The sequence below is a fragment of the Amaranthus tricolor genome, chromosome 8 (assembly GCF_026212465.1).
Source record: "Amaranthus tricolor cultivar Red isolate AtriRed21 chromosome 8, ASM2621246v1, whole genome shotgun sequence".
NCBI lineage: Eukaryota > Viridiplantae > Streptophyta > Magnoliopsida > Caryophyllales > Amaranthaceae > Amaranthus > Amaranthus tricolor.
Genome location: NC_080054.1, coordinates 13,577,909 through 13,649,997, shown reverse-complemented (window position 1 = coordinate 13,649,997; position 72,089 = coordinate 13,577,909). Strand labels below are relative to the sequence as shown.

At 32.6% G+C, this 72,089-nt stretch overlaps 1 protein-coding gene across 1 annotated transcript; it reads left to right on the top strand.

The window, feature by feature from the left end:
• Nucleotides 1-47,996: 47,996 nt before the first annotated feature.
• On the top strand, nucleotides 47,997-54,772 carry LOC130821559 (uncharacterized). Its single transcript, XM_057687351.1, has 4 exons — nucleotides 47,997-48,070; nucleotides 48,807-48,948; nucleotides 49,554-49,639; nucleotides 49,726-54,772. The coding sequence occupies exons 1-4, from the start codon at nucleotides 47,997-47,999 to the stop codon at nucleotides 54,770-54,772; spliced, it is 5,349 nt and encodes a 1,782-aa protein (XP_057543334.1).
• Nucleotides 54,773-72,089: the final 17,317 nt, after the last annotated feature.

The window sequence follows — 72,089 nt, the reverse complement described above, 5'->3', positions numbered from 1 at the left end:
CATTGAACAATGAACGATGAAGAATGAACAAGAATCAATGAACAATGAACGATGAAGAATGAACAAGGATCAAAGAGCATTGTAGAATGAACGATGAAAAATGAACAAGGATCAATGATCAATAATGAATAAACAATGAAGAATGAAGAAGGATCAATGATCATTGAAAAATGAAAAATGAAGAATGAACACGGATCAATGATCAATGAAGAATGAACGATGAAGAATGAACAAGGATTAATGATCAATGAAGAATGAACGATTAATAATGAACAAGGATCAATGATAAATGAAGAATGAACGATGAAGTATGAACAAGGTTCAATGATCATTGAAGAATGAACAATGAAGAATGAACAAGGATTAATGATCATTGAACAATGAACGATGAAGAATGAACAAGAATCAATGATCAATGAACAATGAACGATGAAGAATGAACAAGGATCAAAGAGCATTGTAGAATGAAGGATGAAAAATGAACAAGGATCAATGATCAATAATGAATGAACAATGAAGAATTAAGAAGGATCAATTATCATTGAAGAATGAAAAATGAAGAATGAACACGGATCAATGATCAATGAAGAATGAACGATGAAGAATGAACAAGGATCAATGATCAATGAAGAATGAACGATTAATAATGAACTAGGATCAATGATAAATGAAGAATGAACGATGAAGTATGAACAAGGTTCAATGATCATTGAAGAATGAACGATGAAGAATGAACAAGGATTAATGATCATTGAACAATGAACGATGAAGAATGAACAAGAATCAATGATCAATGAACAATGAACGATGAAGAATAAACAAGGATCAATGAGCATTGTAGAATGAACGATGTAAAATGAACAAGGATCAATGATCAATAATGAATGAACGATGTAGAATGAACAAGGATCAATGATCATTGAAGAATGAATAATGAAGAATGAACACGGATCAATGATCAATGAAGAATGAACGATGAAGAATGAACAAGGATCAATGATCAATGAAGAATGAACGATTAATAATGAAAAAGGATCAAGGATAAATGAAGAATGAACGATGAAGTATGAACAAGGTACAATGATCATTGAAGAATGAACGATAAAAAATGAACAAGGATTAATGATCATTGAACAATGAACGATGAAGAATGAACAAGAATCAATGATCAATGAACAATGAACGATGAAGAATGAACAAGGATCAAAGAGCACTGTAGAATGAACGATGAAAAATGAACAAGGATCAATGATCAATAATGAATGAACAATGAAGAATGAAGAAGGATCAATGATCATTGAAGAATGAAAAATGAAGAATGAACACGGATCAATGATCAATGAAGAATGAACGATGAAGAATGAACAAGGATCAATGATCAATGAAGAATGAACGATTAATAATGAACAAGGATCAATGATAAATGAAGAATGGACGATGAATAATGAACAAGGATCAATGATGATTGAAGAATGAATACTGAAGAATGAACACGGATCAAAGAGCATTGTAGAATGAACGATGAAAAATGAACAAGGATCAATGATCAATAATGAATGAACAATGAAGAATGAAGAAGGATCAATGATCATTGAAGAATGAAAAATGAAGAATGAACACGGATCAATGATCAATGAAGAATGAACGATGAAGAATGAACAAGGATCAATGATCAATGAAGAATGAACGATTAATAATGAACAAGGATCAATGATAAATGAAGAATGAACGATGAAGTATGAACAAGGTTCAATGATCATTGAAGAATGAACGATGAAGAATGAACAAGGATTAATGATCATTGAACAATGAACGATGAAGAATGAACAAGAATCAATGATCAATGAACAATGAACGATGAAGAATGAACAAGGATCAAAGAGCATTGTAGAATGAATGATGAAAAATGAACAAGGATCAATGATCAATAATGAATGAACAATGAAGAATGAAGAAGGATCAATGATCATTGAAAAATGAAAAATGAAGAATGAACACGGATCAATGATCAATGAAGAATGAACGATGAAGAATGAACAAGGATCAATGATCAATGAAGAATGAACGACTAATAATGAACAAGGATCAATGATAAATGAAGAATGAACGATGAAGTATGAACAAGGTTCAATGATCATTGAAGAATGAACGATGAAGAATGAACAAGGATTAATGATCATTGAACAATGAACGATGAAGAATGAACAAGAATCAATGAACAATGAACGATGAAGAATGAACAAGGATCAAAGAGCATTGTAGAATGAACGATGAAAAATGAACAAGGATCAATGATCAATAATGAATAAACAATGAAGAATGAAGAAGGATCAATGATCATTGAAAAATGAAAAATGAAGAATGAACACGGATCAATGATCAATGAAGAATGAACGATGAAGAATGAACAAGGATTAATGATCAATGAAGAATGAACGATTAATAATGAACAAGGATCAATGATAAATGAAGAATGAACGATGAAGTATGAACAAGGTTCAATGATCATTGAAGAATGAACGATGAAGAATGAACAAGGATTAATGATCATTGAACAATGAACGATGAAGAATGAACAAGAATCAATGATCAATGAACAATGAACAATGAAGAATGAACAAGGATCAAAGAGCACTGTAGAATGAACGATGAAAAATGAACAAGGATCAATGATCAATAATGAATGAACAATGAAGAATGAAGAAGGATCAATGATCATTGAAAAATGAAAAATGAAGAATGAACACGGATCAATGATCAATGAAGAATGAACGATGAAGAATGAACAAGGATCAATGATCAATGAAGAATGAACGACTAATAATGAACAAGGATCAATGATAAATGAAGAATGAACGATGAAGTATGAACAAGGTTCAATGATCATTGAAGAATGAACGATGAAGAATGAACAAGGATTAATGATCATTGAACAATGAACGATGAAGAATGAACAAGAATCAATGAACAATGAACGATGAAGAATGAACAAGGATCAAAGAGCATTGTAGAATGAACAATGAAAAATGAACAAGGATCAATGATCAATAATGAATAAACAATGAAGAATGAAGAAGGATCAATGATCATTGAAAAATGAAAAATGAAGAATGAACACGGATCAATGATCAATGAAGAATGAACGATGAAGAATGAACAAGGATTAATGATCAATGAAGAATGAACGATTAATAATGAACAAGGATCAATGATAAATGAAGAATGAACGATGAAGTATGAACAAGGTTCAATGATCATTGAAGAATGAACAATGAAGAATGAACAAGGATTAATGATCATTGAACAATGAACGATGAAGAATGAACAAGAATCAATGATCAATGAACAATGAACGATGAAGAATGAACAAGGATCAAAGAGCATTGTAGAATGAAGGATGAAAAATGAACAAGGATCAATGATCAATAATGAATGAACAATGAAGAATTAAGAAGGATCAATTATCATTGAAGAATGAAAAATGAAGAATGAACACGGATCAATGATCAATGAAGAATGAACGATGAAGAATGAACAAGGATCAATGATCAATGAAGAATGAACGATTAATAATGAACAAGGATCAATGATAAATGAAGAATGAACGATGAAGTATGAACAAGGTTCAATGATCATTGAAGAATGAACGATGAAGAATGAACAAGGATTAATGATCATTGAACAATGAACGATGAAGAATGAACAAGAATCAATGATCAATGAACAATGAACGATGAAGAATAAACAAGGATCAATGAGCATTGTAGAATGAACGATGTAAAATGAACAAGGATCAATGATCAATAATGAATGAACGATGTAGAATGAACAAGGATCAATGATCATTGAAGAATGAATAATGAAGAATGAACACGGATCAATGATCAATGAAGAATGAACGATGAAGAATGAACAAGGATCAATGATCAATGAAGAATGAACGATTAATAATGAAAAAGGATCAAGGATAAATGAAGAATGAACGATGAAGTATGAACAAGGTACAATGATCATTGAAGAATGAACGATAAAAAATGAACAAGGATTAATGATCATTGAACAATGAAAGATGAAGAATGAACAAGAATCAATGATCAATGAACAATGAACGATGAAGAATGAACAAGGATCAAAGAGCACTGTAGAATGAACGATGAAAAATGAACAAGGATCAATGATCAATAATGAATGAACAATGAAGAATGAAGAAGGATCAATGATCATTGAAGAATGAAAAATGAAGAATGAACACGGATCAATAATCAATGAAGAATGAACGATGAAGAATGAACAAGGATCAATGATCAATGAAGAATGAACAATTAATAATGAACAAGGATCAATGATAAATGAAGAATGAACGATGAAGTATGTACAAGGTTCAATGATCATTGAAGAATGAACGATGAAGAATGAACAAGGATTAATGATCATTGAACAATGAACGATGAAGAATGAACAAGAATCAATGATCAATGAACAATGAACGATGAAGAATGAACAAGGATTAATGATCATTGAACAATGAACGATGAAGAATGAACAAGAATCAATGATCAATGAACAATGAACGATGAAGAATAAACAAGGATCAATGAGCATTGTAGAATGAACGATGTAAAATGAACAAGGATCAATGATCAATAATGAATGAACGATGTAGAATGAACAAGGATCAATGATCATTGAAGAATGAATAATGAAGAATGAACACGGATCAATGATCAATGAAGAATGAACGATGAAGAATGAACAAGGATCAATGATCAATGAAGAATGAACGATTAATAATGAAAAAGGATCAAGGATAAATGAAGAATGAACGATGAAGTATGAACAAGGTACAATGATCATTGAAGAATGAACGATAAAAAATGAACAAGGATTAATGATCATTGAACAATGAACGATGAAGAATGAACAAGAATCAATGATCAATGAACAATGAACGATGAAGAATGAACAAGGATCAAAGAGCACTGTAGAATGAACGATGAAAAATGAACAAGGATCAATGATCAATAATGAATGAACAATGAAGAATGAAGAAGGATCAATGATCATTGAAGAATGAAAAATGAAGAATGAACACGGATCAATAATCAATGAAGAATGAACGATGAAGAATGAACAAGGATCAATGATCAATGAAGAATGAACGATTAATAATGAACAAGGATCAATGATAAATGAAGAATGAACGATGAAGAATGAACAAGGATTAATGATCATTGAACAATGAACGATGAAGAATGAACAAGAATCAATGAACAATGAACGATGAAGAATGAACAAGGATCAAAGAGCATTGTAGAATGAACGATGAAAAATGAACAAGGATCAATGATCAATAATGAATAAACAATGAAGAATGAAGAAGGATCAATGATCATTGAAAAATGAAAAATGAAGAATGAACACGGATCAATGATCAATGAAGAATGAACGATGAAGAATGAACAAGGATTAATGATCAATGAAGAATGAACGATTAATAATGAACAAGGATCAATGATAAATGAAGAATGAACGATGAAGTATGAACAAGGTTCAATGATCATTGAAGAATGAACAATGAAGAATGAACAAGGATTAATGATCATTGAACAATGAACGATGAAGAATGAACAAGAATCAATGATCAATGAACAATGAACGATGAAGAATGAACAAGGATCAAAGAGCATTGTAGAATGAAGGATGAAAAATGAACAAGGATCAATGATCAATAATGAATGAACAATGAAGAATTAAGAAGGATCAATTATCATTGAAGAATGAAAAATGAAGAATGAACACGGATCAATGATCAATGAAGAATGAACGATGAAGAATGAACAAGGATCAATGATCAATGAAGAATGAACGATTAATAATGAACAAGGATCAATGATAAATGAAGAATGAACGATGAAGTATGAACAAGGTTCAATGATCATTGAAGAATGAACGATGAAGAATGAACAAGGATTAATGATCATTGAACAATGAACGATGAAGAATGAACAAGAATCAATGATCAATGAACAATGAACGATGAAGAATAAACAAGGATCAATGAGCATTGTAGAATGAACGATGTAAAATGAACAAGGATCAATGATCAATAATGAATGAACGATGTAGAATGAACAAGGATCAATGATCATTGAAGAATGAATAATGAAGAATGAACACGGATCAATGATCAATGAAGAATGAACGATGAAGAATGAACAAGGATCAATGATCAATGAAGAATGAACGATTAATAATGAAAAAGGATCAAGGATAAATGAAGAATGAACGATGAAGTATGAACAAGGTACAATGATCATTGAAGAATGAACGATAAAAAATGAACAAGGATTAATGATCATTGAACAATGAAAGATGAAGAATGAACAAGAATCAATGATCAATGAACAATGAACGATGAAGAATGAACAAGGATCAAAGAGCACTGTAGAATGAACGATGAAAAATGAACAAGGATCAATGATCAATAATGAATGAACAATGAAGAATGAAGAAGGATCAATGATCATTGAAGAATGAAAAATGAAGAATGAACACGGATCAATAATCAATGAAGAATGAACGATGAAGAATGAACAAGGATCAATGATCAATGAAGAATGAACAATTAATAATGAACAAGGATCAATGATAAATGAAGAATGAACGATGAAGTATGTACAAGGTTCAATGATCATTGAAGAATGAACGATGAAGAATGAACAAGGATTAATGATCATTGAACAATGAACGATGAAGAATGAACAAGAATCAATGATCAATGAACAATGAACGATGAAGAATGAACAAGGATTAATGATCATTGAACAATGAACGATGAAGAATGAACAAGAATCAATGATCAATGAACAATGAACGATGAAGAATAAACAAGGATCAATGAGCATTGTAGAATGAACGATGTAAAATGAACAAGGATCAATGATCAATAATGAATGAACGATGTAGAATGAACAAGGATCAATGATCATTGAAGAATGAATAATGAAGAATGAACACGGATCAATGATCAATGAAGAATGAACGATGAAGAATGAACAAGGATCAATGATCAATGAAGAATGAACGATTAATAATGAAAAAGGATCAAGGATAAATGAAGAATGAACGATGAAGTATGAACAAGGTACAATGATCATTGAAGAATGAACGATAAAAAATGAACAAGGATTAATGATCATTGAACAATGAACGATGAAGAATGAACAAGAATCAATGATCAATGAACAATGAACGATGAAGAATGAACAAGGATCAAAGAGCACTGTAGAATGAACGATGAAAAATGAACAAGGATCAATGATCAATAATGAATGAACAATGAAGAATGAAGAAGGATCAATGATCATTGAAGAATGAAAAATGAAGAATGAACACGGATCAATAATCAATGAAGAATGAACGATGAAGAATGAACAAGGATCAATGATCAATGAAGAATGAACGATTAATAATGAACAAGGATCAATGATAAATGAAGAATGAACGATGAAGAATGAACAAGGATCAATGATCATTGAAGAATGAATAATGAAGAATGAACACGGATCAATAATCAATAAAGAATGAACAAGAATCAATGATCAATAAAGAATAAAGAATGAACGATTAATAATGAACAAGGATCAATGATCATTGAAGAATGAACGATGAAGTATGAACAAGGATCAATGATCATTGAAGAATGAACGATGAAGAATGAACAAGGATCAATGATCATTCAACAATGAACGATGAAGAATGAACAAGAATCAATGATCAATGAACAATGAACGATGAAGAATGAACAAGGATCAAAGTGCACTGTAGAATGAACGATGAAAAATGAACAAGGATCAATGATCAATAATGAATCAACAATGAAGAATAATGAAGGATCAATGATCATTGAAAAATGAAAAATGAAGAATGAACAAGGATCAATGATCAATAATGAATGAACGATGAAGAATGAACAAGGATCAATGATCAATGAAGAATGAACGATTAATAATGAACAAGGATCAATGATAAATGAAGAATGAACGATGAAGTATGAACAAGGTTCAATGATCATTGAAGAATGAACGATGAAGAATGAACAAGGATTAATGATCATTGAACAATGAACGATGAAGAATGAACAAGAATCAATGATCAATGAACAATGAACGATGAAGAATGAACAAGGATTAATGATCATTGAACAATGAACGATGAAGAATGAACAAGAATCAATGATCAATGAACAATGAACGATGAAGAATAAACAAGGATCAATGAGCATTGTAGAATGAACGATGTAAAATGAACAAGGATCAATGATCAATAATGAATGAACGATGTAGAATGAACAAGGATCAATGATCATTGAAGAATGAATAATGAAGAATGAACATGGATCAATGATCAATGAAGAATGAACGATGAAGAATGAACAAGGATCAATGATCAATGAAGAATGAACGATTAATAATGAAAAAGGATCAAGGATAAATGAAGAATGAACGATGAAGTATGAACAAGGTACAATGATCATTGAAGAATGAACGATAAAAAATGAACAAGGATTAATGATCATTGAACAATGAACGATGAAGAATGAACAAGAATCAATGATCAATGAACAATGAACGATGAAGAATGAACAAGGATCAAAGAGCACTGTAGAATGAACGATGAAAAATGAACAAGGATCAATGATCAATAATGAATGAACAATGAAGAATGAAGAAGGATCAATGATCATTGAAGAATGAAAAATGAAGAATGAACACGGATCAATGATCAATGAAGAATGAACGATGAAGAATGAACAAGGATCAATGATCAATGAAGAATGAACGATTAATAATGAACAAGGATCAATGATAAATGAAGAATGAACGATGAAGAATGAACAAGGATCAATGATCAATGAAGAATGAACGATTAATAATGAAAAAGGATCAAGGATAAATGAAGAATGAACGATGAAGTATGAACAAGGTACAATGATCATTGAAGAATGAACGATAAAAAATGAACAAGGATTAATGATCATTGAACAATGAACGATGAAGAATGAACAAGAATCAATGATCAATGAACAATGAACGATGAAGAATGAACAAGGATCAAAGAGCATTGTAGAATGAAGGATGAAAAATGAACAAGGATCAATGATCAATAATGAATGAACAATGAAGAATTAAGAAGGATCAATTATCATTGAAGAATGAAAAATGAAGAATGAACACGGATCAATGATCAATGAAGAATGAACGATGAAGAATGAACAAGGATCAATGATCAATGAAGAATGAACGATTAATAATGAACAAGGATCAATGATAAATGAAGAATGAACGATGAAGTATGAACAAGGTTCAATGATCATTGAAGAATGAACGATGAAGAATGAACAAGGATTAATGATCATTGAACAATGAACGATGAAGAATGAACAAGAATCAATGATCAATGAACAATGAACGATGAAGAATGAACAAGGATTAATGATCATTGAACAATGAACGATGAAGAATGAACAAGAATCAATGATCAATGAACAATGAACGATGAAGAATAAACAAGGATCAATGAGCATTGTAGAATGAACGATGTAAAATGAACAAGGATCAATGATCAATAATGAATGAACGATGTAGAATGAACAAGGATCAATGATCATTGAAGAATGAATAATGAAGAATGAACACGGATCAATGATCAATGAAGAATGAACGATGAAGAATGAACAAGGATCAATGATCAATGAAGAATGAACGATTAATAATGAAAAAGGATCAAGGATAAATGAAGAATGAACGATGAAGTATGAACAAGGTACAATGATCATTGAAGAATGAACGATAAAAAATGAACAAGGATTAATGATCATTGAACAATGAACGATGAAGAATGAACAAGAATCAATGATCAATGAACAATGAACGATGAAGAATGAACAAGGATCAAAGAGCACTGTAGAATGAACGATGAAAAATGAACAAGGATCAATGATCAATAATGAATGAACAATGAAGAATGAAGAAGGATCAATGATCATTGAAGAATGAAAAATGAAGAATGAACACGGATCAATAATCAATGAAGAATGAACGATGAAGAATGAACAAGGATCAATGATCAATGAAGAATGAACGATTAATAATGAACAAGGATCAATGATAAATGAAGAATGAACGATGAAGAATGAACAAGGATCAATGATCATTGAAGAATGAATAATGAAGAATGAACACGGATCAATAATCAATAAAGAATGAACAAGAATCAATGATCAAGAAAGAATAAAGAATGAACGATTAATAATGAACAAGGATCAATGATCATTGAAGAATGAACGATGAAGTATGAACAAGGATCAATGATCATTGAAGAATGAACGATGAAGAATGAACAAGGATCAATGATCATTCAACAATGAACGATGAAGAATGAACAAGAATCAATGATCAATGAACAATGAACGATGAAGAATGAACAAGGATCAAAGAGCACTGTAGAATGAACGATGAAAAATGAACAAGGATCAATGATCAATAATGAATCAACAATGAAGAATAATGAAGGATCAATGATCATTGAAAAATGAAAAATGAAGAATGAACAAGGATCAATGATCAATAATGAATGAACGATGAAGAATGAACAAGGATCAATGATCAATGAAGAATGAACGATTAATAATGAACAAGGATCAATGATAAATGAAGAATGAACGATGAAGTATGAACAAGGTTCAATGATCATTGAAGAATGAACGATGAAGAATGAACAAGGATTAATGATCATTGAACAATGAACGATGAAGAATGAACAAGAATCAATGATCAATGAACAATGAACGATGAAGAATGAACAAGGATTAATGATCATTGAACAATGAACGATGAAGAATGAACAAGAATCAATGATCAATGAACAATGAACGATGAAGAATAAACAAGGATCAATGAGCATTGTAGAATGAACGATGTAAAATGAACAAGGATCAATGATCAATAATGAATGAACGATGTAGTATGAACAAGGATCAATGATCATTGAAGAATGAATAATGAAGAATGAACATGGATCAATGATCAATGAAGAATGAACGATGAAGAATGAACAAGGATCAATGATCAATGAAGAATGAACGATTAATAATGAAAAAGGATAAAGGATAAATGAAGAATGAACGATGAAGTATGAACAAGGTACAATGATCATTGAACAATGAACGATAAAAAATGAACAAGGATTAATGATCATTGAACAATGAACGATGAAGAATGAACAAGAATCAATGATCAATGAACAATGAACGATGAAGAATGAACAAGGATCAAAGAGCACTGTAGAATGAACGATGAAAAATGAACAAGGATCAATGATCAATAATGAATGAACAATGAAGAATGAAGAAGGATCAATGATCATTGAAGAATGAAAAATGAAGAATGAACACGGATCAATGATCAATGAAGAATGAACGATGAAGAATGAACAAGGATCAATGATCAATGAAGAATGAACGATTAATAATGAACAAGGATCAATGATAAATGAAGAATGAACGATGAAGAATGAACAAGGATCAATGATCATTGAAGAATGAATAATGAAGAATGAACACGGATCAATGATCAATAAAGAATGAACAAGAATCAATGATCAATAAAGAATAAAGAATGAACGATTAATAATGAACAAGGATCAATGATCATTGAAGAATGAACGATGAAGTATGAACAAGGATCAATGATCATTGAAGAATGAAAGATGAAGAATGAACAAGGATCAATGATCATTCAACAATGAACGATGAAGAATGAACAAGAATCAATGATCAATGAACAATGAACGATGAAGAATGAACAAGGATCAAAGAGCACTGTAGAATGAACGATGAAAAATGAACAAGGATCAATGATCAATAATGAATCAACAATGAAGAATAATGAAGGATCAATGATAATTGAAAAATGAAAAATGAAGAATGAACAAGGATCAATGATCAATAATGAATGAACGATGAAGAATGAACAAGGATCAATGATCAATGATCAATGAAGAATGAACGATTAATAATGAACAAGGATCAATGATAAATGAAGAATGAACGATGAAGTATGAACAAGGTTCAATGATCATTGAAGAATGAACGATGAAGAATGAACAAGGATTAATGATCATTGAACAATGAACGATGAAGAATGAACAAGAATCAATGATCAATGAACAATGAACGATGAAGAATGAACAAGGATCAAAGAGCACTGTAGAATGAACGATGAAAAATGAACAAGGATCAATGATCAATAATGAATGAACAATGAAGAATGAAGAAGGATCAATGATCATTGAAGAATGAAAAATGAAGAATGAACACGGATCAATGATCAATGAAGAATGAACGATGAAGAATGAACAAGGATCAATGATCAATGAAGAATGAACGATTAATAATGAACAAGGATCAATGATAAATGAAGAATGAACGATGAAGAATGAACAAGGATCAATGATCATTGAAGAATGAATAATGAAGAATGAACACGGATCAATGATCAATAAAGAATGAACAAGAATCAATGATCAATAAAGAATAAAGAATGAACGATTAATAATGAACAAGGATCAATGATCATTGAAGAATGAACGATGAAGTATGAACAAGGATCAATGATCATTGAAGAATGAAAGATGAAGAATGAACAAGGATCAATGATCATTCAACAATGAACGATGAAGAATGAACAAGAATCAATGATCAATGAACAATGAACGATGAAGAATGAACAAGGATCAAAGAGCACTGTAGAATGAACGATGAAAAATGAACAAGGATCAATGATCAATAATGAATCAACAATGAAGAATAATGAAGGATCAATGATAATTGAAAAATGAAAAATGAAGAATGAACAAGGATCAATGATCAATAATGAATGAACGATGAAGAATGAACAAGGATCAATGATCAATGATCAATGAAGAATGAACGATTAATAATGAACAAGGATCAATGATAAATGAAGAATGAACGATGAAGTATGAACAAGGTTCAATGATCATTGAAGAATGAACGATGAAGAATGAACAAGGATTAATGATCATTGAACAATGAACGATGAAGAATGAACAAGAATCAATGATCAATGAACAACGAACGATGAAGAATGAACAAGGATCAAAGAGCATTGTAGAATGAAGGATGAAAAATGAACAAGGATCAATGATCAATAATGAATGAACAATGAAGAATGAAGAAGGATCAATTATCATTGAAGAATGAAAAATGAAGAATGAACACGGATCAATGATCAATGAAGAATGAACGATGAAGAATGAACAAGGATCAATGATCAATGAAGAATGAACGATTAATAATGAACAAGGATCAATGATAAATGAAGAATGAACGATGAAGTATGAACAAGGTTCAATGATCATTGAAGAATGAACGATGAAGAATGAACAAGGATTAATGATCATTGAACAATGAACGATGAAGAATGAACAAGAATCAATGATCAATGAACAATGAACGATGAAGAATGAACAAGGATCAAAGAGCATTGTAGAATGAATGATGAAAAATGAACAAGGATCAATGATCAATAATGAATGAACAATGAAGAATGAAGAAGGATCAATTATCATTGAAGAATGAAAAATGAAGAATGAACACGGATCAATGATCAATGAAGAATGAACGATGAATAATGAACAAGGATCAATGATCAATGAAGAATGAACGATTAATAATGAACAAGGATCAATGATAAATGAAGAATGAACGATGAAGTATGAACAAGGTTCAATGATCATTGAAGAATGAACGATGAAGAATGAACAAAGATTAATGATCATTGAACAATGAACGATGAAGAATGAACAAGAATCAATGATCAATGAACAATGAACGATGAAGAATAAACAAGGATCAATGAGCATTGTAGAATGAACGATGTAAAATGAACAAGGATCAATGATCAATAATGAATGAACGATGTAGAACGAACAAGGATCAATGATCATTGAAGAATGAATAATGAAGAATGAACACGGATCAATGATCAATGAAGAATGAACGATGAAGAATGAACAAGGATCAATGATCAATGAAGAATGAACGATTAATAATGAACAAGGATCAAGGATAAATGAAGAATGAACGATGAAGTATGAACAAGGTACAATGATCATTGAAGAATGAACGATAAAGAATGAACAAGGATTAATGATCATTGAACAATGAACGATGAAGAATGAACAAGAATCAATGATCAATGAACAATGAACGATGAAGAATGAACAAGGATCAAAGAGCATTGTAGAATGAATGATGAAAAATGAACAAGGATCAATGATCAATAATGAATGAACAATGAAGAATGAAGAAGGATCAATTATCATTGAAGAATGAAAAATGAAGAATGAACACGGATCAATGATCAATGAAGAATGAACGATGAAGAATGAACAAGGATCAATGATCAATGAAGAATGAACGATTAATAATGAACAAGGATCAATGATAAATGAAGAATGAACGATGAAGTATGAACAAGGTTCAATGATCATTGAAGAATGAACGATGAAGAATGAACAAGGATTAATGATCATTGAACAATGAACGATGAAGAATGAACAAGAATCAATGATCAATGAACAATGAACGATGAAGAATGAACAAGGATCAAAGAGCATTGTAGAATGAATGATGAAAAATGAACAAGGATCAATGATCAATAATGAATGAACAATGAAGAATGAAGAAGGATCAATTATCATTGAAGAATGAAAAATGAAGAATGAACACGGATCAATGATCAATGAAGAATGAACGATGAATAATGAACAAGGATCAATGATCAATGAAGAATGAACGATTAATAATGAACAAGGATCAATGATAAATGAAGAATGAACGATGAAGTATGAACAAGGTTCAATGATCATTGAAGAATGAACGATGAAGAATGAACAAAGATTAATGATCATTGAACAATGAACGATGAAGAATGAACAAGAATCAATGATCAATGAACAATGAACGATGAAGAATAAACAAGGATCAATGAGCATTGTAGAATGAACGATGTAAAATGAACAAGGATCAATGATCAATAATGAATGAACGATGTAGAACGAACAAGGATCAATGATCATTGAAGAATGAATAATGAAGAATGAACACGGATCAATGATCAATGAAGAATGAACGATGAAGAATGAACAAGGATCAATGATCAATGAAGAATGAACGATTAATAATGAACAAGGATCAAGGATAAATGAAGAATGAACGATGAAGTATGAACAAGGTACAATGATCATTGAAGAATGAACGATAAAGAATGAACAAGGATTAATGATCATTGAACAATGAACGATGAAGAATGAACAAGAATCAATGATCAATGAACAATGAACGATGAAGAATGAACAAGGATCAAAGAGCATTGTAGAATGAATGATGAAAAATGAACAAGGATCAATGATCAATAATGAATGAACAATGAAGAATGAAGAAGGATCAATTATCATTGAAGAATGAAAAATGAAGAATGAACACGGATCAATGATCAATGAAGAATGAACGATGAAGAATGAACAAGGATCAATGATCAATGAAGAATGAACGATTAATAATGAACAAGGATCAATGATAAATGAAGAATGAACGATGAAGTATGAACAAGGATCAATGATCATTGAAGAATGAAAGATGAAGAATGAACAAGGATCAATGATCATTCAACAATGAACGATGAAGAATGAACAAGAATCAATGATCAATGAACAATGAACGATGAAGAATGAACAAGGATCAAAGAGCACTGTAGAATGAACGATGAAAAATGAACAAGGATCAATGATCAATAATGAATCAACAATGAAGAATAATGAAGGATCAATGATAATTGAAAAATGAAAAATGAAGAATGAACAAGGATCAATGATCAATAATGAATGAACGATGAAGAATGAACAAGGATCAATGATCAATGATCAATGAAGAATGAACGATTAATAATGAACAAGGATCAATGATAAATGAAGAATGAACGATGAAGTATGAACAAGGTTCAATGATCATTGAAGAATGAACGATGAAGAATGAACAAGGATTAATGATCATTGAACAATGAACGATGAAGAATGAACAAGAATCAATGATCAATGAACAACGAACGATGAAGAATGAACAAGGATCAAAGAGCATTGTAGAATGAAGGATGAAAAATGAACAAGGATCAATGATCAATAATGAATGAACAATGAAGAATGAAGAAGGATCAATTATCATTGAAGAATGAAAAATGAAGAATGAACACGGATCAATGATCAATGAAGAATGAACGATGAAGAATGAACAAGGATCAATGATGAATGAAGAATGAACGATTAATAATGAACAAGGATCAATGATAAATGAAGAATGAACGATGAAGTATGAACAAGGTTCAATGATCATTGAAGAATGAACGATGAAGAATGAACAAGGATTAATGATCATTGAACAATGAACGATGAAGAATGAACAAGAATCAATGATCAATGAACAATGAACGATGAAGAATGAACAAGGATCAAAGAGCATTGTAGAATGAATGATGAAAAATGAACAAGGATCAATGATCAATAATGAATGAACAATGAAGAATGAAGAAGGATCAATTATCATTGAAGAATGAAAAATGAAGAATGAACACGGATCAATGATCAATGAAGAATGAACGATGAATAATGAACAAGGATCAATGATCAATGAAGAATGAACGATTAATAATGAACAAGGATCAATGATAAATGAAGAATGAACGATGAAGTATGAACAAGGTTCAATGATCATTGAAGAATGAACGATGAAGAATGAACAAAGATTAATGATCATTGAACAATGAACGATGAAGAATGAACAAGAATCAATGATCAATGAACAATGAACGATGAAGAATAAACAAGGATCAATGAGCATTGTAGAATGAACGATGTAAAATGAACAAGGATCAATGATCAATAATGAATGAACGATGTAGAACGAACAAGGATCAATGATCATTGAAGAATGAATAATGAAGAATGAACACGGATCAATGATCAATGAAGAATGAACGATGAAGAATGAACAAGGATCAATGATCAATGAAGAATGAACGATTAATAATGAACAAGGATCAAGGATAAATGAAGAATGAACGATGAAGTATGAACAAGGTACAATGATCATTGAAGAATGAACGATAAAGAATGAACAAGGATTAATGATCATTGAACAATGAACGATGAAGAATGAACAAGAATCAATGATCAATGAACAATGAACGATGAAGAATGAACAACGATCAAAGAGCATTGTAGAATGAATGATGAAAAATGAACAAGGATCAATGATCAATAATGAATGAACAATGAAGAATGAAGAAGGATCAATTATCATTGAAGAATGAAAAATGAAGAATGAACACGGATCAATGATCAATGAAGAATGAACGATGAAGAATGAACAAGGATCAATGATCAATGAAGAATGAACGATTAATAATGAACAAGGATCAATGATAAATGAAGAATGAACGATGAAGTATGAACAAGGTTCAATGATCATTGAAGAATGAACGATGAAGAATGAACAAGGATTAATGATCATTGAACAATGAACGATGAAGAATGAACAAGAATCAATGATCAATGAACAATGAACGATGAAGAATGAATAATGAAGAATGAACAAGGATCAATAATCATTGAAGAATGAATAATGAAGATTGAACACGGATCAATGATCAATGAAGAATGAACGATGAAGAATGAACAAGGATCAATGATCAATGAAGAATGAACGATTAATAATGAACAAGGATCAATGATAAATGAAGAATGAACGATGAAGAATGAACAAGGATCAATGATCATTGAAGAATGAATAATGAAGAATGAACACGGATCAATGATCAATAAAGAATGAACAAGAATCAATGATCAATAAAGAATAAAGAATGAACGATTAATAATGAACAAGGATCAATGATCATTGAAGAATGAACGATGAAGTATGAACAAGGATCAATGATCATTGAAGAATGAAAGATGAAGAATGAACAAGGATCAATGATCATTCAACAATGAACGATGAAGAATGAACAAGAATCAATGATCAATGAACAATGAACGATGAAGAATGAACAAGGATCAAAGAGCACTGTAGAATGAACGATGAAAAATGAACAAGGATCAATGATCAATAATGAATCAACAATGAAGAATAATGAAGGATCAATGATAATTGAAAAATGAAAAATGAAGAATGAACAAGGATCAATGATCAATAATGAATGAACGATGAAGAATGAACAAGGATCAATGATCAATGATCAATGAAGAATGAACGATTAATAATGAACAAGGATCAATGATAAATGAAGAATGAACGATGAAGTATGAACAAGGTTCAATGATCATTGAAGAATGAACGATGAAGAATGAACAAGGATTAATGATCATTGAACAATGAACGATGAAGAATGAACAAGAATCAATGATCAATGAACAACGAACGATGAAGAATGAACAAGGATCAAAGAGCATTGTAGAATGAAGGATGAAAAATGAACAAGGATCAATGATCAATAATGAATGAACAATGAAGAATGAAGAAGGATCAATTATCATTGAAGAATGAAAAATGAAGAATGAACACGGATCAATGATCAATGAAGAATGAACGATGAAGAATGAACAAGGATCAATGATGAATGAAGAATGAACGATTAATAATGAACAAGGATCAATGATAAATGAAGAATGAACGATGAAGTATGAACAAGGTTCAATGATCATTGAAGAATGAACGATGAAGAATGAACAAGGATTAATGATCATTGAACAATGAACGATGAAGAATGAACAAGAATCAATGATCAATGAACAATGAACGATGAAGAATGAACAAGGATCAAAGAGCATTGTAGAATGAATGATGAAAAATGAACAAGGATCAATGATCAATAATGAATGAACAATGAAGAATGAAGAAGGATCAATTATCATTGAAGAATGAAAAATGAAGAATGAACACGGATCAATGATCAATGAAGAATGAACGATGAATAATGAACAAGGATCAATGATCAATGAAGAATGAACGATTAATAATGAACAAGGATCAATGATAAATGAAGAATGAACGATGAAGTATGAACAAGGTTCAATGATCATTGAAGAATGAACGATGAAGAATGAACAAAGATTAATGATCATTGAACAATGAACGATGAAGAATGAACAAGAATCAATGATCAATGAACAATGAACGATGAAGAATAAACAAGGATCAATGAGCATTGTAGAATGAACGATGTAAAATGAACAAGGATCAATGATCAATAATGAATGAACGATGTAGAACGAACAAGGATCAATGATCATTGAAGAATGAATAATGAAGAATGAACACGGATCAATGATCAATGAAGAATGAACGATGAAGAATGAACAAGGATCAATGATCAATGAAGAATGAACGATTAATAATGAACAAGGATCAAGGATAAATGAAGAATGAACGATGAAGTATGAACAAGGTACAATGATCATTGAAGAATGAACGATAAAGAATGAACAAGGATTAATGATCATTGAACAATGAACGATGAAGAATGAACAAGAATCAATGATCAATGAACAATGAACGATGAAGAATGAACAACGATCAAAGAGCATTGTAGAATGAATGATGAAAAATGAACAAGGATCAATGATCAATAATGAATGAACAATGAAGAATGAAGAAGGATCAATTATCATTGAAGAATGAAAAATGAAGAATGAACACGGATCAATGATCAATGAAGAATGAACGATGAAGAATGAACAAGGATCAATGATCAATGAAGAATGAACGATTAATAATGAACAAGGATCAATGATAAATGAAGAATGAACGATGAAGTATGAACAAGGTTCAATGATCATTGAAGAATGAACGATGAAGAATGAACAAGGATTAATGATCATTGAACAATGAACGATGAAGAATGAACAAGAATCAATGATCAATGAACAATGAACGATGAAGAATGAACAAGGATCAAAGAGCATTGTAGAATGAAGGATGAAAAATGAACAAGGATCAATGATCAATAATGAATGAACAATGAAGAATGAAGAAGGATCAATTATCATTGAAGAATGAAAAATGAAGAATGAACACGGATCAATGATCAATGAAGAATGAACGATGAAGAATGAACAAGGATCAATGATCAATGAAGAATGAACGATTAATAATGAACAAGGATCAATGATAAATGAAGAATGAACGATGAAGTATGAACAAGGTTCAATGATCATTGAAGAATGAACGATGAAGAATGAACAAGGATTAATGATCATTGAACAATGAACGATGAAGAATGAACAAGAATCAATGATCAATGAACAACGAACGATGAAGAATGAACAAGGATCAAAGAGCATTGTAGAATGAAGGATGAAAAATGAACAAGGATCAATGATCAATAATGAATGAACAATGAAGAATGAAGAAAGATCAATGATCATTGAAGAATGAAAAATGAAGAATGAACATGGATCAATGATCAATGAACAATGAACGATGAAGAATGAACAAGGATCAATGATCAATGAAGAATAAATGATTAATAATGAACAAGGATCAATGATAAATGAAGAATGAACGATGAAGTATGAACAAGGTTCAATGATCATTGAAGAATGAACGATGAAGAATGAACAAGGATTAATGATCATTGAACAATGAACGATGAAGAATGAACAAGAATCAATGATCAATGAACAATGAACGATGAAGAATGAACAAGGATCAAAGAGCATTGTAGAATGAATGATGAAAAATGAACAAGGATCAATGATCAATAATGAATGAACAATGAAGAATGAAGAAGGATCAATTATCATTGAAGAATGAAAAATGAAGAATGAACACGGATCAATGATCAATGAAGAATGAACGATGAAGAATGAACAAGGATCAATGATCAATGAAGAATGAACGATTAATAATGAACAAGGATCAATGATAAATGAAGAATGAACGATGAAGTATGAACAAGGTTCAATGATCATTGAAGAATGAACGATGAAGAATGAACAAGGATTAATGATCATTGAACAATGAACGATGAAGAATGAACAAGAATCAATGATCAATGAACAACGAACGATGAAGAATGAACAAGGATCAAAGAGCATTGTAGAATGAAGGATGAAAAATGAACAAGGATCAATGATCAATAATGAATGAACAATGAAGAATGAAGAAAGATCAATGATCATTGAAGAATGAAAAATGAAGAATGAACATGGATCAATGATCAATGAACAATGAACGATGAAGAATGAACAAGGATCAATGATCAATGAAGAATAAATGATTAATAATGAACAAGGATCAATGATAAATGAAGAATGAACGATGAAGTATGAACAAGGTTCAATGATCATTGAAGAATGAACGATGAAGAATGAACAAGGATTAATGATCATTGAACAATGAACGATGAAGAATGAACAAGAATCAATGATCAATGAACAATGAACGATGAAGAATGAACAAGGATCAAAGAGCATTGTAGAATGAATGATGAAAAATGAACAAGGATCAATGATCAATAATGAATGAACAATGAAGAATGAAGAAGGATCAATTATCATTGAAGAATGAAAAATGAAGAATGAACACGGATCAATGATCAATGAAGAATGAACGATGAATAATGAACAAGGATCAATGATCAATGAAGAATGAACGATTAATAATGAACAAGGATCAATGATAAATGAAGAATGAACGATGAAGTATGAACAAGGTTCAATGATCATTGAAGAATGAACGATGAAGAATGAACAAGGATTAATGATCATTGAACAATGAACGATGAAGAATGAACAAGAATCAATGATCAATGAACAATGAACGATGAAGAATAAACAAGGATCAATGAGCATTGTAGAATAAACGATGTAAAATGAACAAGGATCAATGATCAATAATGAATGAACGATGTAGAATGAACAAGGATCAATGATCATTGAAGAATGAATAATGAAGAATGAACACGGATCAATGATCAATGAAGAATGAACGATGAAGAATGAACAAGGATCAATGATCAATGAAGAATGAACGATTAATAATGAACAAGGATCAAGGATAAATGAAGAATGAACGATGAAGTATGAACAAGGTACAATGATCATTGAAGAATGAACGATGAAGAATGAACAAGGATTAATGATCATTGAACAATGAACGATGAAGAATGAACAAGAATCAATGATCAATGAACAACGAACGATGAAGAATGAACAAGGATCAAAGAGCATTGTAGAATGAAGGATGAAAAATGAACAAGGATCAATGATCAATAATGAATGAACAATGAAGAATGAAGAAAGATCAATGATCATTGAAGAATGAAAAATGAAGAATGAACACGGATCAATGATCAATGAAGAATGAACGATGAAGAATGAACAAGGATCAATGATCAATGAAGAATGAACGATTAATAATGAACAAGGATCAATGATAAATGAAGAATGAACGATGAAGTATGAACAAGGTTCAATGATCATTGAAGAATGAACGATGAAGAATGAACAAGGATTAATGATCATTGAACAATGAACGATGAAGAATGAACAAGAATCAATGATCAATGAACAATGAACGATGAAGAATGAACAAGGATCAAAGAGCATTGTAGAATGAATGATGAAAAATGAACAAGGATCAATGATCAATAATGAATGAACAATGAAGAATGAAGAAGGATCAATTATCATTGAAGAATGAAAAATGAAGAATGAACACGGATCAATGATCAATGAAGAATGAACGATGAATAATGAACAAGGATCAATGATCAATGAAGAATGAACGATTAATAATGAACAAGGATCAATGATAAATGAAGAATGAACGATGAAGTATGAACAAGGTTCAATGATCATTGAAGAATGAACGATGAAGAATGAACAAGGATTAATGATCATTGAACAATGAACGATGAAGAATGAACAAGAATCAATGATCAATGAACAATGAACGATGAAGAATAAACAAGGATCAATGAGCATTGTAGAATAAACGATGTAAAATGAACAAGGATCAATGATCAATAATGAATGAACGATGTAGAATGAACAAGGATCAATGATCATTGAAGAATGAATAATGAAGAATGAACACGGATCAATGATCAATGAAGAATGAACGATGAAGAATGAACAAGGATCAATGATCAATGAAGAATGAACGATTAATAATGAACAAGGATCAAGGATAAATGAAGAATGAACGATGAAGTATGAACAAGGTACAATGATCATTGAAGAATGAACGATAAAGAATGAACAAGGATTAATGACCATTGAACAATAAACGATGAAGAATGAACAAGAATCAATGATCAATGAACAATGAACGATGAAGAATGAACAAGGATCAAAGAGCATTGTAGAATGAATGATGAAAAATGAACAAGGATCAATGATCAATAATGAATGAACAATGAAGAATGAAGAAGGATCAATTATCATTGAAGAATGAAAAATGAAGAATGAACACGGATCAATGATCAATGATCAATGAAGAATGAACGATGAAGAATGAACAAGGATCAATGATCAATGAAGAATGAACGATTAATAATGAACAAGGATCAATGATAAATAAAGAATGAACGATGAAGTATGAACAAGGTTCAATGATCATTGAAGAATGAACGATGAAGAATGAACAAGGATTAATGATCATTGAACAATGAACGATGAAGAATGAACAAGAATCAATGATCAATGAACAATGAACGATGAAGAATGAACAAGGATCAAAGAGCATTGTAGAATGAATGATGAAAAATGAACAAGGATCAATGATCAATAATGAATGAACAATGAAGAATGAAGAAGGATCAATTATCATTGAAGAATGAAAAATGAAGAATGAACACGGATCAATGATCAATGAAGAATGAACGATGAAGAATGAACAAGGATCAATGATCAATGAAGAATGAACGATTAATAATGAACAAGGATCAAGGATAAATGAAGAATGAACGATGAATTATGAACAAGGTACAATGATCATTGAAGAATGAACGATAAAGAATGAACAAGGATTAATGATCATTGAACAATGAACGATGAAGAATGAACAAGAATCAATGATCAATGAACAATGAACGATGAAGAATGAACAAGGATCAAAGAGCATTGTAGAATGAATGATGAAAAATGAACAAGGATCAATGATCAATAATGAATGAACAATGAAGAATGAACAAGGATTAATGATCATTGAACAATGAACGATGAAGAATGAACAAGAATCAATGATCAATGAACAATGAACGATGAAGAATAAACAAGGATCAATGATCGATGAAGAATGAACGATTAATAATGAACAAGGATCAATGATAAATGAAGAATGAACGATGAAGTATGAACAAGGTTCAATGATCATTGAAGAATGAACGATGAAGAATGAACAAGGATTAATGATCATTGAACAATGAACGATGAAGAATGAACAAGAATCAATGATCAATGAACAATGAACGATGAAGAATGAACAAGGATCAAAGAGCATTGTAGAATGAACGATGAAAAATGAACAAGGATCAATGATCAATAATGAATGAACAATGAAGAATGAAGAAGGATCAATTATCATTGAAGAATGAAAAATGAAGAATGAACACGGATCAATGATCAATGAAGAATGAACGATGAAGAATGAACAAGGATCAATGATCAATGAAGAATGAACGATTAATAATGAACAAGGATCAATGATAAATAAAGAATGAACGATGAAGTATGAACAAGGTTCAATGATCATTGAAGAATGAACGATGAAGAATGAACAAGGATTAATGATCATTGAACAATGAACGATGAAGAATGAACAAGAATCAATGATCAATGAACAATGAACGATGAAGAATGAACAAGGATCAAAGAGCATTGTAGAATGAAGGATGAAAAATGAACAAGGATCAATGATCAATAATGAATGAACAATGAAGAATGAAGAAAGATCAATGATCATTGAAGAATGAAAAATGAAGAATGAACACGGATCAATCATCAATGAAGAATGAACGATGAAGAATGAACAAGGATCAATGATCAATGAAGAATGAACGATTAATAATGAACAAGGATCAATGATAAATGAAGAATGAACGATGAAGTATGAACAAGGTTCAATGATCATTGAAGAATGAACGATGAAGAATGAACAAGGATTAATGATCATTGAACAATGAACGATGAAGAATGAACAAGAATCAATGATCAATGAACAATGAACGATGAAGAATGAACAAGGATCAAAGAGCATTGTAGAATGAATGATGAAAAATGAACAAGGATCAATGATCAATAATGAATGAACAATGAAGAATGAAGAAGGATCAATTATCATTGAAGAATGAAAAATGAAGAATGAACACGGATCAATGATCAATGAAGAATGAACGATGAATAATGAACAAGGATCAATGATCAATGAAGAATGAACGATTAATAATGAACAAGGATCAATGATAAATGAAGAATGAACGATGAAGTATGAACAAGGTTCAATGATCATTGAAGAATGAACGATGAAGAATGAACAAGGATTAATGATCATTGAACAATGAACGATGAAAAATGAACAAGAATCAATGATCAATGAACAATGAACGATGAAGAATAAACAAGGATCAATGAGCATTGTAGAATGAACGATGTAAAATGAACAAGGATCAATGATCAATAATGAATGAACGATGTAGAATGAACAAGGATCAATGATCATTGAAGAATGAATAATGAAGAATGAACACGGATCAATGATCAATGAAGAATGAACGATGAAGAATGAACAAGGATCAATGATCAATGAAGAATGAACGATTAATAATGAACAAGGATCAAGGATAAATGAAGAATGAACGATGAAGTATGAATAAGGTACAATGATCGTTGAAGAATGAAGGATAAAGAATGAACAAGGATTAATGATCATTGAACAACGAACGATGAAGAATGAACAAGAATCAATGATCAATGAACAATGAACGATGAAGAACGAACAAGGATCAAAGAGCATTGTAGAATGAATGATGAAAAATGAACAAGGATCAATGATCAATAATGAATGAACAATGAAGAATGAAGAAGGATCAATTATCATTGAAGAATGAAAAATGAAGAATGAACACGGATCAATGATCAATGAAGAATGAACGATGAAGAATGAACAAGGATCAATGATCAATGAAGAATGAACGATTAATAATGAACAAGGATCAATGATAAATGAAGAATGAACGATGAAGTATGAACAAGGTTCAATGATCATTGAAGAATGAACGATGAAAAATGAACAAGGATTAATGATCATTGAACAATGAACGATGAAGAATGAACAAGAATCAATGATCAATGAACAATGAACGATGAAGAATAAACAAGGATCAATGAGCATTGTAGAATGAACGATGTAAAATGAACAAGGATCAATGATCAATAATGAATGAACGATGTAGAGTGAACAAGGATCAATGATCATTGAAGAATGAATAATGAAGAATGAACACGGATCAATGATCAATGAAGAATGAACAAGGATCAATGATCAATGAAGAATGAACGATTAATAATGAACAAGGATCAAGGATAAATGAAGAATGAACGATGAAGTATGAATAAGGTACAATGATCATTGAAGAATGAACGATAAAGAATGAACAAGGATTAATGATCATTGAACAATGAACGATGAAGAATGAACAAGAATCAATGATCAATGAACAATGAACGATGAAGAATGAACAAGGATCAAAGAGCATTGTAGAATGAATGATGAAAAATGAACAAGGTTCAATGATCAATAATGAATGAACAATGAAGAATGAAGAAGGATCAATTATCATTGAAGAATGAAAAATGAAGAATGAACACGGATCAATGATCAATGAAGAATGAACGATGAAGAATGAACAAGGATCAATGATCAATGAAGAATGACGATTAATAATGAACAAGGATCAATGATAAATGAAGAATGAACGATGAAGTATGAACAAGGTTCAATGATCATTGAAGAATGAACGATGAAGAATGAACAAGGATTAATGATCATTGAACAATGAACGATGAAGAATGAACAAGAATCAATGATCAATGAACAATGAACGATGAAGAATGAACAAGGATCAAAGAGCATTGTAGAATGAAGGATGAAAAATGAACAAGGATCAATGATCAATAATGAATGAACAATGAAGAATGAAGAAGGATCAATTATCATTGAAGAATGAAAAATGAAGAATGAACACGGATCAATGATCAATGAAGAATGAACGATGAAGAATGAACAAGGATCAATGATCAATGAAGAATGAACGATTAATAATGAACAAGGATCAATGATAAATGAAGAATGAACGATGAAGTATGAACAAGGTTCAATGATCATTGAAGAATGAACGATGAAGAATGAACAAGGATTAATGATCATTGAACAATGAACGATGAAGAATGAACAAGAATCAATGATCAATGAACAACGAACGAGGAAGAATGAACAAGGATCAAAGAGCATTGTAGAATGAAGGATGAAAAATGAACAAGGATCAATGATCAATAATGAATGAACAATGAAGAATGAAGAAAGATCAATGATCATTGAAGAATGAAAAATGAAGAATGAACACGGATCAATGATCAATGAAGAATGAACGATGAAGAATGAACAAGGATCAATGATCAATGAAGAATGAACGATTAATATTGAACAAGTATCAATGATAAATGAAGAATGAACGATGAAGTATGAACAAGGTTCAATGATCATTGAAGAATGAACGATGAAGAATGAACAAGGATTAATGATCATTGAACAATGAACGATGAAGAATGAACAAGAATCAATGATCAATGAACAATGAACGATGAAGAATGAACAAGGATCAAAGAGCATTGTAGAATGAATGATGAAAAATGAACAAGGATCAATGATCAATAATGAATGAACAATGAAGAATGAAGAAAGATCAATGATCATTGAAGAATGAAAAATGAAGAATGAACACGGATCAATGATCAATGAAGAATGAACGATGAAGAATGAACAAGGATCAATGATCAATGAAGAATGAACGATTAATAATGAACAAGGATCAATGATAAATGAAGAATGAACGATGAAGTATGAACAAGGTTCAATGATCATTGAAGAATGAACGATGAAGAATGAACAAGGATTAATGATCATTGAACAATGAACGATGAAGAATGAACAAGAATCAATGATCAATGAACAATGAACGATGAAGAATAAACAAGGATCAATGAGCATTGTAGAATGAACGATGTAAAATGAACAAGGATCAATGATCAATAATGAATGAACGATGAAGAATGAACAAGGATCAATGATCATTGAAGAATGAATAATGAAGAATGAACACGGATCAATGATCAATGAAGAATGAACGATGAAGAATGAACAAGGATCAATGATCAATGAAGAATGAACGATTAATAATGAACAAGGATCAATGATACATGAAGAATGAACGATGAAGTATGAACAAGGTTCAATGATCATTGAAGAATGAACGATGAAGAATGAACAAGGATTAATGATCATTGAACAATGAACGATGAAGAATGAACAAGAATCAATGATCAATGAACAATGAACGATGAAGAATGAACAAGGATCAAAGAGCATTGTAGAATGAAGGATGAAAAATGAACAAGGATCAATGATCAATAATGAATGAACAATGAAGAATGAAGAAGGATCAATTATCATTGAAGAATGAAAAATGAAGAATGAACACGGATCAATGATCAATGAAGAATGAACGATGAAGAATGAACAAGGATCAATGATCAATGAAGAATGAACGATTAATAATGAACAAGGATCAATGATAAATGAAGAATGAACGATGAAGTATGAACAAGGTTCAATGATCATTGAAGAATGAACGATGAAGAATGAACAAGGATTAATGATCATTGAACAATGAACGATGAAGAATGAACAAGAATCAATGATCAATGAACAACGAACGAGGAAGAATGAACAAGGATCAAAGAGCATTGTAGAATGAAGGATGAAAAATGAACAAGGATCAATGATCAATAATGAATGAACAATGAAGAATGAAGAAAGATCAATGATCATTGAAGAATGAAAAATGAAGAATGAACACGGATCAATGATCAATGAAGAATGAACGATGAAGAATGAACAAGGATCAATGATCAATGAAGAATGAACGATTAATATTGAACAAGTATCAATGATAAATGAAGAATGAACGATGAAGTATGAACAAGGTTCAATGATCATTGAAGAATGAACGATGAAGAATGAACAAGGATTAATGATCATTGAACAATGAACGATGAAGAATGAACAAGAATCAATGATCAATGAACAATGAACGATGAAGAATGAACAAGGATCAAAGAGCATTGTAGAATGAATGATGAAAAATGAACAAGGATCAATGATCAATAATGAATGAACAATGAAGAATGAAGAAAGATCAATGATCATTGAAGAATGAAAAATGAAGAATGAACACGGATCAATGATCAATGAAGAATGAACGATGAAGAATGAACAAGGATCAATGATCAATGAAGAATGAACGATTAATAATGAACAAGGATCAATGATAAATAAAGAATGAACGATGAAGAATGAACAAGGATCAAAGAGCATTGTAGAATGAATGATGAAAAATGAACAAGGATCAATGATCAATAATGAATGAACAATGAAGAATGAAGAAGGATCAATTATCATTGAAGAATGAAAAATGAAGAATGAACACGGATCAATGATCAATGAAGAATGAACGATGAATAATGAACAAGGATCAATGATCAATGAAGAATGAACGATTAATAATGAACAAGGATCAATGATAAATGAAGAATGAACGATGAAGTATGAACAAGGTTCAATGATCATTGAAGAATGAACGATGAAGAATGAACAAGGATTAATGATCATTGAACAATGAACGATGAAGAATGAACAAGAATCAATGATCAATGAACAACGAACGATGAAGAATGAACAAGGATCAAAGAGCATTGTAGAATGAAGGATGAAAAATGAACAAGGATCAATGATCAATAATGAATGAACAATGAAGAATGAAGAAAGATCAATGATCATTGAAGAATGAAAAATGAAGAATGAACACGGATCAATGATCAATGAAGAATGAACGATGAAGAATGAACAAGGATCAATGATCAATGAAGAATGAACGATTATTAATGAACAAGTATCAATGATAAATGAAGAATGAACGATGAAGTATGAACAAGGTTCAATGATCATTGAAGAATGAACGATGAAGAATGAACAAGGATTAATGATCATTGAACAATGAACGATGAAGAATGAACAAGAATCAATGATCAATGAACAATGAACGATGAAGAATGAACAAGGATCAAAGAGCATTGTAGAATGAATGATGAAAAATGAACAAGGATCAATGATCAATAATGAATGAACAATGAAGAATGAAGAAAGATCAATGATCATTGAAGAATGAAAAATGAAGAATGAACACGGATCAATGATCAATGAAGAATGAACGATGAAGAATGAACAAGGATCAATGATCAATGAAGAATGAACGATTAATAATGAACAAGGATCAATGATAAATGAAGAATGAACGATGAAGTATGAACAAGGTTCAATGATCATTGAAGAATGAACGATGAAGAATTAACAAGGATTAATGATCATTGAACAATGAACGATGAAGAATGAACAAGAATCAATGATCAATGAACAATGAACGATGAAGAATGAACAAGGATCAAAGAGCATTGTAGAATGAAGGATGAAAAATGAACAAGGATCAATGATCAATAATGAATGAACAATGAAGAATGAAGAAGGATCAATTATCATTGAAGAATGAAAAATGAAGAATGAACACGGATCAATGATCAATGAAGAATGAACGATGAAGAATGAACAAGGATCAATGATCAATGAAGAATGAACGATTAATAATGAACAAGGATCAATGATAAATGAAGAATGAACGATGAAGTATGAACCAGGTTCAATGATCATTGAAGAATGAACGATGAAGAATTAACAAGGATTAATGATCATTGAACAATGAACGATGAAGAATGAACAAGAATCAATGATCAATGAACAATGAACGATGAAGAATGAACAAGGATCAAAGAGCATTGTAGAATGAAGGATGAAAAATGAACAAGGATCAATGATCAATAATGAATGAACAATGAAGAATGAAGAAGGATCAATTATCATTGAAGAATGAAAAATGAAGAATGAACACGGATCAATGATCAATGAAGAATGAACGATGAAGAATGAACAAGGATCAATGATCAATGAAGAATGAACGATTAATAATGAACAAGGATCAATGATAAATGAACAATGAACGATGAAGTATGAACAAGGTTCAATGATCATTGAAGAATGAACGATGAAGAATGAACAAGGATTAATGATCATTGAACAATGAACGATGAAGAATGAACAAGAATCAATGATCAATGAACAATGAACGATGAAGAATGAACAAGGATCAAAGAGCATTGTAGAATGAATGATGAAAAATGAACAAGGATCAATGATCAATAATGAATGAACAATGAAGAATGAAGAAGGATCAATTATCATTGAAGAATGAAAAATGAAGAATGAACACGGATCAATGATCAATGAAGAATGAACGATGAAGAATGAACAAGGATCAATGATCAATGAAGAATGAACGATTAATAATGAACAAGGATCAATGATAAATGAAGAATGAACGATGAAGTATGAACAAGGTTCAATGATCATTGAAGAATGAACGATGAAGAATTAACAAGGATTAATGATCATTGAACAATGAACGATGAAGAATGAACAAGAATCAATGATCAATGAACAATGAACGATGAAGAATGAACAAGGATCAAAGAGCATTGTAGAATGAAGGATGAAAAATGAACAAGGATCAATGATCAATAATGAATGAACAATGAAGAATGAAGAAGGATCAATTATCATTGAAGAATGAAAAATGAAGAATGAACACGGATCAATGATCAATGAAGCATGAACGATGAAGAATGAACAAGGATCAATGATCAATGAAGAATGAACGATTAATAATGAACAAGGATCAATGATAAATGAACAATGAACGATGAAGTATGAACAAGGTTCAATGATCATTGAAGAATGAACGATGAAGAATGAACAAGGATTAATGATCATTGAACAATGAACGATGAAGAATGAACAAGAATCAATGATCAATGAACAACGAACGATGAAGAATGAACAAGGATCAAAGAGCATTGTAGAATGAAGGATGAAAAATGAACAAGGATCAATGATCAATAATGAATGAACAATGAAGAATGAAGAAAGATCAATGATCATTGAAGAATGAAAAATGAAGAATGAACACGGATCAATGATCAATGAAGAATGAACGATGAAGAATGAACAAGGATCAATAATCAATGAAGAATGAACGATTAATAATGAACAAGTATCAATGATAAATGAAGAATGAACGATGAAGTATGAACAAGGTTCAATGATCATTGAAGAATGAACGATGAAGAATGAACAAGGATTAATGATCATTGAACAATGAACGATGAAGAATGAACAAGAATCAATGATCAATGAACAATGAACGATGAAGAATGAACAAGGATCAAAGAGCATTGTAGAATGAATGATGAAAAATGAACAAGGATCAATGATCAATAATGAATGAACAATGAAGAATGAAGAAGGATCAATTATCATTAAAGAATGAAAAATGAAGAATGAACACGGATCAATGATCAATGAAGAATGAATGATGAATAATGAACAAGGATCAATGATCAATGAAGAATGAACGATTAATAATGAACAAGGATCAATGATAAATGAAGAATGAACGATGAAGTATGAACAAGGTTCAATGATCATTGAAGAATGAACGATGAAGAATGAACAAGGATTAATGATCATTGAACAATGAACGATGAAGAATGAACAAGAATCAATGATCAATGAACAATGAACGATGAAGAATGAACAAGGATCAAAGAGCATTGTAGAATGAATGATGAAAAATGAACAAGGATCAATGATCAATAATGAATGAACAATGAAGAATGAAGAAAGATCAATGATCATTGAAGAATGAAAAATGAAGAATGAACACGGATCAATGATCAATGAAGAATGAACGATGAAGAATGAACAAGGATCAATGATCAATGAAGAATGAACGATTAATAATGAACAAGGATCAATGATAAATAAAGAATGAACGATGAAGAATGAACAAGGATCAAAGAGCATTGTAGAATGAATGATGAAAAATGAACAAGGATCAATGATCAATAATGAATGAACAATGAAGAATGAAGGAGGATCAATTATCATTGAAGAATGAAAAATGAAGAATGAACACGGATCAATGAAGAATGAACGATGAATAATGAACAAGGATCAATGATCAATGAAGAATGAACGATTAATAATGAACAAGGATCAATGATAAATGAAGAATGAACGATGAAGTATGAACAAGGTTCAATGATCATTGAAGAATGAACGATGAAGAATGAACAAGGATTAATGATCATTGAACAATGAACGATGAAGAATGAACAAGAATCAATGATCAATGAACAATGAACGATGAAGAATAAACAAGGATCAATGAGCATTGTAGAATGAACGATGTAAAATGAACAAGGATCAATGATCAATAATGAATGAACGATGTAGAATGAACAAGGATCAATGATCATTGAAGAATGAATAATGAAGAATGAACACGGATCAATGATCAATGAAGAATGAACGATGAAGAATGAACAAGGATCAATGATCAATGAAGAATGAACGATTAATAATGAACAAGGATCAAGGATAAATGAAGAATGAACGATGAAGTATGAATAAGGTACAATGATCATTGAAGAATGAACGATAAAGAATGAACAAGGATTAATGATCATTGAACAATGAACGATGAAGAATGAACAAGAATCAATGATCAATGAACAATGAACGATGAAGAATGAACAAGGATCAAAGAGCATTGTAGAATGAATGATGAAAAATGAACAAGGATCAATGATCAATAATGAATGAACAATGAAGAATGAAGAAGGATCAATTATCATTGAAGAATGAAAAATGAAGAATGAACACGGATCAATGATCAATGAAGAATGAACGATGAAGAATGAACAAGGATCAATGATCAATGAAGAATGAACGATTAATAATGAACAAGGATCAATGATAAATGAAGAATGAACAATGAAGTATGAACAAGGTTCAATGATCATTGAAGAATGAACGATGAAGAATTAACAAGGATTAATGATCATTGAACAATGAACGATGAAGAATGAACAAGAATCAATGATCAATGAACAATGAACGATGAAGAATGAACAAGGATCAAAGAGCATTGTAGAATGAAGGATGAAAAATGAACAAGGATCAATGATCAATAATGAATGAACAATGAAGAATGAAGAAGGATCAATTATCATTGAAGAATGAAAAATGAAGAATGAACACGGATCAATGATCAATGAAGAATGAACGATGAAGAATGAACAAGGATCAATGATCAATGAAGAATGAACGATTAATAATGAACAAGGATCAATGATAAATGAAGAATGAACGATGAAGTATGAACAAGGTTCAATGATCATTGAAGAATGAACGATGAAGAATTAACAAGGATTAATGATCATTGAACAATGAACGATGAAGAATGAACAAGAATCAATGATCAATGAACAACGAACGATGAAGAATGAACAAGGATCAAAGAGCATTGTAGAATGAAGGATGAAAAATGAACAAGGATCAATGATCAATAATGAATGAACAATGAAGAATGAAGAAGGATCAATTATCATTGAAGAATGAAAAATGAAGAATGAACACGGATCAATGATCAATGAAGAATGAACGATGAAGAATGAACAAGGATCAATGATCAATGAAGAATGAACGATTAATAATGAACAAGGATCAATGATAAATGAACAATGAACGATGAAGTATGAACAAGGTTCAATGATCATTGAAGAATGAACGATGAAGAATGAACAAGGATTAATGATCATTGAACAATGAACGATGAAGAATGAACAAGAATCAATGATCAATGAACAATGAACGATGAAGAATGAACAAGGATCAAAGAGCATTGTAGAATGAATGATGAAAAATGAACAAGGATCAATGATCAATAATGAATGAACAATGAAGAATGAAGAAGGATCAATTATCATTGAAGAATGAAAAATGAAGAATGAACACGGATCAATGATCAATGAAGAATGAACGATGAAGAATGAACAAGGATCAATGATCAATGAAGAATGAACGATTAATAATGAACAAGGATCAATGATAAATGAAGAATGAACGATGAAGTATGAACAAGGTTCAATGATCATTGAAGAATGAACGATGAAGAATTAACAAGGATTAATGATCATTGAACAATGAACGATGAAGAATGAACAAGAATCAATGATCAATGAACAATGAACGATGAAGAATGAACAAGGATCAAAGAGCATTGTAGAATGAAGGATGAAAAATGAACAAGGATCAATGATCAATAATGAATGAACAATGAAGAATGAAGAAGGATCAATTATCATTGAAGAATGAAAAATGAAGAATGAACACGGATCAATGATCAATGAAGAATGAACGATGAAGAATGAACAAGGATCAATGATCAATGAAGAATGAACGATTAATAATGAACAAGGATCAATGATAAATGAACAATGAACGATGAAGTATGAACAAGGTTCAATGATCATTGAAGAATGAACGATGAAGAATGAACAAGGATTAATGATCATTGAACAATGAACGATGAAGAATGAACAAGAATCAATGATCAATGAACAACGAACGATGAAGAATGAACAAGGATCAAAGAGCATTGTAGAATGAAGGATGAAAAATGAACAAGGATCAATGATCAATAATGAATGAACAATGAAGAATGAAGAAAGATCAATGATCATTGAAGAATGAAAAATGAAGAATGAACACGGATCAATGATCAATGAAGAATGAACGATGAAGAATGAACAAGGATCAATAATCAATGAAGAATGAACGATTAATAATGAACAAGTATCAATGATAAATGAAGAATGAACGATGAAGTATGAACAAGGTTCAATGATCATTGAAGAATGAACGATGAAGAATGAACAAGGATTAATGATCATTGAACAATGAACGATGAAGAATGAACAAGAATCAATGATCAATGAACAATGAACGATGAAGAATGAACAAGGATCAAAGAGCATTGTAGAATGAATGATGAAAAATGAACAAGGATCAATGATCAATAATAAATGAACAATGAAGAATGAAGAAGGATCAATTATCATTAAAGAATGAAAAATGAAGAATGAACACGGATCAATGATCAATGAAGAATGAATGATGAATAATGAACAAGGATCAATGATCAATGAAGAATGAACGATTAATAATGAACAAGGATCAATGATAAATGAAGAATGAACGATGAAGTATGAACAAGGTTCAATGATCATTGAAGAATGAACGATGAAGAATGAACAAGGATTAATGATCATTGAACAATGAACGATGAAGAATGAACAAGAATCAATGATCAATGAACAATGAACGATGAAGAATGAACAAGGATCAAAGAGCATTGTAGAATGAATGATGAAAAATGAACAAGGATCAATGATCAATAATGAATGAACAATGAAGAATGAAGAAAGATCAATGATCATTGAAGAATGAAAAATGAAGAATGAACACGGATCAATGATCAATGAAGAATGAACGATGAAGAATGAACAAGGATCAATGATCAATGAAGAATGAACGATTAATAATGAACAAGGATCAATGATAAATAAAGAATGAACGATGAAGAATGAACAAGGATCAAAGAGCATTGTAGAATGAATGATGAAAAATGAACAAGGATCAATGATCAATAATGAATGAACAATGAAGAATGAAGGAGGATCAATTATCATTGAAGAATGAAAAATGAAGAATGAACACGGATCAATGAAGAATGAACGATGAATAATGAACAAGGATCAATGATCAATGAAGAATGAACGATTAATAATGAACAAGGATCAATGATAAATGAAGAATGAACGATGAAGTATGAACAAGGTTCAATGATCATTGAAGAATGAACGATGAAGAATGAACAAGGATTAATGATCATTGAACAATGAACGATGAAGAATGAACAAGAATCAATGATCAATGAACAATGAACGATGAAGAATAAACAAGGATCAATGAGCATTGTAGAATGAACGATGTAAAATGAACAAGGATCAATGATCAATAATGAATGAACGATGTAGAATGAACAAGGATCAATGATCATTGAAGAATGAATAATGAAGAATGAACACGGATCAATGATCAATGAAGAATGAACGATGAAGAATGAACAAGGATCAATGATCAATGAAGAATGAACGATTAATAATGAACAAGGATCAAGGATAAATGAAGAATGAACGATGAAGTATGAATAAGGTACAATGATCATTGAAGAATGAACGATAAAGAATGAACAAGGATTAATGATCATTGAACAATGAACGATGAAGAATGAACAAGAATCAATGATCAATGAACAATGAACGATGAAGAATGAACAAGGATCAAAGAGCATTGTAGAATGAATGATGAAAAATGAACAAGGATCAATGATCAATAATGAATGAACAATGAAGAATGAAGAAGGATCAATTATCATTGAAGAATGAAAAATGAAGAATGAACACGGATCAATGATCAATGAAGAATGAACGATGAAGAATGAACAAGGATCAATGATCAATGAAGAATGAACGATTAATAATGAACAAGGATCAATGATAAATGAAGAATGAACAATGAAGTATGAACAAGGTTCAATGATCATTGAAGAATGAACGATGAAGAATTAACAAGGATTAATGATCATTGAACAATGAACGATGAAGAATGAACAAGAATCAATGATCAATGAACAATGAACGATGAAGAATGAACAAGGATCAAAGAGCATTGTAGAATGAAGGATGAAAAATGAACAAGGATCAATGATCAATAATGAATGAACAATGAAGAATGAAGAAGGATCAATTATCATTGAAGAATGAAAAATGAAGAATGAACACGGATCAATGATCAATGAAGAATGAACGATGAAGAATGAACAAGGATCAATGATCAATGAAGAATGAACGATTAATAATGAACAAGGATCAATGATAAATGAACAATGAACGATGAAGTATGAACAAGGTTCAATGATCATTGAAGAATGAACGATGAAGAATGAACAAGGATTAATGATCATTGAACAATGAACGATGAAGAATGAACAAGAATCAATGATCAATGAACAACGAACGATGAAGAATGAACAAGGATCAAAGAGCATTGTAGAATGAAGGATGAAAAATGAACAAGGATCAATGATCAATAATGAATGAACAATGAAGAATGAAGAAAGATCAATGATCATTGAAGAATGAAAAATGAAGAATGAACACGGATCAATGATCAATGAAGAATGAACGATGAAGAATGAACAAGGATCAATAATCAATGAACAATGAACGATTAATAATGAACAAGTATCAATGATAAATGAAGAATGAACGATGAAGTATGAACAAGGTTCAATGATCATTGAAGAATGAACGATGAAGAATGAACAAGGATTAATGATCATTGAACAATGAACGATGAAGAATGAACAAGAATCAATGATCAATGAACAATGAACGATGAAGAATGAACAAGGATCAAAGAGCATTGTAGAATGAATGATGAAAAATGAACAAGGATCAATGATCAATAATGAATGAACAATGAAGAATGAAGAAGGATCAATTATCATTAAAGAATGAAAAATGAAGAATGAACACGGATCAATGATCAATGAAGAATGAATGATGAATAATGAACAAGGATCAATGATCAATGAAGAATGAACGATTAATAATGAACAAGGATCAATGATAAATGAAGAATGAACGATGAAGTATGAACAAGGTTCAATGATCATTGAAGAATGAACGATGAAGAATGAACAAGGATTAATGATCATTGAACAATGAACGATGAAGAATGAACAAGAATCAATGATCAATGAACAACGAACGATGAAGAATGAACAAGGATCAAAGAGCATTGTAGAATGAAGGATGAAAAATGAACAAGGATCAATGATCAATAATGAATGAACAATGAAGAATGAAGAAAGATCAATGATCATTGAAGAATGAAAAATGAAGAATGAACACGGATCAATGATCAATGAAGAATGAACGATGAAGAATGAACAAGGATCAATGATCAATGAAGAATGAACGATTAATAATGAACAAGTATCAATGATAAATGAAGAATGAACGATGAAGTATGAACAAGGTTCAATGATCATTGAAGAATGAACGATGAAGAATGAACAAGGATTAATGATCATTGAACAATGAACGATGAAGAATGAACAAGAATCAATGATCAATGAACAATGAACGATGAAGAATGAACAAGGATCAAAGAGCATTGTAGAATGAATGATGAAAAATGAACAAGGATCAATGATCAATAATGAATGAACAATGAAGAATGAAGAAGGATCAATTATCATTGAAGAATGAAAAATGAAGAATGAACACGGATCAATGATCAATGAAGAATGAACGATGAATAATGAACAAGGATCAATGATCAATGAAGAATGAACGATTAATAATGAACAAGGATCAATGATAAATGAAGAATGAACGATGAAGTATGAACAAGGTTCAATGATCATTGAAGAATGAACGATGAAGAATGAACAAGGATTAATGATCATTGAACAATGAACGATGAAGAATGAACAAGAATCAATGATCAATGAACAATGAACGATGAAGAATAAACAAGGATCAATGAGCATTTTAGAATAAACGATGTAAAATGAACAAGGATCAATGACCAATAATGAATGAACGATGTAGAATGAACAAGGATCAATGATCATTGAAGAATGAATAATGAAGAATGAACACGGATCAATGATCAATGAAGAATGAACGATGAAGAATGAACAAGGATCAATGAGCAATGAAGAATGAACGATTAATAATGAACAAGTATCAAGGATAAATGAAGAATGAACGATGAAGTATGAACAAGGTACAATGATCATTGAAGAATGAACGATAAAGAATGAACAAGGATTAATGATCATTGAACAATGAACGATGAAGAATGAACAAGAATCAATGATCAATGAACAATGAACGATGAAGAATGAACAAGGATCAGAGAGCATTGTAGAATGAATGATGAAAAATGAACAAGGATCAATGATCAATAATGAATGAACAATGAAGAATGAAGAAGGATCAATTATCATTGAAGAATGAATAATGAAGAATGAACACGGATCAATGATCAATGAAGAATGAACGATTAATAATGAACAAGGATCAATGATCAATGAAGAATGAACGATTAATAATGAACAAGTATCAATGATAAATGAAGAATGAACGATGAAGTATGAACAAGGTTCAATGATCATTGAAGAATGAACGATGAAGAATGAACAAGGATTAATGATCATTGAACAATGAACGATGAAGAATGAACAAGAATCAATGATCAATGAACAATGAACGATGAAGAATGAACAAGGATCAAAGAGCATTGTAGAATGAATGATGAAAAATGAACAAGGATCAATGATCAATAATGAATGAACAATGAAGAATGAAGAAGGATCAATTATCATTGAAGAATGAAAAATGAAGAATGAACACGGATCAATGATCAATGAAGAATGAACGATGAATAATGAACAAGGATCAATGATCAATGAAGAATGAACGATTAATAATGAACAAGGATCAATGATAAATGAAGAATGAACGATGAAGTATGAACAAGGTTCAATGATCATTGAAGAATGAACGATGAAGAATGAACAAGGATTAATGATCATTGAACAATGAACGATGAAGAATGAACAAGAATCAATGATCAATGAACAATGAACGATGAAGAATAAACAAGGATCAATGAGCATTTTAGAATAAACGATGTAAAATGAACAAGGATCAATGACCAATAATGAATGAACGATGTAGAATGAACAAGGATCAATGATCATTGAAGAATGAATAATGAAGAATGAACACGGATCAATGATCAATGAAGAATGAACGATGAAGAATGAACAAGGATCAATGAGCAATGAAGAATGAACGATTAATAATGAACAAGTATCAAGGATAAATGAAGAATGAACGATGAAGTATGAACAAGGTACAATGATCATTGAAGAATGAACGATAAAGAATGAACAAGGATTAATGATCATTGAACAATGAACGATGAAGAATGAACAAGAATCAATGATCAATGAACAATGAACGATGAAGAATGAACAAGGATCAGAGAGCATTGTAGAATGAATGATGAAAAATGAACAAGGATCAATGATCAATAATGAATGAACAATGAAGAATGAAGAAGGATCAATTATCATTGAAGAATGAATAATGAAGAATGAACACGGATCAATGATCAATGAAGAATGAACGATTAATAATGAACAAGGATCAATGATAAATGAAGAATGAACGATGAAGTATGAACAAGGTTCAATGATCATTGAAGAATGAACGATGAAGAATGAACAAGGATTAATGATCATTGAACAATGAACGATGAAGAATGAACAAGAATCAATGATCAATGAACAATGAACGATGAAGAATAAACAAGGATCAATGAGCATTGTAGAATGAACGATGTAAAATGAACAAGGATCAATGATCAATAATGAATGAACGATGAAGAATGAACAAGGATCAATGATCATTGAAGAATGAATAATGAAGAATGAACACGGATCAATGATCAATGAAGAATGAACAAGAATCAATGATCAATAAAGAATAAAGAATGAACGATTAACTATTGCCTATTGAATCATGCATCCATAGGTATAACATCACATAAAAGACTCTCCTTATAACTATTGCCTATTGAAAACGATAGTAAAACTTGAGAGTTTACAGGAATACCTTTGTTTTGATTCAACCATTGAATCATGTATGGCTCGGGGTGTGGAGTGGCGGTGAGATTAAGCTTGTCCACCATTGTCTTTGAAGCGACATTAGTGCAACTTCCTCCATCAATGATAAGCGAACAGATCTTACCTTTAACCGTACATTTTGTGTGGAATATTGCTTCCCTTTGTTGGTTTGGATCTTTGGCTTTGACCCCACTGAGAGCTCTCCGCATGACCAGTAGTTCTCCTTCATCCGGATATATCATTTCCTCATCAAGTTCTTCATTGTCAACGAAATCCTCCACGTTTTCTTCTTGATAATCTTCAAACTCAACTAAGTTCACCATTTTTCGGTTTGGGCATTCGGAGGAAATATGTCCTAGGCCTTGACACTTAAAACATCTCCTAGGTGTGAATGAATTGGTGTTTGGTTTGGGTGTATTGGGCATGCTTAGGGGCTGCTTTGAGTTATTGTTTTGCAAAGCTTTTGAATCTTGTGAATGGGCTTTAGAATAGGAATGGGAAGTGTTCTTTTGGTAGGAATTGAAATTGGTCGTTCTTGCTGAAGTGAAACGTGAGGTTTCCTTCATTTTAGTTCTTTGTTGTTTTTCCACTTTATGTGCAAGGTTAATTAAATCATCAAGGCAAGCATAAGGTTGTAATTCAACAATGTTTCTGATTTTTGAATCTAAACCATTTAAAAATCTTACCAAAGTTTGATGATCATCCTCCTTAAGGTCGCACCTCATTATCATTGTCTCGAACTCTCGACCATACTCTTCTACACTCCTGCCATCTTGTTGTAGATGTTGAAGTTTGGTGAAATTCTCTTGCATGTAGTATGAAGGCAGAAATTTTTCCTTCATTTGCTTCTTCATCTTTTCCCATGATCTAATCTTGTCTTTCCCTTCTCTTTCTCGTTTTGCACATTTGCTAGCCCACCAAGTAGAAGCATATTTGCGCAATTTTAATGCTACTATCTTTACCTTCTTTTCTTCATCCGTATTCTTGTAATCAAATACTCTTTCAACGGTTCTTACCCATTCAAGGAACTCATCTCCATCTAATCTTCCTTCAAATTCTGGAATGTCGACTCTAAGATCATCTCCACGGCTTGTTTGCCTACTAACTTTAGGACTTTCAGACTCATAATCCCCACCTTCCCTTAAGGTGCGTTTTAGGTCTAGATACTCTTTAAGTTGGGTTTGTAGGTATTTAATGGTGGCATTTTGCTCTTCAAAAATTCTGCTCAAATCACTTGTTTCTCCTTCACCACTTTGAGACATGGTGTTATGCTTTGTGAATGAACGAAATTAAGGCTCGGAGCGTAACCTGGCTCTGATACCAAGATGATATAGATTGGTATGCCTCAAAACAAAACCAAGCTATAAGCACACGTAGTTTGCTGTTTTCGTTTAATGAATTTGTTTTTGTGATTTTTGTGGTTTTATAACAAGGGAAAAATGAAATGTATGTGTTGATTTTTCAAACTGAAAATGGCTTGCCAAAGGTTGCTTCGATACAGATACACCACGAAACAAATCTAAGGGCTCCTAAGAACACATTCAAACTTTAGCCAAAAGAATGAAAAGCATAGGAACTTCAAATTACTTAAACTAATCCAAGTTAAAGTAAATTGCAAATAAGAACAAGGAAAATTGCTCAAAGAGTTGTGTTTGTATTATGCAAGCTGAATGCCTTGATTACATGAACTACAAGCCTATTTATACTAAAAGGAAATCAGCCCAAAAAAAATATATAAAATAAAAAATTAGCAAAGTAAAATTCAGAATGCTGCTTGCTTCTTAACGGCTAGGAAAATCCACTTGCAAAGCACATCTTTCAATCTTCTAGGGAAATAATTAGGCTATTTTGTAGTGGACAGCTATTATCTTTCAATCATTCATAGGCTATATTCTAGGCTGATTTGTTTTTTATAGAAAAAATCTTCATGTAATAATGAACCAAAATCAGATTTTTTTTGTGGCTGACTTTTCCAACGGTTGAATTCAGATTTTGGGACACAATTGCTTTAGCTTGATTTCTTGTATGATTTGCAAATATCTTCATATGTCCTTGGTTTATTTGCTGTCTCAAACAACTTGATTTTGCTAAATATATTTTTTTAATCTTCCACTTGCTGAACCTTCATATTTATATTCTTCATATTTCCTTGGTTTATTTGCTTGATATTTTCAGCTGCTTGCTTGCGTATCAATCGCATAATATTCGACCCATGAGCAAAATTAAATACTAAACTCAAATAAAAGAAAAGTACAACTCGACTAACTAAGCATGAGAAATGATTAAGCTTGATCCTAAACCTGGCTTTAATCATTTCGAAGAAAACAAAAGACCCAAATACTCGAAATAAAATAAACGACTTAAATAATAAAACGACCCAAAAAAAAAAAAAAGAAGACTTAGTTTATGACTACGAAATTAAAGGATTTCAGTTTTGGACCTTGAATTTGAGCGTCTTCCATTTGATGCATCATTATATTGATCTTGGCTAGCTCAGCAGAACTAGATGTAGGTGATCCTACATCATCCTCCCCTTCTTTGGAAAAGCTTGACCTCAAGCTTGGTAACATGTCCTCCTCATGAAATGTAATCAAATCTGCAACATTGAAAGTAGAAGACACACCATAGCTACTAGGTAGCTCTAGTTTGTAAGAATTGTCATTTACTTTTTCCAAAATTTCGAACGGTCCATCGATTCTAGCACTTAACTTTGATTTCCTTTGTGTGGGAAACCTATCCTTTCTCAAGTAAATCCATACTAAGTCGCCTTCTTTAAAAATCACTTCTTTTCTCTTTTGGTCCACTTTTTCTTTAACCTTATTATTCATTTTCTCAATCTTTTCCACAACTTGTTTATGCAACTTTTGGATCTCATTAGCTCTAGACTCGGCATCATGACTAAACTTCAAAGGTGTAGGAAAAGGCGTAAGATCTATAGGGGTTAAAGGATTAAGGCCATAAACTATAAAGAAAGGAGAAAACCCGGTTGTCTTGCTAGGAACTCGATTATAAGAAAATTCAGCATGTGGTAGCAATTGTTCCCATTGTTTAGGATTCTTAGTAATGAGGGCACGCAACAAGGTTCCTAAGGTCCTATTGGTCACTTCGGTTTGTCCATCAGTTTGGGGGTGGCTAGAACTACTAAAGTTAAGCTTGGTTCCCATCTTTTTCCACAAAGTAAGCCAAAAATGACTAAGAAACTTTGAATCTCTATCACTTACCATACTTCTTGCTATCCCATGTAGTCTTACTATTTCTTTAAAGTAAAGATTAGCAATGTTAACGGCATCATGTGTAGTATGACAAGCAATGAAGTGGGCCATCTTAGAGAACCTATCAACAACAACCATAATGGAATCCTTATTGTTAGAGGTTCTAGGAAGTCCGGTTATGAAGTCTAAGCTCACATCTTCCCATGGATTTTGTGGTGTAGGAAGAGGTTGGTAAAGACCTTGAGACGTTTTGTGGGCTTTGGCTTTTAGGCATTGCACACACCTCTTAATAATATGAATGACATCTTTAGCAAGTTTCGGCCAAAAGAAGGTCTCACTCACTAGAGCTATGGTCTTTTCTTCCCCAAAATGTCCTCCAAGTCCTCCCTCATGATATTCCTTAATTAAGGTCTCCCTAACACTATGTCTGGGCACACATAATTGATTACCTCGAAAGAGATATCCTTGAAAGAGGTAAAAAAGTCCTTGAGGTTTGTTATGACATTTTTCAAATATTTCTCCAAAATCAACATCATCAATATAACATTCTTTTAACAATTCCATCCCAACAACCTTAGTATTCAAAGTACTCAAAAGCAAGTATCTCCTAGATAAAGCATCAGCTCCGGTGTTTAATTTATCCTCTTTGTGTTTAATGGTGAAATGAAAGGTTTGTAGGAACTCAACCCACTTAGCATGTCTAGATTGAAGTTTGTGTTGGCTTTAAATGAATTTTAAGGCCTCATGGTCAGAATGTAACACAAATTCTTTTGCAATCAAATAATGTCTCCAATGTTCTAAACATCTAATAATAGCATAAAACTCTTTATCATAAGTAGAATACTTCCTTTTAGCATCATTGAGTTTTTCACTAAAGTAAGCAAGGGGTTTGTTGTTTTGAGTAAGAACACCTCCAATACCTACCCCAGATGCGTCACATTCTACTTCAAAGATATCCTCAAAATTAGGCAAAGCTAGAACAGGTGCGGTGGTAAGTTTGTCTTTGATGGTGTCAAAGGCTGCTTGTGCTTTGGAATTCCATTCTATGGTCTTATGTTTTGTGAGTTCGGTGATAGGGGCCATGATTGAACTAAAGTTTGGGACAAACCTCCTATAAAAAGAAGCTAAACCATAAAATGATCTAACTTGGTGAATGGTGGTAGGAACAGGCCAGTCTCTAATAGCTTCAACTTTCTTTTCATCCGCTTTTATCCCCTCAATTGACACAATAAACCCAAGAAATTTTACTGATTCCGAAAAGAATTCACACTTTTCCAAATTACCATACAATTTTTCTTTAGCCAATACACTAAAAACTTGATGCAAATGTTTAACATGCTCGTCTTCACTTTGACTATACACCAAGATATCATCAAAATAAACCACAACAAACTGACCCAAGAAAGGCTTTAAAGTTTGGTTCATAAGTCTCATAAAGGTAGAAGGTGCATTAGACAACCCAAAGGGCATGACTAACCATTCATAAAGTCCTTCTTAAGTTTTAAATGCGGTTTTCCATTCATCCCCTTCATAAATTCTAACTTGGTGATATCCACTCCTAAGGTCGATTTTAGAAAAAACTTTAAAACCATATAAATCATCTAACAAGTCATTGAGTCTAGGTATTGGAAATCTATACTTGATGGTGATTCTATTAATGGCTCTACTGTCCACACACATCCTCATTTCTCCAGTTTTCTTAGGCACAAGTAAGGTAGGGACGGCACAAGGACTTATGGACTCTCTAATCAAACCTTTAGCTAACAATTCATCAACTTGTCTCCTAATTTCTTCGGTCTCTTTAGGATTAGTTCTATAAGCTGGTTTGTTAGGTAATGTGGAACCGGGAATGAAATCAATCTTATGGTGTATGTCCCTTTTTGGTGGAAGTCCATTAGGTATCTCAATAGGAAAAACATGCGCAAATTCATCAAGTAAAGGCACAAGCAAAGGGTGATCATGCAAAACAGATTCGGTTTCATCATTTAGCAATAACAATTCTTTTCGTTCCACAAATTCATGTTGTTCACTTTTAAGTATAGGAATCAAAGAATGAAAATTTGTTAAAGTTGCTTGTAATTTAGAATTATGGCCAGGTGCATATGGAGCTAACGTGATCTTTTTCTTATTTAAAACAAAAGTATGTGTATTTTTAAAGCCATCATGCATAACTTTTCTATCATATTGCCAAGGTCTTCCTAATAAAACATGACATGCATCCATAGGTATAACATCACATAAAAGACTCTCCTTATAACTATTGCCTATTGAAAACGATAGTAAAACTTGAGAGTTTACAGGAATACCTTTGTTTTGATTCAACCATTGAATCATGTATGGCTCGGGGTGTGGAGTGGCGGTGAGATTAAGCTTGTCCACCATTGTCTTTGAAGCGACATTAGTGCAACTTCCTCCATCAATGATAAGCGAACAGATCTTACCTTTAACCGTACATTTTGTGTGGAATATTGCTTCCCTTTGTTGGTTTGGATCTTTGGCTTTGACCCCACTGAGAGCTCTCCGCATGACCAGTAGTTCTCCTTCATCCGGATATATCATTTCCTCATCAAGTTCTTCATTGTCAACGAAATCCTCCACGTTTTCTTCTTGATAATCTTCAAACTCAACTAAGTTCACCATTTTTCGGTTTGGGCATTCGGAGGAAATATGTCCTAGGCCTTGACACTTAAAACATCTCCTAGGTGTGAATGAATTGGTGTTTGGTTTGGGTGTATTGGGCATGCTTAGGGGCTGCTTTGAGTTATTGTTTTGCAAAGCTTTTGAATCTTGTGAATGGGCTTTAGAATAGGAATGGGAAGTGTTCTTTTGGTAGGAATTGAAATTGGTCGTTCTTGCTGAAGTGAAACGTGAGGTTTCCTTCATTTTAGTTCTTTGTTGTTTTTCCACTTTATGTGCAAGGTTAATTAAATCATCAAGGCAAGCATAAGGTTGTAATTCAACAATGTTTCTGATTTTTGAATCTAAACCATTTAAAAATCTTACCAAAGTTTGATGATCATCCTCCTTAAGGTCGCACCTCATTATCATTGTCTCGAACTCTCGACCATACTCTTCTACACTCCTGCCATCTTGTTGTAGATGTTGAAGTTTGGTGAAATTCTCTTGCATGTAGTATGAAGGCAGAAACTTTTCCTTCATTTGCTTCTTCATCTTTTCCTATGATCTAATCTTGTCTTTCCCTTCTCTTTCTCGTTTTGCACATTTGCTAGCCCACCAAGTAGAAGCATATTTGCGCAATTTTAATGCTACTATCTTTACCTTCTTTTCTTCATCCGTATTCTTGTAATCAAATACTCTTTCAACGTGAAACAAGTACGCCTTCTACATATGATCAGCACAAGAGTATTACTGGGAACAGTACAGAGGAACAGCGTGCTGAACCCAAAACAGTCCAAGATCAGGGAGTTGATACACAAGGAACAGGAACTGAGGAACAGCTACTGACTAATATGGATGTACATGGTCCAACCTCGAGAAAAGCATACATAGTTTTGCATATAAAAGAGGAAGGATAAGGAACAGCTAAATAAGGAACAGTTAGGTGTTCCCAAACCCTGACAGAAAGATTAGCGCGTTTTTTTATTAGTCTTCTGTTATAACCGTTAGGACTTAGGCGCCTTTTCTTGTTTTCTAGCCGTTAAAAGGAGAAAGCCAAATCTATAAATAAGGCCCTCCACCAGATTGTAAATAGATCATGTATTCCTATTTTCAGATTTGATAATTCATATTCAGAGTTTCATCCAGAAAACAAGTGTTTGTTCCTGTTTGTTCTTCATTTTCTGTTGAGAGTTTGAGAGCGTTCAAGCCTTTCACGGATTCATACTTCTCCAAGATTACGTTGATCTTTGTGAGAATTGTGAGGATTAAGGCCTTGTATTCCTTAGGGGAATCAGTGTCTTCTTCCAGGATAAGTAGTCTCCCAAGATTACTTAGAAATCGCCCTAAAACGACCCTTTTAATCGAGATAACCTTTACTATTTGATTGTCTGATTGATGATCGAATAATCAAAGAAGTCATAAACAAATCTTCCGCTGCAAACTTGTTCCAACTTGGTATCAGAGCCGTGTTCTGAGGAGGGACACAAGGAGATACGAGGTAATAGGTAACATTGCGTTTTCTGTGAAGAAGAGTAATCAGAGGATCAGGTATCGTTTGTATTTGTTTCGATTGGAAATCACAGGTATAAATTCAATTCTTCTTTGTTATTAATTTCTGTGATTAAGATTTGTAGAGTTCAAATCGAATCATTTTACACAATTGATTGTGGAAAAAGATTTCTGAAATCTGATTCTATTGTCATTGCATGCGTATCAATTTGGTATTCGATAATCGAAATTGTTGAGTTTTCGTATAAATTGGTTCATATTAGTCAATTCTTGATTGTTTTAATTGTGTTCTTTGATGAGAAGTTAATCGCCTTCATTTACAAAATTGGATACATTGCGTTATCTTCTAAAATTGTTGGTTTTAATAATCGGATTTTTGAAAATTGTTTTGTGAAATTAGGGTTTATACATCAGTGCATTCCTTGTTGTTTTTGGAAATTTGTTGCTGAGAAAATTTCTTGCAAGATTGTGGCTGGTGATTATTTGAGTTGTGTGTTTGTTTTGGTTTCTGGAAAAATTGTTGTGAAGATTTTTTTGCAGGTTTTGATTGTTGACTATCATAACATTGTGTTGTTTGTGAATACTTGGGGTAATATGGACATGGATGAAAGATTAGAGACCCTTACCAATATAGTCCAGCAACTAGCCTTGACTGTAGCCAATAACATGGGGAACCAGGGGGAAAGACCACAGCAGCCTCTTCAAAACAATAGGAACAATGAGGATAAAACCTTGAAAATTGATTTACCTAGTTTTGATGGACAGTCTCCAGACCCTGAGATGTATCTGGATTGGGAAGCCAATTTGGAAAGATATTTTGACTTTAAGGAAACCACACCTGAACAGCAGTTTAAGCTAGCTAAGATCAAACTGACCAAGCTTGCTGCAATATGGCTGGAAGGAGTGCAAAAGCAAAGAAGGAGGGAGGATAGAGAGAGAATCAATACTTGGGAAAAATTGAGAAAGCATTTAAGAAGGAAATATGTCCCACGCAATTATAGACAGCAGTTGTACATGAAATGGGGAACATTGAGACAAGACCATAGGACTGTGGCAGATTATATTCAAGAATGGGAACGGTTGTCTGTTGTTTGTGACACCAATGAAACTGAGGAGATGAAGGTTGGGAAATTCATAGGGGGACTGAGGGAAGATCTAAGAAAAAAATTGGAGTTGACCCCAAACCTTACCTTTAGCTTGGCTTGTAGTAATGCCCTCACCTTAGAAAAATATTCTAAGAAGAAATCAAGCATGGGCAGCACCTACAATAGACCAATGAGGAGTTATAACCCAAAGAATGTTGCTACACCAACACCCACTGTGACTCAGACCAATGCACCAGATAGGGTTCCACCCTTGACCAATATCACTAAGGATAAAAATCCCAGGGACTTGAAGGGGGTTGTTTGTTTCAAATGCCATGGACATGGTCACATTAAAAGTGAGTGCCCAAATGTTAGAGCCTTCACTGTGCAAGAATGGGCAGAAATTAAAGACATAGGAAGACCTAGGGCCATGATGGTTAGCAGGAATGGTAGGGAGGAGTTAGTTTGGCCTTCAACATCTGAGAAGGACCCTGATGGTACTTACTGTGTTAATGATGAGGGAGTCCTGGAAACTTTTGAGGGAACTGAAGACAGTGAGGAAGAAGGGGACAGAGAGGAAGTGTATCCTGAGCCTGATTTGCAAAATTTGTTGATTAGGAGGAACTTTCATGCTACCCCAAAGACCAAACCAAATGATCAAAGAGAAAACATCTTCCAAACCAAATGCATGATTAAGAACAAAGTGTGTGACCTAATCATAGATGGGGGAAGTGAAACTAACTGTGTCAGCAAGGATTTAGTTCAGACCTTAGACTTAGAGACTAAAACACACCCACCTCCCTATAAGCTGAAATGGTTGGACAGCAAAGCAAGTGGTTTTGTTAAGAAGAGGTGTTTGATTCAGTTTGCTATAGGATCATTTAAAGACAAAGTGCTCTGTGATGTGTTAGATATGACTGCCTGTCATGTGCTCTTGGGTAGGCCCTGGCAGCATGACAGAAGGACCTTGCATGATGGCTATACTAATGTGTATACCTTGAGACATGAGGGAAAGATTAAGGACCTTATGCCCTTGCCACCCCACAAGACTTTACCTCCACAGCAACTAATAGGTAGTGGCTTTACCTTACCTTCACAGAAGGCAGTAGGCACTTCATTTCCACAGAGACCTGTAGGTAATGTATCTTTGATAAATAGAAAGGTGAGTATTAAGGAGATCAGGAGGGAGGGACTAGCCTTTCTTTTGTTCAGTAAGGAAGTAACACCAGAGAGTAATCAACCAGACCCTAGGATTGCTAATTTGTTGGATCAATTTGCTGATATATTTCCTGTAGAATTACCAGTAGGGTTACCTCCATTAAGGGGTATTGAGCATCAAATAGATCTTATGCCAGGAACAGCACTGCCCAATAAGCCTGCATATAGAATTAGCCCTGAGGAAACCAAGGAGTTGCAAAGACAAATACAGGAGCTTATGGACAGAGGGTATGTCAGAGAGAGTATGAGTCCATGTGCTGTTCCCACCTTGCTTGTTCCTAAAAAGGATGGAACATGGCGTATGTGTGTTGATAGCAGGAGCATGAACAACATTACTATCAAATATAGGTTTCCCATTCCTCGAATAGATGACATGTTGGATGAATTATCAGGATCTCAATGGTTTAGTAAGATAGACTTGAGAAGCGGGTATCATCAAATTAGAATGAGAGAGGGGGATGAATGGAAGACAGCCTTCAAAACCAAATATGGCTTGTATGAATGGATGGTTATGCCATTTGGTCTAACTGGAGCCCCTAGTACCTTCATGAGATTAATGAATGAGGTCCTAAGACCATTTTTAGGAAGGTTTATTGTGGTATACCTTGATGACATACTAGTGTACAGCAGGAGTGTAGAGGAACACCTTGACCATTTGAAGCAGCTATTCCAGACTCTTAGGGAACAGAGACTATTTGGGAAACTAGAGAAGTGTTCCTTCTTGCTAACTGAGGTTTATTTCTTAGGATTTATAGTAGGAAGACAGGGAGTGCAGGTAGACCCCTCAAAGATAGAAGCCATTAAGACTTGGCCAGTACCCACTAGTATCACTCAGGTAAGATCTTTTCATGGCCTAGCCTCTTTTTACAGGAGGTTCATTAAAGGTTTCAGCACCATTATGACACCTATCACAGACTGCACAAAAGGGAATACCTTCAAGTGGACCACAGAGGCACAATTAGCTTTTGAGAAAATTAAGGAAGCCATGTGTAACCCTCCTATTCTGAGATTACCAGACTTTAGTAAACCATTTGAGGTAGAATGTGATGCCAGCAACACAGGGATTGGAGCTGTTTTAATTCAAGAAGGTAAACCTGTAGCATACTTTAGTGAAAAGTTAAATAAGAGCAGGATGAATTATTCAGCCTATGATAAGGAATTCTATGCTATGGTTAGAGCCCTAGAACACTGGTCCCATTACCTTAAGGGACAGCCCTTTGTTTTGCATTCTGACCATGAGTCCCTCAAACATATCAGTGGGCAAAACAAACTTAGTACCAAACATGCTAGATGGGTTGAATTTATGCAAAGCTTTAACTTTGTTGCTAAGTATAAGGCTGGGAAAACTAACATTGTGGCAGATGCTCTAAGTAGGAGAGCACATTTACTAGCTATCTTGGATGCCAAAGTATTAGGTTTTGAGATGATTAAGGAACAGTACAAAACTGATCCAGACTTCAGTACTCTTTACCAGCAGTGCAGCCAACAACCACAAGGCCCATTTAGTATCCAACAGGGGTTTCTTTTCGAAGGGAACAGGCTGTGTATTCCTAGAACATCTTTAAGAACAGCCTTAGTAAGAGAGATACATGAGGGAAGCTTAGCAGGACACTTTGGTATACAGAAAACCTTGGATATGTTAGCCAAACACTTTTATTGGCCAAAGATGTTGGGAACAGTAGGCAAGATTATTTTGAGGTGTGAGCCTTGTATCAAGGCAAAAATAACATTCCATAGAGGGGAATACAAACCCCTACCCATTGCACAAAGACCATGGGAACATGTGAGTATGGACTTTATAGTTGCCCTACCTAAAACACAGAGGGGCAAAGATGCAGTCATGGTTGTGGTAGACAGGTTCTCCAAAATGAGCCATTTCATAACATGTAATAAGGTGAATGATGCTAATCAAATAGCCAAGCTTTACTTTGCAGAAATTGTACGGCTGCATGGGGTCCCTAGAACTATAGTATCAGACAGGGATAGCAAGTTTTTAAGCTCTTTCTGGAGCACCCTTTGGAGACTACTCAACACTAAGCTTCTGTACAGCACCTCTCATCACCCACAAACTGACGGGCAGACAGAGGTTACCAACAAAACATTAGGGTCAATCCTTAGAACTTTGGTAAAGAAAAATCTAAGAGATTGGGACCAGAAGCTGTGTCATGCAGAGTTTGCCTACAATATGAGTCCAAGCTGGGCAACTAAGATATCACCTTTTGAATATGTGTATGGAATGAATCCTATAATACCTGTTTCACTAATTGATCTTCTTTCACATTGCAGACCACATGGGGATGCTAAGCAGCATGCTGAGGACATGATGACAATCCATAGACAAACCCAAAAACACATTGAACAAGCTACTGCAAAGTACCAGCAAAAAGTTAACTCAAGCACGTCAGCTCCACATAAGTTCAAAATTGGAGACTGGGTATGGATTCACCTAAGAAAGGAACGGTTCCCAAGAAAGAGGAAGAACAAATTAATGCAAAGAGCCGATGGACCATTCCAAATTACTGAAAAATATGGAGACAATGCGTTCAAAGTAGACCTGCCTGATCGATATGGAGTCTCCCCCATATTCAACATAGGGGATTTACAGCCTTACTATGCTGAGTCTGAATTGGGGACAATTCGAGCTGAAGAAGGAGGGAATGAAACAAGTACGCCTTCTACATATGATCAGCACAAGAGTATTACTGGGAACAGTACAGAGGAACAGCGTGCTGAACCCAAAACAGTCCAAGATCAGGGAGTTGATACACAAGGAACAGGAACTGAGGAACAGCTACTGACTAATATGGATGTACATGGTCCAACCTCGAGAAAAGCATACATAGTTTTGCATATAAAAGAGGAAGGATAAGGAACAGCTAAATAAGGAACAGTTAGGTGTTCCCAAACCCTGACAGAAAGATTAGCGCGTTTTTTTATTAGTCTTCTGTTATAACCGTTAGGACTTAGGCGCCTTTTCTTGTTTTCTAGCCGTTAAAAGGAGAAAGCCAAATCTATAAATAAGGCCCTCCACCAGATTGTAAATAGATCATGTATTCCTATTTTCAGATTTGATAATTCATATTCAGAGTTTCATCCAGAAAACAAGTGTTTGTTCCTGTTTGTTCTTCATTTTCTGTTGAGAGTTTGAGAGCGTTCAAGCCTTTCACGGATTCATACTTCTCCAAGATTACGTTGATCTTTGTGAGAATTGTGAGGATTAAGGCCTTGTATTCCTTAGGGGAATCAGTGTCTTCTTCCAGGATAAGTAGTCTCCCAAGATTACTTAGAAATCGCCCTAAAACGACGCTTTTAATCGAGATAACCTTTACTATTTGATTGTCTGATTGATGATCGAATAATCAAAGAAGTCATAAACAAATCTTCCGCTGCAAACTTGTTCCACAACGGTTCTTACCCATTCAAGGAACTCATCTCCATCTAATCTTCCTTCAAATTCTGGAATGTCGACTCTAAGATCATCTCCACGGCTTGTTTGCCTACTAACTTTAGGACTTTCAGACTCATAATCCCCACCTTCCCTTAAGGTGCGTTTTAGGTCTAGATACTCTTTAAGTTGGGTTTGTAGGTATTTAATGGTGGCATTTTGCTCTTCAACAATTCTGCTCAAATCACTTGTTTCTCCTTCACCACTTTGAGACATGGTGTTATGCTTTGTGAATGAACGAAATTAAGGCTCGGAGCGTAACCTGGCTCTGATACCAAGATGATATAGATTGGTATGCCTCAAAACAAAACCAAGCTATAAGCACACGTAGTTTGCTGTTTTCGTTTAATGAATTTGTTTTTGTGATTTTTGTGGTTTTATAACAAGGGAAAAATGAAATGTATGTGTTGATTTTTCAAACTGAAAATGGCTTGCCAAAGGTTGCTTCGATACAGATACACCACGAAACAAATCTAAGGGCTCCTAAGAACACATTCAAACTTTAGCCAAAAGAATGAAAAGCATAGGAACTTCAAATTACTTAAACTAATCCAAGTTAAAGTAAATTGCAAATAAGAACAAGGAAAATTGCTCAAAGAGTTGTGTTTGTATTATGCAAGCTGAATGCCTTGATTACATGAACTACAAGCCTATTTATACTAAAAGGAAATCAGCCCAAAAAAAATATATAAAATAAAAAATTAGCAAAGTAAAATTCAGAATGCTGCTTGCTTCTTAACGGCTAGGAAAATCCACTTGCAAAGCACATCTTTCAATCTTCTAGGGAAATAATTAGGCTATTTTGTAGTGGACAGCTATTATCTTTCAATCTTTCATAGGATATATTCTAGGCTGATTTGTTTTTTGTAGAAAAAATCTTCATGTAATAATGAACCAAAATCAGATTTTTTTTGTGGCTGACTTTTCCAACGGTTGAATTCAGATTTTGGGACACAATTGCTTTAGCTTGATTTCTTGTATGATTTGCAAATATCTTCATATGTCCTTGGTTTATTTGCTGTCTCAAACAACTTGATTTTGCTAAATATATTTTTTTAATCTTCCACTTGCTGAACCTTCATATTTATATTCTTCATATTTCCTTGGTTTATTTGCTTGATATTTTCAGCTGCTTGCTTGCGTTTCAATCGCATAATATTCGACCCATGAGCAAAATTAAATACTAAACTCAAATAAAAGAAAAGTACAACTCGACTAACTAAGCATGAGAAATGATTAAGCTTGATCCTAAACCTGGCTTTAATCATTTCGAAGAAAACAAAAGACCCAAATACTCGAAATAAAATAAACGACTTAAATAATAAAACGACCCAAAAAAAAAAAAGAAGACTTAGTTTATGACTACGAAATTAAAGGATTTCAGTTTTGGACCTTGAATTTGAGCGTCTTCCATTTGATGCATCATTATATTGATCTTGGCTAGCTCAGCAGAACTAGATGTAGGTGATCCTACATCATCCTCCCCTTCTTTGGAAAAGCTTGACCTCAAGCTTGGTAACATGTCCTCCTCATGAAATGTAATCAAATCTGCAACATTGAAAGTAGAAGACACACCATAGCTACTAGGTAGCTCTAGTTTGTAAGAATTGTCATTTACTTTTTCCAAAATTTCGAACGGTCCATCGATTCTAGCACTTAACTTTGATTTCCTTTGTGTGGGAAACCTATCCTTTCTCAAGTAAATCCATACTAAGTCGCCTTCTTTAAAAATCACTTCTTTTCTCTTTTGGTCCACTTTTTCTTTAACCTTATTATTCATTTTCTCAATCTTTTCCACAACTTGTTTATGCAACTTTTGGATCTCATTAGCTCTAGACTCGGCATCATGACTAAACTTCAAAGGTGTAGGAAAAGGCGTAAGATCTATAGGGGTTAAAGGATTAAGGCCATAAACTATAAAGAAAGGAGAAAACCCGGTTGTCTTGCTAGGAACTCGATTATAAGAAAATTCAGCATGTGGTAGCAATTGTTCCCATTGTTTAGGATTCTTAGTAATGAGGGCACGCAACAAGGTTCCTAAGGTCCTATTGGTCACTTCGGTTTGTCCATCAGTTTGGGGGTGGCTAGAACTACTAAAGTTAAGCTTGGTTCCCATCTTTTTCCACAAAGTAAGCCAAAAATGACTAAGAAACTTTGAATCTCTATCACTTACCATACTTCTTGCTATCCCATGTAGTCTTACTATTTCTTTAAAGTAAAGATTAGCAATGTTAACGGCATCATGTGTAGTATGACAAGCAATGAAGTGGGCCATCTTAGAGAACCTATCAACAACAACCATAATGGAATCCTTATTGTTAGAGGTTCTAGGAAGTCCGGTTATGAAGTCTAAGCTCACATCTTCCCATGGATTTTGTGGTGTAGGAAGAGGTTGGTAAAGACCTTGAGACGTTTTGTGGGCTTTGGCTTTTAGGCATTGCACACACCTCTTAATAATATGAATGACATCTTTAGCAAGTTTCGGCCAAAAGAAGGTCTCACTCACTAGAGCTATGGTCTTTTCTTCCCCAAAATGTCCTCCAAGTCCTCCCTCATGATATTCCTTAATTAAAGTCTCCCTAACACTATGTCTGGGCACACATAATTGATTACCTCGAAAGAGATATCCTTGAAAGAGGTAAAAAAGTCCTTGAGGTTTGTTATGACATTTTTCAAATATTTCTCCAAAATCAACATCATCAATATAACATTCTTTTAACAATTCCATCCCAACAACCTTAGTATTCAAAGTACTCAAAAGCAAGTATCTCCTAGATAAAGCATCAGCTCCGGTGTTTAATTTACCCGCTTTGTGTTTAATGGTGAAATGAAAGGTTTGTAGGAACTCAACCCACTTAGCATGTCTAGATTGAAGTTTGTGTTGGCTTTGAATGAATTTTAAGGCCTCATGGTCAGAATGTAACACAAATTATTTTGCAATCAAATAATGTCTCCAATGTTCTAAACATCTAATAATAGCATAAAACTCTTTATCATAAGTAGAATACTTCCTTTTAGCATCATTGAGTTTTTCACTAAAGTAAGCAAGGGGTTTGTTGTTTTGAGTAAGAACACCTCCAATACCTACCCCAGATGCGTCACATTCTACTTCAAAGATATCCTCAAAATTAGGCAAAGCTAGAACAGGTGCGGTGGTAAGTTTGTCTTTGATGGTGTCAAAGGCTGCTTGTGCTTTGGAATTCCATTCTATGGTCTTATGTTTTGTGAGTTCGGTGATAGGGGCCATGATTGAACTAAAGTTTGGGACAAACCTCCTATAAAAAGAAGCTAAACCATGAAATGATCTAACTTGGTGAATGGTGGTAGGAACAGGCCAGTCTCTAATAGCTTCAACTTTCTTTTCATCCGCTTTTATCCCCTCAATTGACACAATAAACCCAAGAAATTTTACTGATTCCGAAAAGAATTAACACTTTTCCAAATTACCATACAATTTTTCTTTAGCCAATACACTAAAAACTTGATGCAAATGTTTAACATGCTCGTCTTCACTTTGACTATACACCAAGATATCATCAAAATAAACCACAACAAATTGACCCAAGAAAGGCTTTAAAGTTTGGTTCATAAGTCTCATAAAGGTAGAACGTGCATTAGACAACCCAAAGGGCATGACTAACCATTCATAAAGTCCTTCTTTAGTTTTAAATGCGGTTTTCCATTCATCCCCTTCATAAATTCTAACTTGGTGATATCCACTCCTAAGGTCGATTTTAGAAAAAACTTTCGAACCATATAAATCATCTAACAAGTCATTGAGTCTAGGTATTGGAAATCTATACTTGATGGTGATTCTATTAATGGCTCTACTGTCCACACACATCCTCATTTCTCCAGTTTTCTTAGGCACAAGTAAGGTAGGGACGGCACAAGGACTTATGGACTCTCTAATCAAACCTTTAGCTAACAATTCATCAACTTGTCTCCTAATTTCTTCGGTCTCTTTAGGATTAGTTCTATAGGCTGGTTTGTTAGGTAATGTGGAACCGGGAATGAAATCAATCTTATGTTGTATGTCCCTTTTTGGTGGAAGTCCATTAGGTATCTCAATAGGAAAAACATGCGCAAATTCATCAAGTAAAGGCACAAGCAAAGGGTGATCATGCAAAACAGATTCGGTTTCATCATTTAGCAATAACAATTCTTTTCGTTCCACAAATTCATGTTGTTCACTTTTAAGTATAGGAATCAAAGAATGAAAATTTGTTAAAGTTGCTTGTAATTTAGAATTATGGCCAGGTGCATATGGAGCTAACGTGATCTTTTTCTTATTTAAAACAAAAGTATGTGTATTTTTAAAGCCATCATGCATAACTTTTCTATCATATTGCCAAGGTCTTCCTAATAAAACATGACATGCATCCATAGGTATAACATCACATAAAAGACTCTCCTTATAACTATTGCCTATTGAAAACGATAGTAAAACTTGAGAGTTTACAGGAATACCTTTGTTTTGATTCAACCATTGAATCATGTATGGCTCGGGGTGTGGAGTGGCGGTGAGATTAAGCTTGTCCACCATTGTCTTTGAAGCGACATTAGTGCAACTTCCTCCATCAATGATAAGCGAACAGATCTTACCTTTAACCGTACATTTTGTGTGGAATATTGCTTCCCTTTGTTGGTTTGGATCTTTGGCTTTGACCCCACTGAGAGCTCTCCGCATGACCAGTAGTTCTCCTTCATCCGGATATATCATTTCCTCATCAAGTTCTTCATTGTCAACGAAATCCTCCACGTTTTCTTCTTGATAATCTTCAAACTCAACTAAGTTCACCATTTTTCGGTTTGGGCATTCGGAGGAAATATGTCCTAGGCCTTGACACTTAAAACATCTCCTAGGTGTGAATGAATTGGTGTTTGGTTTGGGTGTATTGGGCATGCTTAGGGGCTGCTTTGAGTTATTGTTTTGCAAAGCTTTTGAATCTTGTGAATGGGCTTTAGAATAGGAATGGGAAGTGTTCTTTTGGTAGGAATTGAAATTGGTCGTTCTTGCTGAAGTGAAACGTGAGGTTTCCTTCATTTTAGTTCTTTGTTGTTTTTCCACTTTATGTGCAAGGTTAATTAAATCATCAAGGCAAGCATAAGGTTGTAATTCAACAATGTTTCTGATTTTTGAATCTAAACCATTTAAAAATCTTACCAAAGTTTGATGATCATCCTCCTTAAGGTCGCACCTCATTATCATTGTCTCGAACTCTCGACCATACTCTTCTACACTCCTGCCATCTTGTTGTAGATGTTGAAGTTTGGTGAAATTCTCTTGCATGTAGTATGAAGGCAGAAACTTTTCCTTCATTTGCTTCTTCATCTTTTCCCATGATCTAATCTTGTCTTTCCCTTCTCTTTCTCGTTTTGCACATTTGCTAGCCCACCAAGTAGAAGCATATTTGCGCAATTTTAATGCTACTATCTTTACCTTCTTTTCTTCATCCGTATTCTTGTAATCAAATACTCTTTCAACGTGAAACAAGTACGCCTTCTACATATGATCAGCACAAGAGTATTACTGGGAACAGTACAGAGGAACAGCGTGCTGAACCCAAAACAGTCCAAGATCAGGGAGTTGATACACAAGGAACAGGAACTGAGGAACAGCTACTGACTAATATGGATGTACATGGTCCAACCTCGAGAAAAGCATACATAGTTTTGCATATAAAAGAGGAAGGATAAGGAACAGCTAAATAAGGAACAGTTAGGTGTTCCCAAACCCTGACAGAAAGATTAGCGCGTTTTTTTATTAGTCTTCTGTTATAACCGTTAGGACTTAGGCGCCTTTTCTTGTTTTCTAGCCGTTAAAAGGAGAAAGCCAAATCTATAAATAAGGCCCTCCACCAGATTGTAAATAGATCATGTATTCCTATTTTCAGATTTGATAATTCATATTCAGAGTTTCATCCAGAAAACAAGTGTTTGTTCCTGTTTGTTCTTCATTTTCTGTTGAGAGTTTGAGAGCGTTCAAGCCTTTCACGGATTCATACTTCTCCAAGATTACGTTGATCTTTGTGAGAATTGTGAGGATTAAGGCCTTGTATTCCTTAGGGGAATCAGTGTCTTCTTCCAGGATAAGTAGTCTCCCAAGATTACTTAGAAATCGCCCTAAAACGACGCTTTTAATCGAGATAACCTTTACTATTTGATTGTCTGATTGATGATCGAATAATCAAAGAAGTCATAAACAAATCTTCCGCTGCAAACTTGTTCCACAACGGTTCTTACCCATTCAAGGAACTCATCTCCATCTAATCTTCCTTCAAATTCTGGAATGTCGACTCTAAGATCATCTCCACGGCTTGTTTGCCTACTAACTTTAGGACTTTCAGACTCATAATCCCCACCTTCCCTTAAGGTGCGTTTTAGGTCTAGATACTCTTTAAGTTGGGTTTGTAGGTATTTAATGGTGGCATTTTGCTCTTCAACAATTCTGCTCAAATCACTTGTTTCTCCTTCACCACTTTGAGACATGGTGTTATGCTTTGTGAATGAACGAAATTAAGGCTCGGAGCGTAACCTGGCTCTGATACCAAGATGATATAGATTGGTATGCCTCAAAACAAAACCAAGCTATAAGCACACGTAGTTTGCTGTTTTCGTTTAATGAATTTGTTTTTGTGATTTTTGTGGTTTTATAACAAGGGAAAAATGAAATGTATGTGTTGATTTTTCAAACTGAAAATGGCTTGCCAAAGGTTGCTTCGATACAGATACACCACGAAACAAATCTAAGGGCTCCTAAGAACACATTCAAACTTTAGCCAAAAGAATGAAAAGCATAGGAACTTCTAATTACTTAAACTAATCCAAGTTAAAGTAAATTGCAAATAAGAACAAGGAAAATTGCTCAAAGAGTTGTGTTTGTATTATGCAAGCTGAATGCCTTGATTACATGAACTACAAGCCTATTTATACTAAAAGGAAATCAGCCCAAAAAAAATATATAAAATAAAAAATTAGCAAAGTAAAATTCAGAATGCTGCTTGCTTCTTAACGGCTAGGAAAATCCACTTGCAAAGCACATCTTTCAATCTTCTAGGGAAATAATTAGGCTATTTTGTAGTGGACAGCTATTATCTTTCAATCTTTCATAGGCTATATTCTAGGCTGATTTGTTTTTTGTAGAAAAAATCTTCATGTAATAATGAACCAAAATCAGATTTTTTTTGTGGCTGACTTTTCCAACGGTTGAATTCAGATTTTGGGACACAATTGCTTTAGCTTGATTTCTTGTATGATTTGCAAATATCTTCATATGTCCTTGGTTTATTTGCTGTCTCAAACAACTTGATTTTGCTAAATATATTTTTTTAATCTTCCACTTGCTGAACCTTCATATTTATATTCTTCATATTTCCTTGGTTTATTTGCTTGATATTTTCAGCTGCTTGCTTGCGTTTCAATCGCATAATATTCGACCCATGAGCAAAATTAAATACTAAACTCAAATAAAAGAAAAGTACAACTCGACTAACTAAGCATGAGAAATGATTAAGCTTGATCCTAAACCTGGCTTTAATCATTTCGAAGAAAACAAAAGACCCAAATACTCGAAATAAAATAAACAACTTAAATAATAAAACGACCCAAAAAAAAAAAAAAGAAGACTTAGTTTATGACTACGAAATTAAAGGATTTCAGTTTTGGACCTTGAATTTGAGCGTCTTCCATTTGATGCATCATTATATTGATCTTGGCTAGCTCAGCAGAACTAGATGTAGATGATCCTACATCAAGAATGAAGAATGAACACGGATCAATGATCAATGAAGAATGAACAAGAATTAATGATCAATAAAGAATAAAGAATGAACGATTAATAATGAACAAGGATCAATGATAAATGAAGAATGAACGATGAAGTATGAACAAGGTTCAATGATCATTGAAGAATGAACGATGAAGAATGAACAAGGATTAATGATCATTGAACAATGAACGATGAAGAATGAACAAGAATCAATGATCAATGAACAATGAACGATGAAGAATGAACAAGGATCAAAGAGCATTGTAGAATGAACGATGAAAAATGAACAAGGATCAATGATCAATAATGAATGAACAATGAAGAATGAAGAAGGATCAATGATCATTGAAAAATGAAAAATGAAGAATGAACACGGATCAATGATCAATGAAGAATGAACGATGAAGAATGAACAAGGATCAATGATCAATGAAGAATGAACGATTAATAATGAACAAGGATCAATGATAAATGAAGAATGAACGATGAAGTATGAACAAGGTTCAATGATCATTGAAGAATGAACGATGAAGAATGAACAAGGATTAATGATCATTGAACAATGAACGATGAAGAATGAACAAGAATCAATGATCAATGAACAATAAACGATGAAGAATGAACAAGGATCAAAGAGCACTGTAGAATGAACGATGAAAAATGAACAAGGATCAATGATCAATGATCAATAATGAATGAACAATGAAGAATGAAGAAGGATCAATGATCATTGAAAAATGAAAAATGAAGAATGAACACGGATCAATGATCAATGAAGAATGAACGATGAAGAATGAACAAGGATCAATGATCAATGAAGAATGAACGATTAATAATGAACAAGGATCAATGATAAATGAAGAATGAACGATGAAGTATGAACAAGGTTCAATGATCATTGAAGAATGAACGATGAAGAATGAACAAGGATTAATGATCATTGAACAATGAACGATGAAGAATGAACAAGAATCAATGATCAATGAACAATGAACGATGAAGAATGAACAAGGATCAAAGAGCATTGTAGAATGAACGATGAAAAATGAACAAAGATCAATGATCAATAATGAATGAACAATGAAGAATGAAGAAGGATCAATGATCATTGAAGAATGAAAAATGAAGATTGAACACGGATCAATGATCAATGAAGAATGAACGATGAAGAATGAACAAGGATCAATGATCAATGAAGAATGAACGATTAATAATGAACAAGGATTAATGATAAATGAAGAATGAACGATGAAGTATGAACAAGGTTCAATGATCATTGAAGAATGAACGATGAAGAATGAACAAGGATTAATGATCATTGAACAATGAACGATGAAGAATGAACAAGAATCTATGATCAATGAACAATGAACGATGAAGAATAAACAAGGATCAATGAGCATTGTAGAATGAACGATGTAAAATGAACAAGGATCAATGATCAATAATGAATGAACAATGAAGAATGAAGAAGGATCAATGATCATTGAAGAATGAAAAATAAAGAATGAACACGGATCAATGATCAATGAAGAATGAACGATGAAGAATGAACAAGGATCAATGATCAATGAAGAATGAACGATTAATAATGAACAAGGATCAATGAGAAATGAAGAATGAACGATGAAGTATGAACAAGGTTCAATGATCATTGAAGAATGAACGATGAAGAATGAACAAGGATTAATGATCATTGAACAATGAACGATGAAGAATGAACAAGAATCAATGATCAATGAACAATGAACGATGAAGAATAAACAAGGATCAATGAGCATTGTAGAATGAACGATGTAAAATGAACAAGGATCAATGATCAATAATGAATGTACGATGAAGAATGAACAAGGATCAATGATCATTGAAGAATGAATAATGAAGAATGAACACGGATCAATGATCAATGAAGAATGAACGATGAAGAATGAACAAGGATCAATGATCAATGAAGAATGACCGATTAATAATGAACAAGGATCAATGATAAACGAAGAATGAACGATGAAGAATGAACAAGGATTAATGATCATTGAACAATGAACGATGAAGAATGAACAAGAATCAATGATCAATGAAGAATGAACGATGAAGAATGAACAAGGATCAATGATCAATGAAGAATGAACGATTAATAATGAACAAGGATCAATGATACATGAAGAATGAACGATGAAGTATGAACAAGGTTCAATGATCATTGAAGAATGAACGATGAAGAATGAACAAGGATTAATGATCGTTGAACAATGAACGATGAAGAATGAACAATAATCAATGATCAATGAACAATGAACGATGAAGAATAAACAAGGATCAATGAGCATTGTAGAATGAACGATGTAAAATGAACAAGGATCAATGATCAATAATGAATGAACGATGAAGAATGAACAAGGATCAATGATCATTGAAGAATGAAGAATGAAGAATGAACACGGATCAATGATCAATGAAGAATGAACAAGAATCAATGATCAATAAAGAATAAAGAATGAACGATTAATAATGAACAAGGATCAATGATCATTGAAGAATGAACGATGAAGTATGAACAAGGATCAATGATCATTGAAGAATGAACGATGAAGAATGAACAAGGATCAATGATCATTGAACAATGAACGATGAGAAATAAACAAGAATCAATGATCAATGAACAATGAACGATGAAGAATGAACAAGGATCAAAGAGCACTGTAGAATGAACGATGAAAAATGAACAAGGATCAATGATCAATAATGAATGAACAATGAAGAATGAAGAAGGATCAATGATCATTGAAAAATGAAAAATTAAGAATGAACATGGATCAATGATCAATGAAGAATGAACGATGAAGAATGCACAAGGATCAATGATCAATGAAGAATGAACGATTAATAATGAACAAGGATCAATGATAAATGTAGAATGAACGATGAAGTATGAACAAGGTTCAATGATCATTGAAGAATGAACGATGAAGAATGAACAAGGATTAATGATAATTGAACAATGAACGATGAAGAATGAACAAGGATCAAAGAGCATTGTAGAATGAACGATGAAAAATGAACAAGGATCAATGATCAATAATGAATGAACAATGAAGAATGAAGAAGGATCAATGATCATTGAAGAATGAAAAATGAAGAATGAACACGGATCAATGATCAATGAAGAATGAACGATGAAGAATGAACAAGGATCAATGATCAATGAAGAATGAACGATTAATAATGAACAAGGATCAATGATAAATGAAAAATGAACGATGAAGTATGAACAAGGTTCAATGATCATTGAAGAATGAACAATGAAGAATGAACAAGGATTAATGATCATTGAACAATGAACGATGAAGAATGAACAAGAATCAATGATCAATGAACAATGAACGATGAAGAATGAACAAGGATCAAAGAGCATTGTAGAATGAACGATGAAAAATGAACAAGGATCAATGATCAATAATGAATGAACAATGAAGAATGAAGAAGGATCAATGATCATTGAAGAATGAAAAATGAAGAATGAACACGGATCAATGATCAATGAAGAATGAACGTTGAAGAATGAACAAGGATCAATGATCAATGAAGTATGAACGATTAATAATGAACAAGGATCAATGATAAATGAAGAATGAACGATGAAGTATGAACAAGGTTCAATGATCATTGAAGAATGAACGATGAAGAATGAACAAGGATTAATGATCATTGAACAATGAACGATGAAGAATGAACAAGAATCAATGATCAATGAACAATGAACGATGAAGAATAAACAAGGATCAATGAGCATTGTAGAATGAACGATGTAAAATGAACAAGGATCAATGATCAATAATGAATGAACGATGAAGAATGAACAAGGATCAATGATCATTGAAGAATGAATAATGAAGAATGAACACGGATCAATGATCAATGAAGAATGAACGATGAAAAATGAACAAGGATCAATGATCAATGAAGAATGACCGATTAATAATGAACAAGGATCAATGATAAATGAAGAATGAAAGATGAAGAATGAACAAGGATTAATGATCATTGAACAATGAACGATGAAGAATGAACAAGAATCAATGATCAATGAACAATGAACGATGAAGAATGAACAAGGATCAATGTGCATTGTAGAATGAACGATGAAAAATGAACAAGGATCAATGATCAATAATGAATGAACAATGAAGAATGAAGAAGGATCAATGATCATTGAAGAATGAAAAATGAAGAATGAACACAGATCAATGATCAATGAAGAATGAACGATGAAGAATGAACAAGGATCAATGATCAATGAAGAATGAACGATTAATAATGAACAAGGATCAATGATACATGAAGAATGAACGATGAAGTATGAACAAGGTTCAATGATCATTGAAGAATGAACGATGAAGAATGAACAAGGATTAATGATCTTTGAACAATGAACGATGAAGAATGAACAATAATCAATGATCAATGAACAATGAACGATGAAGAATAAACAAGGATCAATGAGCATTGTAGAATGAACGATGTAAAATGAACAAGGATCAATGATCAATAATGAATGAACGATGAAGAATGAACAAGGATCAATGATCATTGAAGAATGAAGAATGAAGAATGAACACGGATCAATGATCAATGAAGAATGAACAAGAATCAATGATCAATAAAGAATAAAGAATGAACGATTAATAATGAACAAGGATCAATGATCATTGAAGAATGAACGATGAAGTATGAACAAGGATCAATGATCATTGAAGAATGAACGATGAAGAATGAACAAGGATCAATGATCATTGAACAATGAACGATGAGAAATAAACAAGAATCAATGATCAATGAACAATGAACGATGAAGAATGAACAAGGATCAAAGAGCACTGTAGAATGAACGATGAAAAATGAACAAGGATCAATGATCAATAATGAATGAACAATGAAGAATGAAGAAGGATCAATGATCATTGAAAAATGAAAAATTAAGAATGAACATGGATCAATGATCAATGAAGAATGAACGATGAAGAATGCACAAGGATCAATGATCAATGAAGAATGAACGATTAATAATGAACAAGGATCAATGATAAATGTAGAATGAACGATGAAGTATGAACAAGGTTCAATGATCATTGAAGAATGAACGATGAAGAATGAACAAGGATTAATGATAATTGAACAATGAACGATGAAGAATGAACAAGGATCAAAGAGCATTGTAGAATGAACGATGAAAAATGAACAAGGATCAATGATCAATAATGAATGAACAATGAAGAATGAAGAAGGATCAATGATCATTGAAGAATGAAAAATGAAGAATGAACACGGATCAATGATCAATGAAGAATGAACGATGAAGAATGAACAAGGATCAATGATCAATGAAGAATGAACGATTAATAATGAACAAGGATCAATGATAAATGAAGAATGAACGATGAAGTATGAACAAGGTTCAATGATCATTGAAGAATGAAAAATGAAGAATGAACAAGGATTAATGATCATTGAACAATGAACGATGAAGAATGAACAAGAATCAATGATCAATGAACAATGAACGATGAAGAATGAACAAGGATCAAAGAGCATTGTAGAATGAACGATGAAAAATGAACAAGGATCAATGATCAATAATGAATGAACAATGAAGAATGAAGAAGGATCAATGATCATTGAAGAATGAAAAATGAAGAATGAACACGGATCAATGATCAATGAAGAATGAACGATGAAGAATGAACAAGGATCAATGATCAATGAAGTATGAACGATTAATAATGAACAAGGATCAATGATAAATGAAGAATGAACGATGAAGTATGAACAAGGTTCAATGATCATTGAAGAATGAACGATGAAGAATGAACAAGGATTAATGATCATTGAACAATGAACGATGAAGAATGAACAAGAATCAATGATCAATGAACAATGAACGATGAAGAATAAACAAGGATCAATGAGCATTGTAGAATGAACGATGTAAAATGAACAAGGATCAATGATCAATAATGAATGAATGATGAAGAATGAACAAGGATCAATGATCATTGAAGAATGAATAATGAAGAATGAACACGGATCAATGATCAATGAAGAATGAACGATGAAAAATGAACAAGGATCAATGATCAATGAAGAATGACCGATTAATAATGAACAAGGATCAATGATAAATGAAGAATGAAAGATGAAGAATGAACAAGGATTAATGATCATTGAACAATGAACGATGAAGAATGAACAAGAATCAATGATCAATGAACAATGAACGATGAAGAATGAACAAGGATCAATGAGCATTGTAGAATGAACGATGAAAAATGAACAAGGATCAATGATCAATAATGAATGAACAATGAAGAATGAAGAAGGATCAATGATCATTGAAGAATGAAAAATGAAGAATGAACACAGATCAATGATCAATGAAGAATGAACGATGAAGAATGAACAAGGATCAATGATCAATGAAGAATGAACGATTAATAATGAACAAGGATCAATGATACATGAAGAATGAACGATGAAGTATGAACAAGGTTCAATGATCATTGAAGAATGAACGATGAAGAATGAACAAGGATTAATGATCTTTGAACAATGAACGATGAAGAATGAACAATAATCAATGATCAATGAACAATGAACGATGAAGAATAAACAAGGATCAATGAGCATTGTAGAATGAACGATGTAAAATGAACAAGGATCAATGATCAATAATGAATGAACGATGAAGAATGAACAAGGATCAATGATCATTGAAGAATGAAGAATGAAGAATGAACACGGATCAATGATCAATGAAGAATGAACAAGAATCAATGATCAATAAAGAATAAAGAATGAACGATTAATAATGAACAAGGATCAATGATCATTGAAGAATGAACGATGAAGTATGAACAAGGATCAATGATCATTGAAGAATGAACGATGAAGAATGAACAAGGATCAATGATCATTGAACAATGAACGATGAGAAATAAACAAGAATCAATGATCAATGAACAATGAACGATGAAGAATGAACAAGGATCAAAGAGCACTGTAGAATGAACGATGAAAAATGAACAAGGATCAATGATCAATAATGAATGAACAATGAAGAATGAAGAAGGATCAAAGATCATTGAAAAATGAAAAATTAAGAATGAACATGGATCAATGATCAATGAAGAATGAACGATGAAGAATGAACAAGGATCAATGATCAATGAAGAATGAACTATTAATAATGAACAAGGATCAATGATAAATGTAGAATGAACGATGAAGTATGAAAAAGGTTCAATGATCATTGAAGAATGAACGATGAAGAATGAACAAGGATTAATGATAATTGAACAATGAACGATGAAGAATGAATAAGGATCAAAAAGCATTGTAGAATGAACGATGAAAAATGAACAAGGATCCATGATCAATAATGAATGAACAATGAAGAATGAAGAAGGATCAATGATCATTGAAGAATGAAAAATGAAGAATGAACACGGATCAATGATCAATGAAGAATGAACGATGAAGAATGAACAAGGATCAATGATCAATGAAGAATGAACGATTAATAATGAACAAGGATCAATGATAAATGAAGAATGAACGATGAAGTATGAACAAGGTTCAATGATCATTGAAGAATGAACGATGAAGAATGAACAAGGATTAATGATCATTGAACAATGAACGATGAAGAATGAACAAGAATCAATGATCAATGAACAATGAACGATGAAGAATAAACAAGGATCAATGAGCATTGTAGAATGAACGATGTAAAATGAACAAGGATCAATGATCAATAATGAATGAACGATGAAGAATGAACAAGGATCAATGATCATTGAAGAATGAATAATGAAGAATGAACACGGATCAATGATCAATGAAGAATGAACGATGAAGAATGAACAAGGATCAATGATCAATGAAGAATGACCGATTAATAATGAACAAGGATCAATGATAAATGAAGAATGAACGATGAAGAATGAACAAGGATTAATGATCATTGAACAATGAACGATGAAGTATGAACAAGAATCAATGATTAATGAACAATGAACGATGAAGAATGAACAAGGATCAATGAGCATTGTAGAATGAACGATGAAAAATGAACAAGGATCAATGATCAATAATGAATGAACAATGAAGAATGAAGAAGGATCAAAGATCATTGAAAAATGAAAAATTAAGAATGAACATGGATCAATGATCAATGAAGAATGAACGATGAAGAATGAACAAGGATCAATGATCAATGAAGAATGAACTATTAATAATGAACAAGGATCAATGATAAATGTAGAATGAACGATGAAGTATGAAAAAGGTTCAATGATCATTGAAGAATGAACGATGAAGAATGAACAAGGATTAATGATAATTGAACAATGAACGATGAAGAATGAATAAGGATCAAAAAGCATTGTAGAATGAACGATGAAAAATGAACAAGGATCCATGATCAATAATGAATGAACAATGAAGAATGAAGAAGGATCAATGATCATTGAAGAATGAAAAATGAAGAATGAACACGGATCAATGATCAATGAAGAATGAACGATGAAGAATGAACAAGGATCAATGATCAATGAAGAATGAACGATTAATAATGAACAAGGATCAATGATAAATGAAGAATGAACGATGAAGTATGAACAAGGTTCAATGATCATTGAAGAATGAACGATGAAGAATGAACAAGGATTAATGATCATTGAACAATGAACGATGAAGAATGAACAAGAATCAATGATCAATGAACAATGAACGATGAAGAATAAACAAGGATCAATGAGCATTGTAGAATGAACGATGTAAAATGAACAAGGATTAATGATCAATAATGAATGAACGATGAAGAATGAACAAGGATCAATGATCATTGAAGAATGAATAATGAAGAATGAACACGGATCAATGATCAATGAAGAATGAACGATGAAGAATGAACAA

Bases quoted from the DNA above. Each gene is read 5' to 3' on its own strand.
- LOC130821559 (XM_057687351.1), top strand. From the start codon at position 47,997: ATGACCAGTAGTTCTCCTTCATCCGGATATATCATTTCCTCATCAAGT. The intron at 48,071-48,806 runs GTTTTCTTCTTG...ACGTGAAACAAG, and splicing joins TTGTCAACGAAATCCTCCAC to TACGCCTTCTACATATGATC. The intron at 49,640-49,725 runs GTATCGTTTGTA...TAAGATTTGTAG, and splicing joins AAGAGTAATCAGAGGATCAG to AGTTCAAATCGAATCATTTT.